General features: G+C 40.7%; 3 protein-coding genes across 3 annotated transcripts in view; 2 read left to right on the forward strand and 1 right to left on the reverse strand.

Moving 5' to 3' along the window:
• Nucleotides 1-2,153: 2,153 nt before the first annotated feature.
• SETD1B (SET domain containing 1B, histone lysine methyltransferase) lies at nucleotides 2,154-41,518 on the forward strand. Its single transcript, XM_075273978.1, has 18 exons — nucleotides 2,154-2,454; nucleotides 2,577-2,734; nucleotides 2,976-3,074; nucleotides 3,379-3,649; nucleotides 7,761-7,873; nucleotides 12,324-13,460; nucleotides 21,712-22,467; nucleotides 23,630-23,803; nucleotides 25,112-25,199; nucleotides 25,609-25,817; nucleotides 26,858-26,924; nucleotides 28,140-28,598; nucleotides 29,628-31,145; nucleotides 32,795-32,961; nucleotides 33,148-33,279; nucleotides 34,335-34,454; nucleotides 34,564-34,701; nucleotides 34,913-41,518. Exons 1-18 carry the CDS (start codon nucleotides 2,382-2,384, stop codon nucleotides 35,084-35,086), a joined length of 5,853 nt encoding a protein of 1,950 aa, XP_075130079.1. The 5' UTR covers nucleotides 2,154-2,381; the 3' UTR covers nucleotides 35,087-41,518.
• Nucleotides 41,519-43,620: 2,102 nt separating this feature from the next.
• On the reverse strand, nucleotides 43,621-56,645 carry HPD (4-hydroxyphenylpyruvate dioxygenase). Its single transcript, XM_075262462.1, has 14 exons — nucleotides 56,539-56,645; nucleotides 56,396-56,422; nucleotides 55,591-55,653; nucleotides 54,587-54,691; nucleotides 54,178-54,220; nucleotides 53,827-53,909; nucleotides 53,612-53,701; nucleotides 51,128-51,231; nucleotides 47,636-47,713; nucleotides 46,686-46,848; nucleotides 46,364-46,435; nucleotides 46,153-46,275; nucleotides 45,962-46,078; nucleotides 43,621-43,832 (listed from the first exon to the last, which is right to left on the reverse strand). The coding sequence occupies exons 1-14, from the start codon at nucleotides 56,539-56,541 to the stop codon at nucleotides 43,722-43,724; spliced, it is 1,182 nt and encodes a 393-aa protein (XP_075118563.1). The 5' UTR covers nucleotides 56,542-56,645; the 3' UTR covers nucleotides 43,621-43,721.
• Nucleotides 56,646-62,504: 5,859 nt separating this feature from the next.
• The window catches only part of PSMD9 (proteasome 26S subunit, non-ATPase 9), a 13,139-nt gene continuing 3,554 nt past the window's right edge, over nucleotides 62,505-72,089 (forward strand). The window contains exons 1-4 of the mRNA XM_075262464.1: nucleotides 62,505-62,671; nucleotides 63,498-63,600; nucleotides 66,168-66,361; nucleotides 71,868-71,969. Of these exons, the coding sequence (XP_075118565.1) occupies nucleotides 62,558-62,671; nucleotides 63,498-63,600; nucleotides 66,168-66,361; nucleotides 71,868-71,969 (513 nt within the window). The 5' untranslated portion in view covers nucleotides 62,505-62,557. The remainder of the gene's footprint in view (nucleotides 62,672-63,497; nucleotides 63,601-66,167; nucleotides 66,362-71,867; nucleotides 71,970-72,089) is intronic.

Below are 72,089 nucleotides of genomic sequence, written 5' to 3' on the forward strand. Positions count from 1 at the left end.
CTCAGCATTCACATTATAGCAGGGCAAGCTGACACCACCATGATGCTGGGAGCTAAATGCGCAGAGCCTAAAGTATTATATACAATATGGATTGCTACAATGTAACACTGCAGACAGAGAAGACTGTTCTCACAAGGTCACAGTTGATATCTACGTAGCTGCTGGGATGGGAAGCCATGCCAAGGGTTAACTGTATACAGTCAAGAAGCTAGACTAAAATGGATGAGAAAAGCCATGTCCTGGTTGAATAAATAGGGAATGAATCCATTACTAATGCATTGGGAGATCCACTAATCTAGGCATTAGGAAGATCACAGATAGGGACTTGTTCTCTAGCCTATGTGAAGCAAGTGTGAGTGTTAACATTAGATCTACTCCATGGGCCACTTCCTTCTTTCCTACTGAAGGACAAAAGCAAGTACTTACCTGAAAACCCAAGCCTGGTGCAGTGCAGGGTCCTTATGTATTACAACAGATGTATCTGTTCTGTTTTTACAAGATTTCCACTTCCCAAAAATGTAAAACAAGAAAAAAAAGAAGTTGCAAATGGTAAGGAACTGCGTCCTACATATTATACAAAGCCTAGATGTCACTGACAACCACTAATACACTAGGTTTCCTGGATTTACTATTACAACCACATGTAATAACTTGGTGTTATGGCTTGCTATATATACACACACACATTTATGACATGTATATATAGCACAAAAAGTGCAAAATCAAAACTATTAATATCAAGTGGAATAATTTTACACTGGCAAAAACAAGTATGCTTGCAGATTACCTTACCAGTTTGCACCTAGAGAGAGGAACATAAAGCTTATTGGTCAGGAATTATCTAAAAATAAGGAAAAATTAAAAAAAAAGATACAAATTTCTAATTTATTGTTCATCAGCAGAGACAGCTGGCAGTGCAAGTCTCCAAGTGTAAAAAAAACAAGAAGGCATTGCTTTACTCAATTCAGACTTAGGGTGTGCCATGACCTAGATGTGACCAAGATGGATTCCATGTCACAGGGAGATAATCCAGACATGCTGTGCTATTTATACATTTAGTCTTCCTTCTTCATACAGAATCCTGCACAGTGGGGAGAACATAAAGAGCACACACACAGCTGAGTCCTGAGAGCTGCTGGAGGGACACCCAGAGCCTGCACACACAGAGCTGCCCATGTCACTCCCTGGCAAGATAATGGCCGCCGTGCTGCTGGCCTCTCCTCGCTTGTCTGAGGTAGGATGGAGTGCGGGGCGCTGTAATCACTCACAGGCGGCGGCGAGCTGCGCGCTGATTGGCTGTAGACGCAGGAGAGGCTCTCCGCCAGCCAATGACGTCATTGTGGCCCGGACCCAAGCGGGGGACACCCTGCGCTCCCCCCTCCTCTGTGAGCAGTGCGCCTGCCCGCCTCACCTTCTAATGTGCGAAGCAGTCACCTATGGACACATGCATAATAATAATAACCCGCTCTACCAGTGCACAGACCTATCTATAGCGCACTGGCACTGTGTAGTAAGCAGCCAGTAAGGGAGTGTGAGCCCGCCTCTCATTAACGTACAAAATGGAAGCCGCTTTGTGACTGGCGGGTAAACAGAATCCCTGTATGTCACGATAACATGGAGGATACAGCCATATCCCTATAATCTCCGTCACAAGTGACATAAACACAATTCCGTGTCCCCTTCCCACCCTCCCCCAGCAGCAGAGCCTCAGCCAGGTCCATCTTGTCTGGCGACTGTTTGGAACCGCCATGTAAATCTATCGCGCAGATTCCACACACATTTCTCTTTCACACTGAGGGGAATCCCTTATACACAGTAATAATAACCTCCTAACACGGAACAAAATATGAAGATGCCAGAAAACCATCACAGTTGTAGTCAGCCGACTATAATACTAGGATATAAGTAGGAAATTATTGGGCGACGTTTTCGAACATATAAATAAATGAAGGCTGCGCACGTATAAAAACACACGGGTTGTGTCCCCAGGCCCATGGTTATTATTAATAACATGAAGTCTACCTCGGTAATTACCGGGGACGGTGTCAAATGTTTAGGTGAGGACGAGAGGAAATGTGGCGAAAGTGCGGGCGGGAAGAGTCAGGCAGCTTCCAGCACTACTGGCTGGCTGGGGACAGAGAAGGGAGGCGGAGGATAGGGAGGCCGCGGTGCATTGTGGGCTGCCCCAGAGCGAGCTGAAGCTGCTCACACACACAATATGTGTTGGCTCGCCAAAAAGGAGCAGGCAGGGTGCCCTACACAGCATGTCATGTAACCGAGGAAGGGGCCTGTGAAGCGGCTTAGCCTTTCCTGCGGGGCGAGGAGACGACCCTGTACGCAGGGGAGCAGGGCTTTGGGGGGTGTGGGAAAGGCGGGCAGGCATGTCTTTCAAGGAGGCCAAGCCTGGGGAGAAAAGCAGGAATCCTGAAGACCATGTCAGAAAGCCGACTACAAGTGAGGCTGGAGCCTAGTATTACTGGCGGGGATCCGGGATGTGAGCTGGGGGGGATGCTGTGTGCATGTGTGTGCCGCTGCCCCAGACCCTCTACTCATGTCTTCTTGTTTATGGCTTGCAGGCTGGATCAACGGCATGGAGGCGGCGGGCAACCAAGCAGGCACCTCTGGCGAGAAGAAGAGTCACCACTGGAAGAGTTACAAGCTGATCATTGACCCTGCCCTGAGGAAGGGGCAGCACAAACTCTACCGCTACGATGGGCTCTACTTCAGCATGCCTGTATGTGCCCGGGGGCATCTGCCCTGCTTCCAGCTGTCATATACATGTGTATTATCCTCTACTAGTCAGTGCATGTGATGAAGGCGGCCCCTGTAGTATCCTAGCCATGTGTACTGCTGCCTGCCCATAATCATCATCACCACCACTATCATCATCATCATCACCACTATCATCATCATCATCATCATCATCACTACTATCATCATCATCATCATAAACTTCTTGTCTTTTGTGTTTGCAGAATCCGGGAGTCCCTCCAGTGGATTGTGTCAGAGATCCCCGGATCGGAAGGATATGGACCAAAAATAAGGAGGTCGATTTACCTGTTCCCAAACTCAAGGTATTTAGTCGGCAGCTGCTTCCCCAATACGTGTTCTGTTACTTAGAGCTGCATTCACACATCGCTGTGTAACAGTAGTGACCTGCTTCTGCAGAGCTTCGGTGTATATCCTATGTGTGCTGTGTACATGTGTGCTGTGTACATGTGCTGTGTACAAGGGTGATGTAGCTATGGGGGAGGGGGAGCGGCCACTAAAGTTGACACTTGTTGCGTTGTCGGCTCTGACAGATCCCCTGCAGATTACCGGCATGTATCGGGGACGACTGGTCGGTGGGTCTCACTAATTGCCATCTATTGCCCTCAGATCGACGAGTTTTATGTCGGCCCCGTGCCCCCTAAGCAAGTGACTTTTGCAAAACTGAATGACAATATACGGGAAAACTTTCTTAGCGACATGTGCAAGAAGTACGGTGAAGTGGAGGAGGTGGAGATCTTGTACAATCCCAAGAACAAGAAGCACCTGGGCATTGCCAAAGTCATTTTTGCCACCGTGAAAGGCGCTAGGGATGCGGTAAAGCATCTGCACAATACCACCGTGATGGGCAACCTCATCCACGTGGAGCTGGACACAAAAGGTAAGAGATTGGTGCGATGTTCGCGGGATGTCAGCAGGACGATCTGCTAACCCACTGACAGTTGTGTCCCCTGCGCGTCACGTGGAGCAGTGTTGTCAGTTGCTAGGAGACTGCAGAGCCGGCTGTCAGCTCTGCTCTCTATATACTTTCTTCTACAGCTCTGAGATCTCTTCCACCTTCTAGGTGTCTTTGCATATATACATTCATAAAGTAGTGACAGGCTAGAAAATGCAAATCCTGGCTGGATATTGTTACACTGCTAGCCTGTCTGCTATAATCATCTGTATAGTGAGGCTACAGCCATGACACCTGCTAACTGCTGTACTTATACACAACCTATAATATACTGCTGGCTCTCACTGGGGTTATTGCGGTGTTTATGCATTGTGGTAATGCTTGTTTATTTATGCATGTCTATATAGCAGCTTTCCATCCACAGAGATTACAATGTACTTCAGTGCATGGTATATTAATCTTTTATGTCTTCCATGTGTCGTATTTACACTGAAAAGACATGCACTTGTGTTATAGCCCAGGGCTAATGGCTACCTGCACCCCAGGTCATTTTAGTGTATGCATTTGTTTGACTTCATGTGTATGCAGATCCAGGTAATATACAGTCCCTATTGTTTTCTAAAAAATAAATTTTCACAGATAATAAAACAAACAGTAGATCATACAATACTGTAAACCCCTAAAACTGTGTTACACACAGATTATGGACAGTTGATGAAAACACTTGTTGTGATCTAATTCTGTGAAAAGGATAAAACAATAGTCTAAAGACAAACATTAGTGTGAATAGAGCCCAATGCTACAGTTTTGGTCTTTTATGCAAGGGGAATTCTATAACCTTATTGTAGATGGATCTTGCAGATTTCTGAGTCAAAATGAGAGCGAATAGTCTTGAGGTTTAGGTGTCCAAGTTAAAAGGGTTTATAGTCTATTTGGTTCTATGTTGGTTGTAACACGAACTGCTTATATTTTCATATGACTCGATTATAGACTTGGCTATGGTAGTGCGTCATACACAGTTTTAGTAGTGTGTGAGTATGGGTGGGCTGCTCCATATGTATTTCTTATATATACAGTACACACATTTTAATGATGACTAATGACATATAGTTGACCCAATGACATATAGTTATGTATAGTATTCTATTTGTGCTTGGTATTGCGTAATAGTCACGTTCAGAGTGGAACAAATTCTTGAATGAGAGCAAGTTGTGACTGTCGTTTACTTAGAAAAGTACTGAAGTGGTGGGAACTGCACACTACTGTCTGCCAGTGATAGCTTAACTTTCTTATTTTAGGCCAAATACAAGTATCACTTGGAACTTCTTAGGACAAACTTGTAGCAGGTGTTTGAAATAAGAAAAGATGGTTCAATTTCCTATCAGTCCTTTGACCCAATGGAAAGTTGTCTTTAGTGAGTAAAGCTGGCCACACACATTAGATTTTTGACTGCCATTTCTTGTTTGAAATGAACTGTGGTTGGTCAGTCGTATGGCAAACACATGAACAACCAGGAACCTTCCAACAAGTATCCAAATACTCCAGGCACCTGGGAAAACTAACATGAAAGTCATTCAATACTAATGTAGTGCTGAAAACAGGAAATGCTGGACTGTGTGTGTGTTACAATACAAAAATTGCCTACAGGTCTGTCAGTCTAGTCCATACATAACAGATCACGGCAGAAAATATCTGGTTGGTTCTAAACAACTTTAGTTGACTGTGGTAGGTTTATGTATGACCAACCAACAGTGCGCAGTCTAAAATCTAATGGGTATGGTCAACTTTAGACTCCGCATTAGGGTGCTGTGTGGAAGAACATCATATATTCAACTCTTAGGACATGAGTTAAATGAGTGTCAATGGCCAAGTGTTGTTTGCTATATTTATTTTAGTAGTGTTCAAGTAAATCATCGTTTTTTTTTAACTTTCGGGGCATAGTTTCAGAAACTACAGCACTTGTATTTGGCATATCTGGAGCAACTTGTTTATGATTCTGTGTTAGGCTTTTCCTTTGTTATTCATGAATATATTGAAAACTGGGTATTTCCCTCCTTGCCTAAGGGGCATAGTCCCACACAACTGTGATTGTATGCTGTTAGACTGTGTATGGACATATACTTTACTGGTAACATCCAATTGTTGATTTGTAAATTTCCTGGAGTATTAACAGAGGAAAGACACAACAAAGATGTCTATAAATAAATACTGCAGAATTTAATGGAGAATACAGTTATTTACTAAAACAGATATGGAATGTGACAGATCCTCTTTAAATGTTGAAAGTCCTAGAGTGAGCAGAATAGTATGTGTGTGTGTGTGTGTGTGTGTATGTATATATATATATATATATATATATATATATATATATATATATATATATATATAAATTTGCTTTTTTTATAGTCTATGTTGCCAAGACAGTGTTTCACAGTTCCCAGCAAAAGTTTAGGACTTACCATAGAAGTTTTTACATAACCTGATGTTTAGGTTTAGCTAGTTTCCAATACTCCTTTAAGCTGTCACTTTTCCAGACGTACAGCAGCTAAGAAAAGTCTGTCTGTTTGAGTTGGAGCTGTTACTTGCATGCTTTTACACAGGTTATTTGGCACGCACTGTCAGTGCAACAATGAGCTGGCAGTTAATACTCTGACTGTATAGAAGAGTGCAGCATGTTACCCTATTCAGGCTGTCAAGAGGCGAGGGAAACCTGGCAGTGCTGAACTGACACAAGTATGAATAGAACCTAATAGTTTTGTAGCTTATTTTGTATTGCAGGCTTTGCTTTGTTTGAAATGTTTGTCAGTATATTTCACTACAAGTGCACAGTGTTGGTTTTCTTGAAAATATACTCCTTAAAGTGCGGCTATGGCTATAAAAAGACTTTGGTTGTGTGCTCCTTTGTCAATTGTCCTTTATCTAATTCGGCCATGTTTTACGGCAAAAGTATTCATAGGCCGCATTCTGCACATCTGTTGTGTATACCTCTTCATAAAAGGATTGGGTTGTGACTGCTGCACATCTGATTCTTTTGTTTGATCACAAGTTGCCAAGGCTTACAGCACCACAAATGTGTTTTTCTATGGAAGCTTTACCTGCCCAAACAGCGGAAGGATAGGTGTCTGTTGACACTAGCAAAAGGGGAAAAATAGATCTTATGGGATATATGTAACAGTAAAACAGATGGTAATGGATTAGATGAAGTGAAGTGGCAATGTAGTCTTAGCTGGGACCTTTAGCTCCAGCAGTGATATCATTAGATGTATTTAATAGGGGTGCTAGTTTTCAGAACTAGCCACATGCAGTGACCTAAATCCCAGATCATTCTAAGCTTATGGGTCCAATGGGCAGGCCTACTCGGTGACATACAGGCGTCATGTATGATTATGCATACACAGGTATTTTTAATCTCCTGAATAGGACCACCCACTGGACTCCTAAGCCAAGAATGAGCACTAATATAGATAAATAGCTTGGGGACCCATGCCTATCAATTTGTACAGTGTGAGAACTATGAGGGCTTGGTTGTAGGAAGCAGTCTTAGTAGTTCAGATTGGCTTGTAGTAAGGGTGTTTATGGAAAAATTCCCATACCTGGTAAGAGAGTATGTTATGCTTTGATGATAAGGTAATGTGGTCTATGTATGTGTCATTTAATTTTGTTAATGGACCTACAATACGGGGTCCTGACAGTAAGTAATACCCATGCAACACCACTGTAGGGAAAATGAAGCCTGACAGATGTCACAAATCAGTGCGGTATAGTGTAATGCATGGATACAGGATCTAGAGCAAGAAATTGTTAGTTTTGCCATTGTCTGCTGTGGTTAATGGATGAGGGTCCTGAGCAGAAAACACACTCTTTACAACCTAGAATGCAATATTAAGTTGTTTAATATATCAAACTATCATTTTAGTTTTTAGCAGATTACTTTGGACACATGCAAATACTCAAGATATACAGTAAAAATACATTGTCAGTACGTTGCTCTCACATTGGTTGAAAAACCAACAGGGAAAAGAGAATCTGACTGTAGAATATATGTTGATTTTTTTTGTGTGATTTATGGTCAATAATATATTTTAACTCTCCACAGGAGAGACACGTATGCGGTTCTATGAACTGTTAGTTAATGGTCTCTACACACCTCAGACTCTTCCGGTTGGATCTGACGTGGATGCTTCACCAAACGTGAATGAAACTCCACAGGTAAACAGTTTATTGACATATCTATCATTTTTGGATTTTTGTCATTCATTCTAAATCTCTATTGAATTTGTCTTCTAGAGCAAGATGAACTGTAGCTTACAGAGTTATTATGTTTCAATTTTACATAGAAGTCTATGGAGGAAGGGATAATTTAGAAGTAGACATTTGTAAAGACTTCCAAAGGGACCTTTGCTGGCCAGAAATGTGGAACAGGAGGTTTTTTCTTATGCCTCTTTGTACAACCCTTCATTTTAAGTCAAGATATGACATTAATCTGCAAGAGTTTTTATCCAAGGGCTTTATTCCCATCAATACAGGTCAATAATGTACTACGTGATCTCGCTAATGCTTCTGAATGTTAGATAGAAAAAGCTTTATGGAGCAGCTTACCTTTTACTTTCAGGGTGGGACACATCATAGCAGCTAGTCCCCACTGATCAGCTAAGGGAGAACTAAGAACAAAATAATGTCTGCACTAGGCAAAACTGTGAACAATGCAGAATACAAGTGGTAAAATTACTAGAAATGGTGTTATCTCTGATGCAGCCATGCTGTACAATTGAACTATGTGAAGTTAGGAAAGGATAAGTATTCTCTAAAATGAAATGTAATATTAGACAGAAAAGGACACAATGATTTCAGAATAATTAATAATGAAGTGGCTAATTACTGTAAGTCTAGTTTCTTCAGTTGGGGAAATTTTGTGCCTAAAGTTCAGAATGACTGACTTACCAGCTCTCCATTTTGGCTGAAAGGGTTTCCCATTCAGGGCATCTTCTATATGTGATGTCCGTTCGTCTTAAAGGCAATCTGCCAGCAGGAAAACCAGCACCATACTAACGACAGTACCTTGTAAGGCTGCTTCTACACTTTCCAAAGACGTTTTTCTTATTCTTCATTGCAGCAGCATTTTCATGAAACTCGGCATTTTATTCTTATTCAGATTAGCTGAAAAGGGCTTTAGGGACACTTTTTTTTTCCTACTGGGGGCTTTACTCTCTGTTCTAGATGACCATCCCCAGTGGGAGAAGAAACACCCCTAAAACCCTTTTCTGCTTATATGCAGAAGAATAAAACACTGGATTTCAAGAAAATGAAGCTGCAAGGCTGAATAAGAAAGACCTCTTTGGAAAATGTAGAAATTGCCTGACAAGATATTGTCATTAGTTTGATACGTATTTTTCTTGCTAACAGACTCCCTATAAGTCTTTTCAATTAAGGCTAGGTTCACATCTGCGTTGGAGTCTCCATAGGATACTATTAGAGTTGAGCGAGTAGTGTTCGGATCAGCCGATCCGAACAGCACGCACGCATTGAAATCAATGCACGCAGCCGGCACGCGGCGGGTTAAGCGGCCGGCTGCCGTCAAACCGGAAGCACCAGGTGCTTCCATTCATTTCAATGCGTGCGTGCTGTTCGGATCGCTGATCCAAACAGTACTCGCTCAACTCTAGATACTATGCCTAAAATTGGCTGGATATCCAAACACTAGTGTGAACCTAGCGTAACACCTCTTAAAGAACACACACCATCTTTGTAGGGTATGGATAACTGCCTTATGAAAAAGGTATTTTGGCCTATTGCATAAGGGATCACTATTAAATTGGAGTTATGTACACTAGAGATGAGTGAATATACTTGATCGAATACCTGCGCCGCATAGCTCCCGTTGCAAAAACACTTCCAAATTTTTACTGCCCCTCCCACCTTCCCTGGCGCCGGGAGCTATACAGCGGATGTATTAGTGTTTTCGCTCATCTCTGATGTACTCCTAATTAGAAGTTTCTACTAAGCTGAAGTTTGTTTCGTAGCTAGGAAAAATAATTAAATCCGTTGATTTTGAAGGGATTTTTTTGCAATACATTTGTCTAATAAACTTCTGTCACGCCCGCACAGGTGCAGAGGTCAAACTCTGTAGTCAATGTAGGCCGCGTGGAGCTACACTGACAGCTTTCATCTGCATTTGCACAGTCAGCTGAAGGCAGCGATCACTCACTAACAGGGAATCCTGTACCAGATTCCCCATTAGTGAGTGATCCGGGCGACCGCATGCGTGCCAGCATAGAGGGCTCTGCGTGCCCTCTCTGGCTCGCGTGCCATAGGTTTGCCATCACTGTCCTATAATGTCGGCTTTCTTCTTATTATACAGTCAAAGTTTTAGTTATAAATCCGTAAATAAAATGAATCCAGCCAGGTCGTGGTGGAAAAATATACATGCACTTCTTTATTGTTTAAAAGTCTCCAAATAATCATAGCATACACGTATAACAGGCATGTGGCGTCAGACTGACGCGTTTCGGATGATATCCTTTCTCAAAGTCTTAGTTAGGTTTGTGTACTATTTTGACTTTCTGCCACTGCAGGGTTTACTGTTCCTTAAATGAATTGTGTGTGTTTACAAGGCGTACCAAATATCGCATAACAATTTTTGACTTGTAAATGCTATGTATGAAATATCCCTACATCAGACAGGCCGCTTGCAGATGGCCGTGAGCTGGCCGTGATGCCCGTGCTTCAGCAGTGCTTCTGCGGCCCCATTCATTCAATGAATAGGAGCCGAGAAATCACGGCTGCAAAAACAGACAGGAGTACGACCTGTCCTGAGTTTTGTGGCCTGGACTGTCAGCCTGCAAATTGATCTGTGTAATTCACGGTCGTGCAAGGGGGCCAATAGAAATGAATGGGAAAAACCCGGATAGCACACTGAACTAATTCACGACCATCTGCAAGGCACCTTACTCCTAAAAAGGGTGGAGTTAATGCTTTTATTTTCATGCACACTGTACATTGCACCCAAATCCATGTGCAGTTTAACTCCCATATATGTGAATGTGGTTTCTGCAGCCCTGTTCACATATAGGTAAGCTTCCAGTAAAAATTTCTATTCTTTCCACTGTCAAAGTGGTAAGTCACTTGCTTTTTAGATGGAAAATATGAGGATAACCCCACTAAATAACAACAGTGTAAGCAGTATATCAGTCAGCCTCTGAATTCTCCCATGAAAAATTCACTTTTGTTTTTAAAGGGGTTTTCTGGGACTTTTTCATTGATGACTTATCCTTAGGATTTTTGGGAATTTAACACCCTGGACCTCAGCAGATCAGCTCTTTGTAGCAGCAGTGGTGCTCTCTGATCAATGCTCCCAATTCATAGGCCTGTAACCGCATTCAGAGGTCACATGGCCTGATCACAGTTCAGCAGTGATATCAAGTACAACTGCAGTAAGAATGTACATTGCTGTGCTTGGTAAGTACTGAAGAGGCTGCAGCACTCGCCTAAACTTCAGCCTCGTCAAACTGCTAAAGGTTTAGGTATTGGACCTTTGCTAATCTTTAATTGATGACCTATCCATCAGTTATCATAAAGCACATAAAATATGATCCTTGTGTGGCTATAATTTTTGGCCTGATTTGCAGCTCCTTTGAATTGAACTATATGTATTATGATTTATGATGCTGTGAGCTTCAGAACTACCATGGCTCCACTGTTGTGTACTCACAGCATCATTTGATTGCAAGACAGTGGAGCGCTCTCTCCTTCACAAGTCCTCTGACAATGAGCTGACTGCTGTCAGGACCCATGATGGTTAGTTGTTAATGACTTTGGGACCTCTTATATTGTACACAGACTAGATGCTTTTTATAATTGTGGGAGGGAAAACTGGGGAACCCATCTGTGATATCCTTTGGATACCCTTATGTCTTGTCTTATGCCTATAGTTACTGTTGCTTGGTGCCTCTTTAATTATTTAGAGCATCAAAATCCTTTATCTTATATTGTGCACCATCCCGTTATCATATCATCTTCTATTTTTCTATAAAATGGACACTGTGAATGCAAACATGCCTGCAATAGACCTATATCGATCTAAGATGGAAAGGACAATATAAGGGCGGATTAGGTCGTCCAGTTGATCCTTTCTCGGCAATCCATCTTCCATGTTTTTATCATGTTACTATATTGTTCTCAGCAATCCATGTTTTTATTCTGGTCTTGTTTTACTTTTAGGATGTAATTGGCCTGTGCTTAATGGGGATATCCAGGATTAGAAAAACATAGGGTTTTTTTTTTTTTTTTTGCGATACCACATAGAACCTGTGGACTGGTGTGCTGCATTTAAAAGAAAGTCGCCATGTTTTCTTTGTCCAGCATAACTCTTTTAACAAGTCTGACTGGTGTCTGCAAGTAACGCTCATGGTATACTGCTAACAGTCATTCGAGGCAATGCCAAGTCTAGGTGCAACCCAGCATTAAACGGTTATTGCTAACATTGCTCACAGCCGCTAACTCTTGACTAATGTCACTCTTATTCATCATTTCCTTCAGGAAAGTGGAAAGTACAATGACTGTCTCAATTCAGTGTATTTTCTCTCTGAATACTTGACCATATTTTAGTGTGACTGTCTTATATAACAGTGTCTTTGGGTTTTTCTTTTTTTGCTTTTCTTAGGTTAATGAAATTGTAAAACGTACAAAGGAAACAAGTGTAAGTGCGTCAGTTACCCCAAACAGCAGCACCCCCTTTTCCCATGACACAGCCTACTCAAGTTGTCGGCAAGACACCCCAAACTCTTACAGCCAGTATACCCCACAATCACAAGGGACACCTCACACCCCACGTCTCGGAACACCTTTTTCACAGGACTCTAACTATTCAAGTCGACAAACAACACCAGCATATCACTATGGGCAGGACTATAAACCACGAAGGCATGAATCAAAGTTTACGGACGCTTATAACCGGAGGCCTGGGCACCACTATGTTCACAGTTCGGGTGCTTACAGGAGCTCTGATCACACCTTTAATGCAACTCGATCTCAGCCAGAGGCTTCACAGTTTTCCCATACACCACCACTGAGCCAGACTGGTTTGTCATCAGCCTTTACTCCTTACCAAGCATCTACAGTTTACTCATTACCTGATGAAAATCCATTCCCACAGACATCAAGAGAAGTAGATTTTCGGAGAACAGCCCCACCACCACCACCCTCAGAGCCATTTTCTGATGGTGTATGTAGTTCTGTAAACATTGATTTTGTACCAGTTAAAGAGAAACCAGAGGAACCCCCTCCTCCTGAGCCAGAGTGTGCCATGGAGCAGAAGTCCACATCTGGCGCTCGGACACCAGATGGAGGGAACACACCAGGTACACCAACTTTGGAGGCAGAAATGCAGCACGATAGTTTAGACTCAAGAATTGAAATGCTTTTAAAGGAGCAACGAACCAAATTACCTTTCCTAAATGAACCAAGTTCGGACAATGAATTGAGGATGGAAGGAAGCCCTATATCATCATCTTCTTCCCAACTTTCTCCAATCCCCCCTTACAGCTCAAACTCTCAGTACCAAGATTTAACCCCTTCTTCACGACCATCTAGCACTGGATTAGAGGATATCAGCCCTACTCCTTTGCCAGATTCTGATGATGATGATGAGCCAATTCTTGGCACAGCCTCTCTCTGCCAGAATTCAAGGTCAGGCACTCCTATTGACCAGATGAGTCAATCGTGCAGGAAGGTAGAAAACTCAGAAGTGAAGGAACAGGTGGCGGGCGATGAAACGCCAATATCTGAGAAAATGGAGGAGGTAAGTCTTTTTAAGATTGAAACTGAGATGTGGCAAATAATATGTGTATAGCATTTTTGTTTATTCTGGAGGGAAATGCTACAATACATATGCAGTTTGAAATCTGTTTGGCAGATCTTATAAACCCTTAGCAAAGGTGTTTTTCAGTATACGTGAAATAAACTAAATAATGCTCAGATTTTTAACTCCTAATGCTTCTATGATGCAGTTTTCTGGGTATCCTGAAAGTCTCTCTGTCCTGGCCTCCAGCAATGACATTTTGACCTAGTCATGTAATTGCTGCTGCTGTCACCATTGATGTGATTACTGTAGCTGTCACATCACACATCACAGTGTTGGAACCTTAAGGTTGCAGGCTGGAACACAGAGATTGTCAAGGGGTCAGGGAAGAGCTGTTCAGGGACGCATCACCAAATGAGCCCTTATTGTCTTTTCTGGGCCAGAGGGTTGATATGCATAGGATCTCTTAAAAACAATGTGTGTTTGAGTTGAAACAACTATATCTTGCTTGTGCATGGAAGCGAATTATGGTGTCTGTGTTTATTGGACATTGCCTTACTGTCAGTCTCATGGATCCATATAATACCTATGATCATTTAAAGGGAAAGTGCTACATTTTGTTCCCTTTTAATTAATTAAAAGAGTTGTCCAGTTTCAGACAAATATGGAGAGATAAGTTAATATTTGTATAAAGTTATATGAAGACATGTTCTGTGCAGGGAGGGGATTAGATAAGTAGTGGATGTAATTCTGTCTCTGTCTCTTACGTGAAAATTGCATTTGTAAAGTATAGAAAGTGACTTGGAGGTAAAAATGGGTTATTTAATCCTCCTGGTTTATGTTCACCCACGGAGGTGCACCCAAGTCGCAATTAAAAACTGCAAAATTGCAATAGTTTCTTCATCTGGATGGTGAATAAGCATTTAATACATTTGTAAAATCCTCTCTCGTGCACAGTTTATTAGTGGTAGTGAATATATCTTCTACCCTCAGTGAGGACATCTACTTCCCAAACTACCCTTGCCCTGAAGTGTATTACTAGGTCCACCACCACTTACCATATGCCTGGTATGTGATGCCCCTGGATCTCTATTTAAGTGCAGGGATTTGGCCTTGGTGCTGCTAGTAATGGGGTCTCTTGCTAGACAACCATCTGAATATCATTTTTGTAATACCAAACTTTATGGTCACTTGCAAAAACTGATTTATTATTGTCCATATTCAAAATAGTGGCCAAATGATCTACTGTTAGAGCACAAGGTACGCCACCTAGTGGAGCATCATACAAAAAAAAAATTACTCAATTGGCATAAATAAAAATTTCCTATCATGACTCCTACACAAAGTGGTGCATAAACATAAACTCCAGTTCTCTCCCCCAGGAAATCCGCTGTACAAGCTGACTCTTGTATTGTAGCTTGTACAGTGTGGTGGATTTGCAGGGTGAAAATGAAAAATTTCATTTCCCTGCTTTCGTGTTGCTTTGTTATGGGCACCCAGTAATAAAGCTCCAATAAGGTTTTCTTTATATACTGGTCGTTTTTTTATGTCCATTTAGATGTCAATCTTGATTCGAGTCAGGGCTGTGAAGTGGAAAGGCTAAACCACCGACTCCCGACTTCTTCATAAATGGCTGACAGCCATGGTCAGTCAGAAGCCGTAATGATTGTCTAAAATTAGTGATTGGATTCCTATGAAAGTAAATGTGCAACAATCTAGGCATGTAATTAACTATACAATATTAATAATTGGTTTTAATTTGAACTTTTTTTTCTTCTTCTCTTGACTCCACTTAAAACTGATCCTGACTCCACAGCCATGGTTCCACTACTTATAGTGACATAGAAAATACTGACTAAAGGCCCTCTAGCGCGCTGACCCATTCATCTCTGTCAGCCTACGCATATGACTGTTTATTACACAGAGCCATGTGTGGACTGGCAGTCCGGGCCGCCATTTATTGAATGACTGGGGCCACGGAAGCATGTACATCATGATATCCGTGCACCGGCCATGTCATTCTATCACGGACTATCACCTGGACACATTCGTTTGCGAGGGGCCTGAGGGCTCTTTCACATGACTGATGTCCCGTCCATAAGTAGCAGTCCAGATGTGTGTAGTAGGACTGAACTCGACCATGTGCATAGGAGCCACCGCATCTTAGTCAACTATGACACCATTGTGTCATAGTTGACTATGATGCGGTGGCTCCTATGCTCCTATGCAGCATCGGACCAGTCTGATCCCCATAGTAGTGAATTGACTTAACACTATCAATTCATTACTGTAGTGATAGGACTGTTCTGTAGCTCAGTGCATGATAGCTGACTTTGGTCAAGTGACTCCTATGTACATGGCCGAGTTCAGTTTGGATCGCACTAACCAAACACGGACTGTTTTCCACGGACTGGACTTGGTCATATGCAAGGTCCCTTAGTCTACACATTGTTATACTTAAATATTATATGAATGGTTAGGATACTTTTGTGTGATCTGAATATTAATGCTATTTATTATAGTAGACTTTTCACTGATTCTGTGACATTCTAAGGCTGTATTCACACAGAGTAACGTCAGGCGTTTTTTGTGTGCTTTTTGCACATAGCGCCGCGTTAACGCCGCGCTATTTTGCGGTGGCGTTGCCCGGCGTTAACGCGGTGCAAAAAGCACACAAAAAACGCCTGGCGTTGCTCTGTGTGAATACAGCCTACGGATATGTTCACATGGAGCCTTTTGCAGGTGGAAAAAAGGCTCCCATTCACTTCAATGGGATCCGCTTGCTTTTTTTTCCCGCTAGCTGGTAGCTGAAAAAAAGAAGTGAAATGCCCCATCTTACCGCGGATTCCGCGGCTCGAGACACGCTCCTGTTTAGGCCCAGTCAATTTGGCCTAATCAGGAGCAGAATGCTGATGCACTGCATCGGCATCTTGTCTCGGCTAGCTGCACCAAAAAAACACACCGCGAAAAACTTTTACAATGTGTGAACCAGCCCTAAAGGTTCTGGATGTGATTGACTAATACAAGAGATTGACATATGGATGCTGCTGACCTCCCTACACTTATCTGGCTATATGAAAATACTATGGGGCATCCCTGCTTTTTTTTCTCTATTTATATGCAGCTGTATAAAATATACAATATAAAAATCCCAATCACGACTGTGTTGTCAACCAGTGATCTCTCTGGTAATAATCTCCTCTTTCAAATGTCAAAGCTAGCAAGTTTGTACAATCTGTAATGTAAGATATAACTTTGAAGTGACCCCCCACCACCACCCCCTCCTCATCTTCTCTTACAAGTTACACAGTCCCATAATCCATACAGAAAACATTCAGTGAGAGGCAGAAACAGCTCTCAGAAACAAGGGAAAGAGTGAAAAAAAATGCAAGATTTCACAGAAAAAAATCCAAAATTTGTTAATGAAGTATGTTACAAAATGTATTAATGACTCAAATACTACCCAAAAATTGTCAAAGTTTAGTTAAGCTTTAGAGGTTTGTTTTGGTAAGTTTGTGGCTATACCCTGACACACAGTCATAAGTTTGGAAACATGGAAGGTTGACAGCAGAAAAAGACCACACACACGGTCCATCTGAGGGTAAGTTCACACGGGGGTGTTTGGTCCGGAACCTGAGGCCTCCTCAGGTTCCGGACCAAAAAACGGGTAGCCGCGACTGAATGCCAGTGCACTGCACCATCATCCTGTCGCGCACTCCGCTCCAGATTAGGCCCAATGAATGGGCCTAGTCAGGAGGAGGGAGTGTCTTCAGGCCGAAACGTGAGGCGAATCAGCCTGAGGAATGAGAATCTAGCTTCTTTTTTCCTTGAGCTGGAAGAAACGGCTCCCAGAATAAACAACTAACCGGCTCCTATTGATTTCAATGGGAGCTGCCTTTTTGGTCAGGATTTTGAGGCAGATATGGCCTAAAAATCCTGACCAAAAAGCCCTGTGTGAACTTGCCCTAAGGGGGCTTTCACGCTTGCGCTCGTTATCCAGTTTGTGCATTCTGCCGATCTTCCGTTTTCTGCCCCGGTGAAACTGGACAGGGGACAGAATTCCGGTGGTCAGTTTTAAAACCCATTCACTTGAATGGGTTTGCAAAGGTGACCGTCCGAGTGCGTCTTCTGCCTGTCCGCGGGGAAACTGTGGGGTTTTGGGTTTTTTTTTTTTGTTTGTTTGGTTTTTTTTTTAGCCGGACACAAAGTCCTGCATGTTCGACTAAAAGTCCTCCATTGTCAGTAATCGCTTCCATCCTGGTTTCTTGTTAGGCCCCCAGGGCAGTGGAAGATCAACATCAAATCAGTGTACTGCATATGTGCAGGATTTAGCAACTGTATGACCCTGTTCTTCCACTGCCCAGGGGGCCGAGCAATAAGCCAGGATGGAACTGGTTGCTGACAACACAGCTATGCTCCGGGATCAAAGACAATGCCCCCTGTGCTGCATGGACCTCATTCACATACTGTCTAAAAACAAAACAAAAAGAAAAAAAAACAAGGGGGCCTATCTACATTTCAAAGATATAGCTTGACTTGTATTAAGCGCCTCTACTGCACTATAGAAGTGGTTTACAATGGCTTGGGGAGGCGATTGACTCCGTTTAAAAATTCCTACATACTTTTATATATATAACAATATATATAACAATAAGAAGCTATGTAATCAAGGGGAAGTCACATTGATTTAAATAACATTGGTTTCCCTAAGAGGTTGTAGCTAATAAGGGAGTAAATGGAAGATGCCCAGAGGCATCAAGTCATAGAGTGTGTGGACTGGCCTGGGCATAAGCAATCCAGGATCAAAATGCTCTCTGTAAAAGCGCAGAGGTGCCAAACTGCAGCCACAATACCCATGTAATATTAAACCAACAAATACTTCAAAAAGATCACAATGTAACTCCTTGAACAACATGTACCTATACACAGACTCACCAGGAGCAAGAATATTATAAACCATAGATATTTATTAATTCATCACATAGCACATATATAGATAAAAAAGAGTCTATTTCATCAATACACACATTGGGCATGAGGAGAGACATGAAATACATCTAAAAGGAAGAACAACCTATATGATCAACCAATATATGGAAGACCAAATAAAACTGCGCTAACCTGAGATTATATAAAAAAAATTTATTCAAAAAACACACTATTGATACACACGACGCTAGGTTTGTAGCGTTTCGGGGTGACTCCCCTTTCTCAAGTGACAAAAACCAGAGCAAAGTTGAACCTCCTCGGGTGCAGCAGCCGTCTGCTCAAGGTAGATGATTTAACCGCACACTATATACCATAGGTGTTATATCACATCAGATTATACCAGTTGTAACAAATCTGTGTAAAAAAAAAAACAAACAAACCACACAATGAAATGCAGGAGAATAGGTAATAGACTCTGATCAGGGTAGTAGAAAATATAACATGACTATATTATGATCTCAATATAATAGCTGTGCAAATGTAAAAAGCAGAGCAGATCTCCAGCATGCGTATTGCAAGAGGTTCATGTAGTTGCATAATATGTAGTCGGGGCAGCCAGTTTGTATTCAGATTGTGGTGCGGCCTCTGTGCTTTGTGCGCTTACAACAAAAGAGACCAGCTGCTCTCGGCTAAGTGAAACGTTAGATTCCTGAGCATGTATAACAGGTGATGTCATGCATTGCTGTTTTTTTAGTTCTTTCCTTGCAACCGCTTGGGAAATTGCAGGTGTAAATTCATGTGACTTGGTAAGACCCTTTTAAGCTGCCTTCACACACTACAGATTTTGTTTCAGAAATTTCTGCAAACTGAAAATCAGTTGTATTCCTCTGAATAAGACTTGTAGAAATCCATGTGCCTGCTATCAAAGTAAGCCAGTTCAGAAAAATGAAATTCTACTGCTTGTGCAGGTACCCTCTTGTAGAAAGTCAAGAGGAATTTGAACTTGACATCCACCTCAAGATTCCTCTTTATTTTGCGCTCCCTGCGGCCGACTGTAGATCTTCGGCCTCTGCATCTAGATCGGCCAAGGTGCTTGTTTTTGGTTTTTTCAGTGACCTGTGCAGATCTGTGCCTCCCATTGAATACAATAGAAGGTAAAATCAGGGCATAATCTACTGCTGATTTTTGGGGCAGAATCCGTCTTAAACTAAGCAAAAGATTTTGCCATATAAATGGATCATAAGGCTACAGGACAGCAATATACTGTCCCGTGCCGATTACAGTACAAGACAGTAGGTTGATAGGAGGTTTGGACTAAGCATAGATAACTATACCACTAGGCATCCTTCTCCCTGCATAAAGTTAAGGCCGGTAAATCCGGCGCACACACGGACTGAGTTTCACGAGTGAAACTGTGTCATGTGAATCTAGCCTAAGAATATTGTATTGTTTTAAATGTATTACACTTTGTATAATCCTAACATAATGTACAACACTGCATGCAGCCTGAGAGTGGCTTTACATGTTCTTGTTTGCAAAGAAGAAGCCAGGTAGGGATCACAAAGACAGAGTAAGGGTGAATTCACACTGAGTAAACGCTAGCTTATTCTGAACGTAAAACACGTTCAGAATAAGCGGCGTCTAAAGCAGCTCCATTCATTTCTATGGGAGCGGGGATACGAGCGCTCCCCATAGAAATGAATGGGCTGCTTCTTTCACTCCGTGCAGTCCCATTGAAGTGAATGGGGAGTGCCGGCGTGTACGCTCCGGCATGAGCAGAGCTTGCCGTATACGCTGGCACTCCCCATTCACTTCAATGGGACTGCACAGAGTGAAAGAAGCAGACCATTCATTTCTATGGGGAGCGCTCGTATCCCCGCTCCCATAGAAATGAATGGAGCTGCTTTAGACGCCGCTTATTCTGAACGTGTTTTACGTTCAGAATAAGCTAGCGTTTACTCAGTGTGAATGCACCCTAAGGGTAAAGGACAGATATGACTTTTTCCTCAATAATGCAGACAAGGCTTTGACTAGAAAAAAAATGCAACAAAATCAGTGTTGTGCCTTCTGTCTTAGGCCGGGGCCCCACTTGGAGTGCCATCCACAAATGGCAGAAAAATCCGCAGATCAGAAACGCTGTGATTTCCAAAACCTTTGCGTTTTTACTTTATTTTATCAGCAAGTGAATGGTGTTCTTTGATGGCTATTAGCATACAGCTGAAATGTTACTTGTTCTAAGCCTTACTTGAAAAGACAAGCACAATGTGAACCCAGCCTGCTCGTGTGCTGCAATTGAGTAATGAACAATAATTTGCTCATTTGTTATTGATCACAACTTTTATGTAAGACATATTGTTCACCATCTCCTGTAAATGGAAGTCTGCCTGGAATTTACAGTGAAGTGAACATGAATGGAGTAAAGACAAAAGTTTTGTGATATGGCTCCCTCTGAAGCCTGCAGGTCTATTTTTATTGGCTATCAGAAGGGATAGGTATCCATGATCCACTGGATCAGTGAGTTGGTTAGAAATCAAGACCAGTTAAATTCATCTTTTTTTTAATTTATATTATTATTATTTATTATATTTATATATAGACTGTTTAAAATGTGATTCAAAATGGACACAGAAAAGGTGCAAAGTCTTACCTGTGCTGTTTATACTTATGTTAGCTCGTGCAGTTACTTTTGTATATCAATGAAAATAACGAATACTGATCAAAAATGCAAAATATGCCTCAAATTCCTGCTCTTTTCCTGCCATCTGACATACTCTATAGAGTGTTACTTAGGGTAAGTTTACAAGGAGTTTCTTTGAGGGGATGTTGAGGCGGAATTCGCCTTAAAGAAAAAAAAAATAAGTCTCCCAACTCTCGCATTCATTTCAGTAGAACTCGGGCAGTTTTTCCTCTAATTGACTTCAGTGGACTTTGCAAGACGGAATCCACTCGAAGATAAGTTTCTTTATTTTGCTTGCTTATATAGCACCCTCATATTCCACAGCACTGTACACCTATTATAATCACTGTCCCACCTAGGGTTCACAATCTAAATTCCCTATCAGTATGTCTTCAGAGTTATGATATTTTTTTTTTTCCTTTAAGCTGAAGAAATCAGCTAAAGGAAAAGAACTGCTTGACTCTCATTAAAATGAATGGTAGAGTTGGAAGGTGCATTCCACCTCAGAATCTGCCTGCAGAAAACTGTGTGAACATACCCTTATGGTTCAGTAGTGACTCTCAATCCTGTCTAGTATCTGATAGTAAGGGTTCTTGTGTTTTAGACATGCGAGGTTTATTGATTGATGTCTATCTTTATACACAGGATCATCATTCTTCTGGAGAGGACATGGAGATTTCAGATGACGAAATGAACACTTCTCCCATCTCAAGTGCCAAATCCATTGTCATAAATTCTGCAGTAACAAGTTCTATAACTCCAGTCATGCCTATTATGCCTCCTGGATTTCCTCCTCCTCTACCACCTCCACCACCACCACCACAGCCTGGATTTCCCATGCCACCGCCTCTTCCGCCACCGCCTCCCCCAACTCACCCTTCAGTCACAGTCCCTCCACCTCCATTACCTGCCCCACCAGGGGTACCTCCACCACATATTTTGCCTCCACCACCACCATACCATCAAGGTATGTTTCCCATGATTCAAGGCGACATGATGAGTGCACTTGGTACACATTGGGGCGGAATGCCAATGTCATTCCAAATGCAGACTCAAATGCTCAGCCGTATGATGCAGGGACAAAATTCTTACCCTTACCATCATTTCTTGGGGAATTCCATACAGTTTGGCCAGCACCCCTATCGTCCCTTCGCTATGTCTGCACATCTTGCACGGGGGCAACCTTGGCCACCTTTTCCAAAGTTTGACCCATCTGTGCCACCACCAGGCTATGAGCACAAGAAGGAGGATCCACATAAGGCCACAGTGGACGGGGTGCTATTGGTCATTGTCAAGGAACTTAAAGCCATAATGAAAAGAGATCTGAACCGCAAAATGGTCGAGGTTGTGGCATTCAGGGCATTTGATGAGTGGTGGGATAAAAAGGAGCGTTTAGCAAAGGTAAGCCATTCTATATATTTGTGTGCTAGAGATCTGTTTTGCCCAAGATTGGATATTGATGGCGTATCTTTGATATTGAATCGGTAGGGTACTGGACCCCCATTGGTCAGCTGTTTACAATGTATGGGGTCAGAGGCAGTCTGCTTCCAGCTCTGTAAATGATGGTTCTGAATGGCTGATCAGTTGAGGTTGCTGGGTGTTGGATCCCAAAATTCTGATATCGATAACTTATCTTAAGGATAGACCACCAATAACCTGTCTTGGGGATCGCTTTAAATGTTGCCATTGTTGCACTTCTTCTTATACAGTGGCAGACTGCTATGTCCTGGTCAGATGGTGTCCATGACCCCTTAAGAGAAGGGCAAGAGAACAAGTCCTTAGACAGTTTATTTGATGCATTGCTTTCTGGATAGGGCACCGCAGTCTGCACTGTGTCAGAAAATGAGCAGCAGAAATAAACTTTTTAAAATAAAAATACTTTTTACCTCCTTAATAGGTGCATATAAGAATAATAATTATTAGACTAAAACCCTGAAGTTGTACATAGCCTTTAAAGCACAAAATCCCTGCAGGATAGTAACAAGTAGGTCTTATCGTGTAATATGGTATAATTGTGATGTAATTTTTGGTGAGTTGCTTCCGATTTTAGTGTAGGGACTCGCAAGACTTTGACACCAACATGGGCATTTTAGCAGGCGTATTAGTGTTTTGCACCCTTTTCGGTGGTGGTGTAATTTTGGTGACCTTTTCAGTGAATTGCTATCAAATCATTAAACACACTGAGCCTGTTTTGTCTTAATCTGTTATTCATAGCCATGTATAATCTGCAGGCTGCTCATGGATTTATATTGCGTGTGTTTTATTGGCACAAGCATCATGAAACTATAGTGTGGTTCCAAAAGTGTAAGGTCTGGGAGCTAGCCTCATCTGAATAGAGACGTGATGCTGTGTGTGGAGACCATGTGAAGTCATACACAGAATCTTCCCTAACCTAGAATACAAATGCATGCTCAGACTGGGCAGGATGCATATCTATTTTCATAGGGAGGAATGAGCAGATGCCAGATTTTTGTGGTCGCATTTTCTAGGGCAGCAAAGTATCAGAAATGTTGAAATACAAAAGTGATGTATTCCTTTAATATCTCCTTTTTTCTAATAACAGCAATCTCTGACGCCTGTAAAATCTGGGGATGGCAAAGATGAAGAGAAACCAAAGCCAAGGGACCAAATAACATCAAGCCTGCTTGAAAGCTGGAACAAGGGAGAAGGGCTGGGCTTTGAAGGCATAGGATTGGGCATTGGCTTACGTGGCGCAATTCGTCTTCCTTCATTCAAGGTATCTAAATATTTTAAAATAGTGTTTGTGGGCATCTGTTGTATAGCATGTGTTATGCCTAGTTAAAAAAAAGTATAGGACACATCTAAGAGAGGTAAACTGCAGCATTAGACTACACAGGGTTTATTTGTAGTCTGTTACCATGGTGACACAAGTCTGTATAGAAACACAATTCAGTAAGGCATTTTAAGGGGTTTCCCCATCTAACGCTGGGTTCGCACCAATGCCTGAACTCCGTTTTCAGGTTTCCGTCTTCTGCATGTAGAAGATGGAAACCTGTCATGCCGTGAGCGCCTGTGAGCGTTTTATGCGCTCCGCGGCGAAACCGTTATTTTTTTTTTTTTTTTTTTAAAACCGGACACAGAGTACTGCATGTCTGACTCTGTGTCCGGTTTAAAAAAAACATTTCGCTGCGGAGCGCATAAAACGCTCACCGGCGCACACGGCCTGAGACTTTTAAAGCCCATTCAAATGGCAGGTTTCCATTTCCTGCCCCTGTTTTGTGCAGGAAACTGAAACCTGCAGAACGGAGTACGGGCGCAGATGTGAACCCAGCGGCAGCAAGTTATTCCCTTTTGTAGCATAGGGGATAACTTTGAGATTGGTGGGGGTCCCACCGCTTAGACCTCCACTGTTCTGGAGGAGGGGATATTGAATAGAAATCAGTCCATGGTCATGTGATGAACACAAAGGTTACATGTTATTACCAGGCAGTCTGATTACTGTGCTGTGACTGTAACAAGCTGTGCACCTGTGTGTCCATCACATGACCATGGACTGTATTTATGTAATGCCGAGGCCTCACATTGCGGAAAAGCAGCTTTTTTTTTTTTTTTTGGTGCAGAATTTGCTGCATTTCTTTTTCTTTTTTTTTTTTTTCATCGAAAGTCAGGAGTGGCCCGTAAAGGAATGGGAAATATAAAAGAAACTCTTATACTTCTCACTTCTGATCAATCCCCTCCTGACTTTGATGGGGATTAAACAGCAAAATATGCAACAAAAAAAGCAGCTTTTCGCAATGTTGGGGCCTCCGGCTAAAACTCCTAAACCCTCTTAGCTTTGCAAATAGTATAGCACACCTGCAGTTTTATTTTAGGATTGATACTCTTGCATGTAAAACTTCACGCTTGCCATAACCTGCACTACAAATCAATATCTAGTCTTTGCCTTCTTTAAAACTCTGCAAATTTTTAATTACTTATATTTCCAAAAAGTTTAACTTTTAATTGTCTGCAACTTTGAATAAGGTTATGTTCATGTGAAACCCCCTTAGGAATGTGTTACTCCATTCTTGTGTTTATTACATAGGTGAAGAGGAAAGAACCTCCTGAATCTGGACTAGAGGGTGAACAGAAAAGGATCCGTGTGACTAAACCTATAGATGAGGAGGATGAAGGTTAGCAATCTTAATTCATCAGTTTTCCTTTTATTAATTTCTATGGAATGTGTTATATTAAAGGTGTTTTTCTTGACTTTATTATCAGTGCCCTTAGAATAAGTCCTCAATATCAGATCAGTATAAGTACAGCTCTAATAAGTTGTGCTGAAGAGTCCATGGCGCTCCAGTACAGACGCAGCTCTATACATTATAAATTTATGGTGAATGGTATTGGAATCCACTTTCACTCTGAATGTTATACAGTTGCAATAATACTCAAGGCCGTACCAAAGTTTATAGAGATGTTTCTGTTCGGGAGCGCTGCATCCCCTTCAATCATCTGATCAGTGGAGTCTGCATTATTATAGTACTAAATTAAGAATATTAACCTGCTTTTTTTTTTTTTTTTTTTTTTTTTTCATTATAGAGGGTGAACGAGAGAAAGATGTTACTTTGGATCCAGCAATGAAAGATACAGATTCTGTTATTGCCCGGAAAAGACCAGCCATACCCTTAGATAGTGAGGGAGAAGATGAGGTAGAAAGTGAAGCAGAAGAGGCTTCTGATAAGGAGGATACGTCATCTGAGAAAGATGAGGAGCAGGATGATGACTCTGTTGCTGCCCTATCTAGTAAAGTATGTATTGTCTTTTTATCCTGTAAAAAAAGAAAAAAAAAATCTAACATTTTTTCCAGTTTCAGTATTTTGTGTTTTACAATTTTATGGTATTACAGATTATTTTGTTAGTCATTCTAACGCTTATTGAGTAGTTTTCTTGAGTGTCTGTAATTTGTGATGATTTGTTTTGGATCAAACCTCTAAATTGTAAAACGTATTGTATTCCTGATTTCGGCACTTCTAAATGAACACATTGGTGAAAAAATAGAATTTGCTCCAAGCGCCACCTATTGGTAGATCCCTATAGATTTAGATCTATAGGTTTAGATTGGTAGATCCCTATAGAGTTAAACGTAGTGACATAACCTGGGAATATACTGGCTATTATCTAGTGTCATACCTGCCTTTTAATGACTAGTTTATTGAATATGACTTCTGTGTCTCTAAGACTTATGACTAATTTATTGGAGTCTGTAAGATTTAGCATTGGTAGCAAAGTTTTATTCTTGTACTAAGCAATTGTCTCATCCTCTGATGAAGTACAAACATACTTGTGTACTGTAGAAGCATTGCTGGTTGTCTGACGTTATTTAAGAGGCTAACAAACAGTATGCTATGTATGCCGTACAGTATGGTAGCAGAAGAAGGATCCTGTTTTAGGTATTTTCTACAGTAGTCCTTGGAAGTGCTGTGAATGGTAGCTGAATGAAGCAAGACTTTTTGTCTTGCTGTATCTTTTTGTTCCTCTGTTCTTGAAAATTTTAATAAAAACTACAGTTTAAATGAACGCAGCAAAATCTATGGAACTTATGATGAAAATCCTACTGCAACCTCTCATAGAGAATTGCTACTCAGATTGCAAATCCAAATATAATAATTAAGATACACGGGAATAGTTTAAAGTAGACTTTATGCAACTTGCCAAAAGAGTGAGGACTTTCCATCATCTTGTGATTAATAATCATCTAGGGTTTTTTTTTTTTAATGGTTTTATAGATTCATTATTTCTGAAATAAATATTTGGCATAGTTATTTACCGTTTTGTGTTTCTTTGTCAGCATTATGTTGAAGATGAGGAGGATGATGTAGAAACCAGTGGGAAGGAGGAACAAGACTCAGATGATGGTAATATATTGTAATTGTTTGTCTTTGGTGTCATAACAGAATGCATTTTAACTGCTTAGAGACTAAACTCTGAGACATTTTCTAAGCTAGAGTATATTACATCCACATTATACACCATATTCAATCTTTCTGACCATTGATGACAGATTCCATGTGAAATATGTGGGGTATGTAGGTAAAATACAGGCTATGTCGTTGTGTTCTTGTTAACAGGCGTAGATATACGGATGCTGTTACCATTGTGTTTTAATATATATAGACATAGAGGCCCAATGGTATGAAATAAAAGTAAATTACCATAGTCACATGAAATAATAATAAATAAATACATTTTTAACTCCTGTGTAAATAAAACAATGAATTACATGATGTGGCTTGTACCCCACAAATACAGTATTAGACATCCTGCTTGGCAAAAAACACATTTTGCACAGTGTCGAACACTCAAACATTTAATACATTCATAACATACAAAATGTGAATATATATGTGTAGCATGCAAAATATATAGAAATAATATAGAAACAAAAGAGGCAAATGAAAACAAGAGTATATGGGATAAACCCCTAGGGTATAAACTACAGAAGAAATCCAACATTCATAAAATTCATGCAAGTTTATTGATCCAATAAAACCACATAAATAGACAAACTAATGTACAAAAGTAATAGGGGTAAGACTTAAGAAGTCAAAAGTACCAGTGATACCTAAATAAAGGTGGCAAAAGGGGCAAATGGTAGGATATATGAATGAATAAATACTGCCAAATGTAATAGTAGGATACTACAATGTAAACCAGTAACTGAGTGCAGACATAGAAAATAGGGCAATTTCAGTATATACCACAGATGGAGCGGTAGAGATGACAAGTGTAGATTCTAAATACAAAGGCAGATTGTAGCTACAATATCATACCATAACCACTGATGCCACACATCACCCAACGCATGGTTCACCTAGGGACTAGGCTTCCTCCATCCCCTGATGAAGCCGATTAATTTCTGCAGTTTCTGCAAAATATGTAAAAACTGATGCTTTAATTTTTAGACATAGGGCTAGAAATTGGACACAAAGTTTACCATCATAAATAGGGCCATAAACTGGACACAGAGCACGCCTTGCAGGTTCTTACCTGCAGTACATAATAACTAATACAGACTGTAGAGTCCGGGATCATGTGTGAAAATAGTGTTTTTTTTAATCTTTTTATCAAAGATGTAACCAGTGTGGCCTCCTCTAAAGCCGAAGCAGATTCCTCTGATGAAAGTGAAGATTCTTCAGAATATGAATCTAGTTCCGATTCTGATGATGATGATGAGGAAGAAGATGAGGATGATGAATCTGATTATGATGATCCAGAAGAGGAAATCGATATAGACTTTGTGGATGATATGGATGGGGAAGACGATGTTTTCAAAGTTCTTTCTGGGCAGAGTAGTCCAACCAAAGCTTCTGTGGTGGAAGAGTTAATGGAGGATGGTGAAGGTGTGGAATATCCTGCACCATCAACTGAGGAGGAAGTTTCACCTGTGAAAAACAGTGATTCGGATATTCCAGCTGTTTATTCCAAAGATTTGCTAGAACCCGATGTCCCCATCAAGGAACTGTCAGATGAGACTATAGAAGTGGATGATGGAAAGGACATGGAAAAGGCTCCGTCACCGTCAAATCAAGGTAACATACCCGAGAACTTAAAATTTAGGATAGGGCTACATGGTGACTCTGGCCATGGAACATTAAAGGGGGGGGGAAGTATCCATTTTCTGCTATTAATGCCCTATCCTTAGCTAGGCCTTCAATTTTAGATCGTTAGGGGTCCGACACCCAGGATCCCTGCAGATCAGCTGAGAGACAGCGTGCCTCCTGCTATTGTTTACCTGCTAGGAGCCACGTTTCTCACTCTCCATGCAAACTATAGCTGCGGGCGTAGATATTGCAGCAATGCCCCATAGACTTCATAGACTTGTGCTGCCATATTGCAGTTTAATAATGGTGAATGTGACTTGAATACAACACTTACATGACAATCAATAGAAACTGAAACCTGCTGGAGTTTAAGGTCACCATGTTCAGCATTATTAGTTATGATTTTAACCATGCAACACTGAGCTCTTAATGTCTCATGACTATAGATGCCAGATAGCCCTAACCTAAATTTAGTGTCTGACAGTCTGAGCAAACAAATGCTAGCGGGATCTACCATAGACTTTAAACCAATAGCAATAAAAGTAATGTGAACTCTATATTTTAACCAAGTCATGATATGAGTTCATAGATTTAGAACAACAATTCTAAGCATTTAATACTGTCCCATTCTTTTGTGTTGACTCATGACATGTAAATTGCTTCATGTGGTCACCTAGTTTACTGCAGTTGTCTATTACTTCCCTACACAATCCATCATAAAATACAGCATCTTCCTGATACTCATATATTGTGGAAAATAGCTCCAAAATACTGTGGTTAGCACTGCAGCCTTGCAGTGCTAGAGTCCTGGTGTTCAAATCTCGCCAAGGGCAAAAAACCATCTGCAAGGAGTTTGTATGTTCTCCCCGTGTTTGCATGGATTTCCATCCCATATTCCAAAGATATACTGATAGGGAAAAATGTACATTGTGAGCTCTATGTGGGGCTCACAATCTACATTTAAAAAAAATAAATAAATTAAAATACTGTGATAACCTTTTTTTCTTTTCAATGCAGAAGACCAGTCTGAAGTGTACGTGGAGCTGCACTTGGAGCCTGTTCTGGAGATTCCAACTGTAGAGACCCAGGAGAATGTAATTCGACCTCTAACACCAACTGGAGCTTTTGGTGAAGCAAGCATCCTTCTAAAACCTGAAGAAATTTCTTCAGATACCCGACAACTGCATACAAAATTGGCAACTTTTATTGCAGAGGATGACATACTCTGCCCCCGAACACCTGGGCAAGACACTACTGCTCATTCTGATTCAGAGGTTCCTCTTCCGACTGTCCCCAAAGTTGCTCTTACCGCACTTCCTTTGACTCAGGGTCACAATAAGGAAGAGGACCTGCCGGTACTTCTTGAAAAGAACTGTGGCCACTTGGCAGTCACAAAAATGCTATCTGAAGAGGAACTTCCAAGGACGCCAGGCAGGGAGTTTACTGCCAAATCTTCTCATCTTGAGAAGTCCCAGAGCACCGATACTGTACCAGCTACACCTGGTAGCGATGCCTTTCTCACTGGCAATAGTTTAACTCTTACTTCTCCTCACATTCCTGGAAGCCCTTTCTCTTACCTTTCCCAATCACCTGGTATAATAAACAGTGGCATTCCAAGAACTCCAGGAAGAGATTTTAACTTCACTCCAACCTTCCCTGACTCTAATGCTACCTTCCCATGTCATCCATCGAGTAAGAAACCCTCCGTTGATGAACCAGATGAAAAATCGTTTAAAGAACCGGCCAGTGCTTCCTTAATCATGAATAATATTCCTTCTCCTATCCCGTTTGCAAGCCCTCCAAGAGGGGATAACCAAAAAGACGTCAGGTTAACTGCTGATGATCTGGAATCATCTGAAGCGCCAGTCTACTTTTCTGAAGATAAATTATTAAGTGAAGAGAGTGAGCCAGAACTCCAGAAAGGACAGCTGCCTACCACAGAAGAGTCTGCACCTTCACCTACTCTTCCTCCTACTGGTAGGAGGAAACCTGGACGACCTAAAAGGCCTCCTCCTTCCAGCTTACTAACAGACGATAACATTGATAAGAGTTTAGAAACTCTTCCTATAGCTACATTGGTAGATGCTTCTCATGGAAAATCAATAATTCCTGATCAGGCTAGTGATGTCTGTGGAATTAAAGATCCTGCAGCAGTTCCATTAGACTTCCGGAATGAGGATCATGGTCTTGTTCCCAGCTTTGAAGCCATAAACCAGAAGGTCCCATTAAAAGAGTTAGAGAACCAGTGGAAGGTGGACATAAAGGAAGAGGATGATGTCAGTAAACTCAAGAAATCAAGAAACTGGAGGGTCAAAAAGAAGTATGAGGAGATTTCAGTTTCTCCTGAATTTTCTCCTCATCGGTCTCTCTTCAAGCCTCGTTCAGAATTTGAGGAGATGAGTATTCTGTATGATATATGGAATAGGGGGATTGATGAAGAAGATGTCAAGTACATGTGTGTTACTTATGATCGGCTACTACAACAAGATAATGGCATGGATTGGCTCAATGACACCCTATGGGTTTACCACCCTCATATCCTTTTTTTAGAAAAATGCTCTTTTTTTTACTTATTTATTTTTTTTATAGATATATAATTTATATTTTTCATTCTTTGCTGACCAGACTTCCAACGTATCACAGATTTATCCTAGAGATATAGGACTTTGGCAGCATTTCCAGTGCTTTGTCCTCACTACATATATATATATATATATATATATATATATATATATATATATATATATATATATATATATATATATATGTTATTTTTATCATTTTACCTTGATAGGGTATGGTCACATCGCTGTATTTGGAGCTGAATTTGAGTCTGATTCCACCTCAAAATCATAATTCCACATGAAATTAGTATGAAGTGAATGGGAGGTGGATGCTGACATTTTTCAGCTAGAAGAAAAAAAAATAAGCATCATGCTTGATCTGTAGGCAGATTCTGCCTGATAACTCGTATTGAAGTGAATCAGAGGCAGAAAAATTTTAGCTTAAAATTTCTGAAGCTCATTTTTTTAGCTAGGAAAAATTCCACGGTGTGCACACACCCTTATATTCTAGTACTGCAGATCTATGAGAATACTGTCCTCTGAGTTCACATCTGTGATGGACAATCCTTTGTTCTGTTCAGTTAAGCTGATCCTTTACATGATGGATGCAAGTGGTGTCCAACAAACCAACTATAATGGGGTCTGTTGAGTCTTCATTACCTTAGCTCATATTTTACCAGATAAAAATGGAACACCATGCTGAGCTATTTTTTTGCTGGCATTCCTGATAGTGTCTCTTTGCTAGCAATAAAGATCAGTTTCATCTGCCCCTTTGGTTAGAATACTTTATGCCTCAGTTATTCTGTTAGTTGGCGGTATTGTAGAGTGCGCTATTATCAAGCAACAATACGGAAAGAAAGCAATGAACGATATTTCCCATAATACAAAGAATTGATGGATAAGGAAAAAAATTGTTTGTTTTCCACATTTAATTATTTTCCTTTGTCTCCTACTTCTAAAGGGGTGTCCAGTTTCTGAACATTGCTAAGGGGCAACTGTTATTGTTTGCATAAAGAAAAATTATACAGTTTTCTAATATATTTTCCATATCGATTCCTCACATTTTCTAGATCTCTGCTTGCTGTCATTCAATCTGCTTACTTCAAGTGGATACAAATCAGAACATGGTCATGTGATATGCAGTCCATGGTCATGTGATATGCAGTCCATGGTCATGTGATATGCAGTCCATGACCATGGACTAATTTTAACTCCTGGAAGTAAGCAAAATGAATGACAGCAAGCTGAGTTCTAGAAAACCTTTCATTATGCAAACCATAAGATGTGTTCTTGGTATCTGGAAGCTTCATTCAGGTGCTGTGTAAAGTGAGAACATGCTGTAAAGTGTCACAAAATGCTCTCAATCTGTCACAAATCCGTTTGCAGGTCTCTTTAGTACTTGGCTGTCACTATAAGTTTTGTCTTGACAAGATGGCCAAATATGCACATCAAATTATATGTTCTATTTTTTTCCTATTTTGGTAAATTTAGAACTAAACAGTAATGGTGCTTTGATATTTTTATAGTGAAATATAACGTGCCCAAGCTTCATGATTTCTCAGTCTTACATCATTAATATAGAAGATATTTGTTTGTATTCCTTGACTTTTTTCCCCCCACCAACCAGTGTCTCTTCCCCCAAGAAAAAGAAACGTGATGATGGGTTACGGGATCATCTTACTGGCTGTGCTCGAAGTGAGGGCTATTATAAAATTGATAGGAAGGACAAGGCTAAATACCTCATCAACAATCGCTCTATGACTGAAGAGCCTTTAAATGATACCCAGGTAGGAAATTGCTGTATCTTACGTGAAGGCAAAACAGTTGGCAGCAAGTAAAGTGGAATTATTCATGACATTTGTTCGGCATGTCAGTAGTGGAGATACATCAAAGTTTGACTGTGTGAAAATATGGACCTTTCCCTAATCCATATACGCTCCCCTTTTATTTATTACATCTATTTCTCTATCCAGGGGAAAAGCATCCCAGCTCAACCTCACACATCGACCAGAGCAGGTTCAGAGAGAAGATCAGAGCAGCGTCGGCTGTTATCCTCCTTCACTGGAAGCTGCGACAGTGATCTGCTTAAATTTAATCAACTTAAGGTATGGGAGTGTTTCTATTTGTTATAAAGTGTGTATGAGCTGTCTTGTCATCTGTCTAGTCTACAGCTACACACGGTAGGGCTGATTTATTAAGACCGGTAACTTGGGTACCAGTCTTTAAATTTTAAATTTTCTTTATTCCATATTTCTGGGAGGGTTTTGTTTTGTTTTTTTTAATGCTGGTAGATGATATTCTAGAATTATCAAGAGGCTTCAGTCTCTTAAATAATTCTGGCACATCTTGGGAGGTCCCTAAGGAATGAAATGTACAACATGGGTTGGCATGGACTTCATGTAGAACTCCTCCATTTTTCTCACGCAAGTTCTGGTAAATGTGTCAGCTTAGGTATCCCCACCCCATTTTGGTCTCCACCCTGCTCCGGCCACTTTTTATAAGAGGTGAAAAGATGTAATTTCTTCATGTCTTTCACGTCAGAAAATTGATTCATAGGGCATGATAAATTGGTCCTGATGTCATTTTATTGTAGACACTGCTAAATATTATATGCTATGAACACTGGAGCAGATTTATTATACCTTGTACAGCAGTTTTCTGACATCAAAGGTATAAAAAGTCACAATATTAGACTTCTTGTTTTCTGCTCCGCCTTTGCCACTTTCCTGAAAAGGGGGCATGTAGGGGGTTGGGCCATCAGCCCCGCGAGATCATTAACATTTACCCCAGAAATCTCACATAATTGATGCAGAAAATGTACACCAGTTTTGTGGCCACAGTGCTGTGTGCCTCATTAATGCCCCCTCCACTGGCAATGGGGCTATGGGAGACTGGCGTTTATAATGCCAATCTCATAAATCTGCCTCATTGATCTTACACTGCTTAAACACAGACTGCAATTTCAGTCCACAATTTCAGACCACATGGTTCCTCTATGAGGTACAATATTTTCCTGTTAGATGCAATACTTTCAGGGGGGAATGGCTCTGTTATATAGCATGCACTGGAACATAGCATAGTTTGACTCTTTGCATATAAATACATTGCAAATAGGAAAATAATTTGTAGACCTCAATAAATAAAGTTTTCCTACTTTCAGTTCCGCAAGAAAAAAATACGTTTCTGCAAGAGCCATATTCACGACTGGGGCCTTTTCGCCATGGAACCAATTGCTGCGGATGAGATGGTCATTGAGTATGTGGGACAGAATATTCGGCAGGTAAAATGAAGTTACACACAGCACTTCTTTTTTTTTTTTTTTTTTTTTTTTTTTTTATTCAGGACCATGAATTCAGTTCAGTGTATTAATCTTCTGCTTTTCTCATCAGGTCATTGCTGATATGCGGGAGAAGCGATATGAAGATGAAGGGATCGGTAGCAGCTATATGTTTAGAGTGGATCATGACACCATTATTGATGCCACAAAATGTGGGAATTTTGCTCGGTTTATTAACCATAGTTGTAATGTAAGTAGTACTGTCTTTTTTTCTTTCTTTTTTTAACCAAAGAAATTGGTTTCTTCTAGGCCATTGACATTCTGCTTTTGTTGCTAATGATGAAGGTACATCAGGATTTATGACCAAGGTTTTGATGGCTCCTGTGTATAGTGTCATACAGAATTCATAGGCCTCAAAGTGTATGAAGTCGAAATGTTCATTGGTATTGTTTTTTTTTCAGCCTAACTGCTACGCAAAAGTCATCACTGTGGAATCTCAAAAGAAGATTGTCATCTACTCTAAACAATACATCAATGTGAATGAAGAGATCACATACGATTACAAGTTCCCCATAGAGGACGTTAAGATCCCTTGTCTTTGCGGAGCAGAGAACTGCAGAGGGACGTTGAATTAAGTGTCCCTCTTTTGTCATTGCACCTTTCAGCCATAGCGGACTGCAAAGAACAGGTGTAAGTTGCACTTTTGCCAAAAAAAAAAAAAAGGAAAAAAAAAAAATCAATGGTTTCGCACTTCTCTTGGGCTTCTGAACAAGAAGGGCACATGTACATTAGAACATTGCTTCTGATTGTAAAGACCCTGGTGCTTTTTTTATTTTTTATTTCTTTGTCTTTTCATTCTGAATATTGAAAAGGTGATGACCACTTAGTGGCACAGAAAACGTGTATGGAAAACAAAGAAACCGATCTCAACACTTTTCTCCTGACTAACCTAGTGGAGGTAATAATTCGGTACCTTCTTTTTTTATGCCATAATGCTGCTAGTTTCCTCATCAGATGCTCATCATAAATATGAAGAGGTAATGCTGTAATGGTATCCATTGGAAATAGATGTTACCCTTTGGCTTTCAGAAAGGGATTCCCTTTTTATACATTAATAATCATCCGTCACGAGATAAGCTCTTGCTTTGTATGATAATATCCTTTTTTATTTATTTAATTTTTCTTGGTCTTTTCCTCTCTTTTTCTGGCTTTTAGTGAAATTTAATGAAAGTCCAAGATGGCTAGCAAGTAGTGATAAATGAATGATCATGTATTTGCCGTTTGGTAACTGGCTTATAAAACTCTGTCAATTCTTTGTTCCTGAACTGCCATGGTGGACACTAAGCTGACGCAGAGTACAGGGACTTGTGTGGAAGCTTATGGTAGAGCATAGATGTTTGTAAGGGTTTCCCATACAATATACCTACAGGCTACAAGTGAATAATTACCTTATTGTAATAATCAATGCATTATGATTAATTCAGATCATGATTATTATGCGCATGTTTAGGATTACTTGACCACATTGGAGTACAAAGTCTGTGCCCTACTAAAGTGAACAGGATGCCAATCTGTATTGAGGACCCCACATATTTCTTTTTGAGCCACAGTATACAGTGTTCTGTTATGTCAGCATCTTTGCGTATTTTCATAGTTATCACTGATAGTGCAGCTGACCCCATGTTTGGTTTAGTAAATAATTGTATTTCACGTACAACAACAATCCTGGAGCATCTTTTCTTAGAATTGTATGTTGAGCCTGTTCTCTGTTTCATTGGATGTCTCCCTACACAGTGAGGTGTGGAAGGTATAAGACTGTGTAAAGACACATCCCTTTAAGGAATGGTAACGCCCAGTTGTTAATTTGAGCATACATTTGTAGGAGGAGTGCCAGAGGAACAACACAAGGAAGCATTTCAAGAAAGGATGCTCCAGAATTATCACTTAATGTGATACAATTATTTATTTAAACAGACATGACATCCTTTCTTACAAAAAAAGGCACTTTGTGAACTAAACCAATGTTTGGGGTGCAAGTTACTATATTGGGAGGAATGACTACTGCGGCTTGCTTTCTGGCAGCTGCTTCCTTCAATTCCAGACTTCAGCTTTATACACACTGCCATATTACATTTCTCACTATTCATATTTCTTATGGGGTTTATTTTCATAAGGGTTACCTATAACATAACAGCATTTTATCCTTTCTAGTAAGGCTCAATATACACCGAGATGTAAAGTCAGGGAATTTTTGTTGCCCTATCTGCGAGCAGGATACAATAGAGTTAGAGAAGCTGAGCTCCGTGATTTCATTTGGTAGAAGAAGCAGATTGTCTTCATTCAAGACTCTCTAGACAGACAGTGAGATTCCTGCTTGCCCTAGCCATACACACTGATTGACAGCTTTGCCTATAGTGTGTATACAGAAGATTGTCAATCAGCTTGTATAGGCAGGGTAAGCAGGACTCTCGCTGTCTGTCCTAGGAGTCCTGTCTAAATTTCCTCACCTCTAGGTTAAATAAAATGATCTGTCACATAGCTTAGCTTCTTTCATCTGTCATGTTGTGCTCTCATACAGGTTAGCACCTGACAGATTCACTTTGTCAGCCCTGTGGTATATTTGGTGGTTTTAACAGCAGGCTTTAGTACAAAGCTGATATGAAATTGTGGAAGCTCCCTAACAGGTTAGGTACCAGCTGCTTTATTAAAAGCGGAGTTATACTTTTTCTTCCCACACTGCAGAACCACATCTTGACAATAATTCTATCATTATTATCTATAGCTGTCCACGAATTGCTCCTAAAATCTTAATCATTGTTCTGTGTTTCACAGGCAGATTATTCGTCCACATATTTTACCTTACAGGAACCTGCCAGTAATATCCTGGGGAGCCTGCACATTGCTGGTACCATGAATACCGCAAGAGAAATGCAGCCTGTGGGGTTCATATAGTCACTGTGATATGATGGGGAACCAGCGTTTTATTCCCCTGCAGTGTCTAGTAGGAACCTTTTACATAAGCATTAGCTGCCAGTCATTTCATGATACTGCTAATAATGAATCAAGGCCAATAGGTTTCACAAATCTGTTCTTCCCTTCTGAAGCTTGATGCTATGACATTTAAGAAGTATTAGCTAGTATTTTATTTGGGCATTGTATTTTGGTACTATACTCGGCTCACTCAGAATTTTTTGGCTTAGCATGGTGCCCTTTAGCATCCCTATATCTACTGCATTCTTGCACATGGGTATTTTTGAATGGCATCTGTTCTAAGACCACATTTCCCATTATGTTTAAGTATCACTTATGGAGCATTTTTTACATTCTCTGTGCTGGGATTTCCTAGTTGTGTAGACATCGACTTTGTGTGGCCAGCCTTATCCAATGCTCCTATTTCGATGCTTCCACAAATAGTGCTTCTATCCAGTATATTTAGGCTTTTGAAAAGCTAAGGTGTTAGTAAAGAGTAGGTGGTGTTACACCAATGCTGCAGAATTGATTGTAAAACATGTTCACAGTTTTAGCTGAAGTTGCACACTACCAGTGTCAGGTACTCCGCTTCTCCCTCCCGCCCCTCCCTCTGCATGAACATGAGGTGTCCTCTTTTACTTGAGGCTGGAGTTAGTCTTCCAAAGGTTTGCAGTTAAGTGAGAAGTGCACAATAGATGTAACGCTAGAACCAGTATATTGCATTTGTCAGTATTTGCAAGGTATTCCTAGTGATCCCTCAAATCCAATGTAACTCCAAACTGAAGCACCAAGCCATCACAGATGTAGAAATAGTATGTAATTCACTCTTGACTTGTTTATTCAAGATGTCTACACATGCCTTTAGACCCTGTACTTGAAGTTGACCTATCTGTCACCCTCTCTCACCCTTTTAACCATTTTGTGACTTATCAGTAAGAAGCCTTTTGTTGAATTAAAGCCATCTATTCCCATCAGATTGGTTTTCCTCACAAGCAATCCCCCCCCTTTCATAGATGCAATACATAAAATTGTATCGGTCTCCCCCACAATCTGCTCTTGGCTTCAAAATGCAACAAATAAATAATGAAATGGATTTTCATTAAGACTTGTCATATAATGCTTTGTCTTCTCCCAGTTGCTCCTTTACTAACAAAGCAGCATGTGAGAGAAGTCTAAATGTCACATAGCAAGTCGGAATAGAAGAATTGTGTATTTCTTCATAAAGTGGAAGACAATGATTTTTATTTTTTATTTGTGTTTAGGTGATAGGTCAACTTTAATATAGGGTGAGAAAACCATATAAAGGCTTATATACTATTTATTATTCAGAGGTTATTCTTGATGACTTGATTTAGGCAACAAAGGTGAATTCATTGTAAATAGGCTCTTCACCCAGATTTATTCATACAAGCTCCGGCTCCTGCCGCCTGCTAAGATGGTGAATGGCGCGACATAACTGCTGCCAAGTTGCTCTTTCCTTCCTCTGCTATCAGTACCTTGAATAAAGAATTGAACCGAACAGGTGACTTGTGAGACAGACTGTTCTCTAGGGTTACACCGCTTCACAATAGTGGCCTTTTCAGTGGTCGCTTCAGACTGCATGTTCCTGGCAACCAGGGTAATATCTGCATTACATGAACAGCTTATTGTTGTCAACGGGAATTGTGTAATACTGAAGGAGAAATGAAGACTTTCTGCTAAGGTCCCTTTTCAGGTTACCCTATGAGGGGCTCTTTTAGCAAAAACGGATTTAAGTCTACAATAATATGACCAGTCAGGTGACTTTGTTGTCCTATCTGAGAGCTGGATGTGATTTTTGATGTATGATTTCATAAATGATTGTGATATGGAGGTTTATATCATGAAGGATATCTGCGCTAAGTAATTCCTGACAGTACTAAAAGGAGAAACCGTGAGAGTCCTGCCGACCTGACAGGATGAGTGACAACTTGTGTACACAGCAGGCTGTCCATCACTGTGTGTGGGTGGGTAAGAATGACTTACTGTCTTACCTATGGGTGCTGCCAGGTTATCCCCTACTTTATTCTAAGAAACCTTACTCTAAATCCTATAACTTATAGAACTGGGGGGACAGCAGAAGTCACCTGATGGGTTCACTTTAAGCTCAAGGCCACATTTCTACTTAACTGAAGGCAGAGAAAGGTGCGAAGTCTTGGTAAGGCTTGAACCTTCTTTGTTGTCTCTCCTAGTATCTCATACTGCTGCATTAACCACATTACTGTAAAAATAAATGTAGGTGAGGAGCCGGTTCACCTGAGACCACTGAAAATGTCAACATCCCCAATAGAAATGCATAGGGTAGGCAGCTATAATAGCCAGCTGTGTTTTGGTGACGTTCAGTACAAGAGTACCATATTCGGCCAAATACAAGACTACTATTTTTCTTTGCCCTTCATGCAGACTCTAAATGACCTCCAATGTGTTCAGATAATGCAGGTCCCGTTTTTCAGATGCTAAATAGACTTTTGACCTCTTATCTTCGATTCAATACAGTAAATACATTTTAGCTGTCAAAAGTAAATGTGAATGTTCAGTTTGTATCATAGAGGATTGTATATTAAGAACCGTGTGTGTTTTTTGTCTTCTGTACAGAATTTACCAGCTTCCCTTTATTTTTTAGATAAATGCACTTGCCTCGAGATCAAGGTCCCTTTCCCAATATGACATTTTAATGCAACATCTCTAAATTCCTTCCGCTCTGCCTTTTTATAATTTTATTGCAAATTCAGCAAACAGCACTACTGTTGAAACGGTTTTCAGTCTAGCAGGGATAATATCAGTGCATTTGTGTAAAAAGCAAAAAATAAGGAAAATGAAGATCTATATGTGCTCTTGTATATAGCTATATATAAATGAAGAAAAGGTTTTCAGTGTACTTAGAAACTGCGTATACTGTACAAGGTTTCACACAAAATCTCGAAACATTTGTTTCTTGTAGAAACAAGTTGAATTTGGTTTCTGTTTGCTGATTTCTTTGTATTTGAAACAAGAGTGTAAATAGTTAAAGTGAATATTGTAATTTCAGTTTTCTTTCTGAGTTACGGCTCAATGCCGAAGGATTTCTCTTCAGTATGGTAGACGTCATCTGCCGGGAAAGTTCTGGCCACTTTCTACCATATTGAAAAGGAATCCGGAGCAGAGCAGCGTTGTATATTGGAGTGAACAAGTAGCAGATTTTAGCTTGTGTCAAGCTTTATAACATGTACATTATGTATAAATATTTTTTTTGTCAAGCTAGATTTAATTTAGAAGCATTAACTAATTGAATGGACGAAATGGAGACTCCCCCGCACTAGAAGCATTGTGTATTTATTACAGATGGAGAGATGACATAGTAACTATAAACCGTATGTATTAACACTTTTGTCGCCAGAAGCCTTGCAGAGCATACGCTTCTCACCGCAAAAGTGTTGGCCCGCTCAGCCTCCTTGTTTAGAGCTCAGAGTAGTTTCGCTCTTTAACTGCCAGGAGCAAAGGTAAAAAAAAAAAAAAACGTCTACAAAGCAATTCCAGCAGTTGCGGCAAAAAAAAAAAAACAACTGGATTTTTTTCAATATTTCATAAATATATTTTTGTTTCATTTGTCAAATAAATATTGCCATTCTAGTATTTGGTAAAATAAAACACTATAATGAATATTTTAAAGGGGTTGTTTAAAAAAAAAAAATCTAATGGCACACTGCTGAAAGTTTCATGGGATTATTTTGTATATAAGGATATTTTTAATTCACAAAAGTCTAAGGAAAAAAAAAAAAAAATCAACCAGAAGCCAAGTGACAGGTTTTGCAATAAGAGAACTTATTTTTTCATTAGCTTCATTAGCTTTTGTTTTGAGGTCTCTGCTACAGAGATTTTGCGGGTTCAATATAATTATTTTTTAAGAATCTTCTACATTTAGGGTTTTTTTGTGCATATGAAAACTGCCTTGGATACGTACTTTGTTTTTGAAGAAAGTGTTTTTTGTGGGTGTGTCTTGCCTGTATATATTTGTTCATATTTTTGTGAATTCAATACTCTGTACCATTGTATTATAGTAACTTTTATAAAGCAAACCATAAATATACTCACTTTTCTTACAGAAAAAAGTCTTCACTGTGTATTATTTCTTGTATACAATTTTATTTGTATCATTCTGTGGAAATGCATTACAGTATATAAGAATCCTAACTGCATAGACTACTAAATCTACTATGTATCTTGATAGTGTGGTCCTGGCCTAAAAGAGAATAGCAAGAGACTAAGGCTTTTTCTACTGCTATTTAGTGTTAACTATATAGCTATTGTACAAAGAGACATTGTGTAGTGTGGATTCACTCACCTCTGTACACAATTTCTGAAGTGAAGGGACTGGACACCACAGCATCTCTGACAACAGCTCATCTCCTCTAAGAACATATGAATTGGGCATGTGATGAGAAAAAGTCAGGATATTCCCATACACACTAGACTTTGGCCCCGTTCAGTTAAAATCAGCGTGTATGGATGGCATAAGTGTATATAAGCATTAGAGATGAGCGAACAGTGAAATATTTGATATTCAATATTCATTTCGAATAGCCGCTCAATATTCGACTATTCGAACGAATATCGAACCCCATTATAGTCTATGGGGAAAAATGCTTCGTTTCAGGGGATCCCACCATTCGACTTAGGAGAGTCACCAAGTCCACTATGACACCTCAGCAAATGATGTCAACACCTCTGTAATGCAACTGGGACAGCAGGGGAAGCATGCCTGGGGGCATCTAACACAAGCCCAAGTCACTGTATTATGTCGGGATCCCTGTCAGCTTGCTATATGCGGGAGCTGACTTTTTCCCATAGGAATGCATTGACCAGCGTTGATTGGCCGAATGCCATACAGACTACAACATTCGGCCAATCAATGCTGGTTCTGCCGGAGGCTCAACTGTGAGGAGGCGGAGTCTAATATCGGACCAGAATGGAGACTTCTATGGACCGATCTTAGACTCCACCTCCACCGGCAGAACCAGCGTTGATTGGCCGAATGCTATACTCTATGGCATTCAGCCAATCAACGCTGGTCAATACATTCCTATGCCGAGATGAAGCAGAACTTGCCGTGCGCTGAGCTTGACTACTCCGAAGATGCAGCCGAGCTCAGCGCACGGCCAGCACTGCTACTTACCTTCCCCATCTTCGTAGCAGCACTGATACTGCTGTTCGTCCCGGCAGCGGAAGTGGTGGGCGGGGCTTAGCGAGGCTTCCAGGGGTTGCGCTGGAGAGCCTCACTTCACTGGCATTGCAGCCGGCTGGATGCTGTGCACTGTGCTCCATGTGCACAGTAAAGCCAGCTGCTGCCTCTGGGATGAGCGGGGGGAGAGCCGACTCCCCGCAGCAGATGCACGGTGGGCGTCTCCCAGCTCATCCTACAGCAGCAGGGACAGTGGACACAACAGCAGAGGCAGCAGCCGGCTTTCCTGTGCACACAGAGCACATCGCACAGTGTTCAGCCAGCTGCAATGATTTTTTGGCATACCTTATTTTCAGGGGGTGCCGTATATTAAGCAATTCTACACCCCCCCCCCCCCCCCATGCCTTACTTTCGGGGAAACACGGTAGGTTTTATTCAGATGTTTATTCTTCAGTGCATTGGATCTGTAAACCATGTACAGCAAACAGACAGCATCCGTGTGATCTTTGACTTTCATGAACTGATGTACTTAAGTAAACATGACTCTTCCAAAAATCGAATCAAACACTGATATGGTATGAGCATTAATAACAATCATGGTAAGCATAGGAATTTCTCTTTCCGGTCTTTCTTTGTATGGGGTATTGTGACTGAAGATAATGTGTACACAAAATTGTCCAGAAAGAGAGCACATGAGTTCTGGTGTTTTCAAAAAAGGAGTTTGACACCTGGTGACCAAAGTATCAATTCCAAAATGACTGACTGTAGTTGTAAATATATCCTGCCCTATCAGCACCTAACCGCTTAAGTGACAAGCCAATATGAAGATGTGTGAGTTCGACATAGTCTTCTAGCCATGTATGCTTTATTTAATGAAATATGTAACATCCATGTAAAACATCCCACTATATTAAACATCCTAATAGTTTACATAAATGAAACATTTACAATATGATATGTCATGCAATGTCCATAAAAAAATCATAATAAGGCTAGTTGATCAATATATTATATGTAAATAGTTTATGTGGATCAATGAAGTATCCACCAAGATGAATTAATTTCTAATAATACATTAACAGCAAGATTTTCTGTAGCCATGCCGTGTATAATCTGCACTCTGCCTATAATTTTTCTATTTCTCCATTTGGGGTTAGAACCGTGAGGTTTCCTCTTGCTGCTTGATCCAGTTCAATAGCTTCAAAAAGTGACTTAAAGTTTCCAGCACCGAATCCCTAAAATATAAACCAATTGTTATTCATTTTTACATTATTGTTTGTTCTTTACTGGCTTCTATTCTGTCAGTTTTTGTTATTTTGACAATAAGAATAGGCCATGGCAACAGAACTAATACTGTCCTCTACAACACCAAAAACCTGGTACATCTTATAACCCCAACATTTATCCTGTTATGACTCTATTAATAACAGAAGCCATGGCGTTTGTGTGAACAAAGTCTATGATGGCAGATTTTCGCCTCATACTGTGAGGATAGGAGTACAGTAGTAGCATATGTAACTGCTTATCATATGAGTGACCATGTAATATATGAAGCTCCCGAGAGAGGAAACCTTTCCCTCCTCTTATCTTAAGAGTATATGTCATGAGCCATAGACATGACATGATACAGACCAAGTATTGAAGGTGTTTTCTGGGCAGAAAATGTATATATTTTATAAAGGTGTGTTAGTGCTAGTGATGAGATTAATAAATACACCCATATACCTTTAGCAGTGTTTGGAGAGATTTCTGAGTGTCTATGGTTGCTGCTGGTATTCTCTCCCTTTGTTTACATGGTGTAGTTCTACTCTAGTTCCCTCTCACTCAGCGCCCCCCCCCCCCCACACACACACACACACACACACACACTACATTACAAAACCCTCTGTCTCACTGAGCCTAGCCCCTCCCACCCTCTCTGTCTCACTAAGCCTAGCCCCCCCACACCCTCGCTGTCTCACTAAGCTTAGCCCCTCCCACTCTCACTGACTAGCGATCCTGCCCATTACTAGTCCCTAATACTCTCCCCCGTCTCCCTGGCTAATCTATTCCGCCCACTGCTAGAAATAGAAAGACATCGAGGAGTCGTACCTAGACACAGGAAGGCTTGGTAAGTATTGATGGGAATAGGGGAGGGGAAAGAGTGATGGTGACGTTCCGTGTCGGAAGCGGTGAAACAGAACGTTACTGGATTATCAGGAAGTGACCCTGGGGTGGTCACATAGCCGCTCCAGGAATATGGGAAATTATAGTTGTTTTTTTTTAATTGAAAGGGGCTCTATCAGCAAAATCATGCTGATAGAGCCCCACATATGCGTGAATAGCCTTTAAAAAGGCTATTCAGGCACCGTAAAAGTTATATTAAACTACCCCCCCGTTTTAAAATAATAACCTAAAAAGAATGTGCTCTACTTACCGAACGTGCACGCTGGGCGGGCATTCAGGGTGTGTCTTCATCTTCTTCCACGCCTCCTCTTCCTCCGATGTCCTCCAGTCCCGTCTTCCTCCAGCGCTCGTGAACGGACAGTGATAGCCTGGGCGCATGCGCAGTAGCTGTAGCAGAAGCTGCATGCTACTGCGCATGCGCCCAGGCCGTTTTTTTATATCAGTGTCCGCGAGTGAGCGCCGGAGGAGGACGGGACCGGAGGAAGAAGAGGCGTGGAGGAAGATGAAGACACACCCTGAATGCCCGCCCAGGATGCACGATCCGTAAGTAGATCACATTCTTTTTTAGGTTATTGTTTTAAAATGGGGGGGGGGGGTAGTTTAATATAACATTTACGGTGCCTGAATAGCCTATGTGGGGCTCTAGCAGCATGATTTTGATGATAGAGCCCCTTGAAGTAAATTAGAAGTTAGGTGGCGGAGAGAGTTTAGTTTAAGGGTTTATCAATTTATCCTGGACAACCCCTTTAAGTGATGTATTTGTAGTAGAATCTGCACCTACATGCGGGTTAGAGGTCTTTTATTGTCACTTTATCTTCGCTGTGCAATATATCCAATTATCCCGTTGGACACATATATATATACTTTTTTAAAATGTTTATTTGAATAAAGAAGAATTTTTAAGGAAGAATATTGCTGGATCATCCTTTTGTTTGTGCAACTTCCTGTACGGAATCATTCCTGTGTCGGAGGAATCGTCTTGGAGGTCCGGGCAGCTTCTTCCCCCTTTCCGAGGGATCGTGAGTGTTCCGTTTGCCATTGTTGTGAACCTTTTTTTGGGCTGTGTCCTCCCTTCCCTGTTTCCCCATGCAATTTATGTCTTTTATTGTGACTGGCTCACTACAGTCACATTAATACACTGGGCAAGAGAAATAGAACTATAGGTGTTTATAGAGCAATTACTTTTCCTCATATTTACCTGATGATTATGACGTTGAATGACTTCAAGAAACAAGGTTGGCCTGTCTTGGACTGGTTTAGTAAAAATCTGCAGCAGATATCCCTTCTCATCAAAATCTACCAAGATCTTCAGTTCCTAAAACCAAATAGTTAATGTTAATAATATATTTCATATGGCGAGTTGTCCATAAACATAATATGTGAACCAACCTCCAGCTTGTCAAGGTTTTCTTTTACTTGTATTTTTGCAGTTTGCAATTTCTCCCTCAGTGTCCGATAATAGGTGGATGGAACAGACATAAATTCCATGCCCCTGTCTTTTAAGTTGATGATCTGCAAGAAATACATATATTTTTTAAGAAACAGCCTATTTTTGTTACTAAATGGTATGTTTATGATGTATGAAATGGATGACACTTACCGCACTTATGATATCTGAACTGTTTAGGGCAATGTGCTGAACTCCAGGGCCACCGTAATATTCAACATATTCCTATGATGAAAAACATGCATCGGACAACATTTTTTCTAGCTGTAAAATGGGTGTACAGGTTTTCTTACTTTTCTTTAGCAATGGTAATAATGTTAATAGAAATGAACTTTCCAATTTATCTATATTCATTCTTCCATTTAGGTGCCTCCTTTGGCCACATAAAACATTCATTTAAGGGTCAGTCCTTACATTGCCTTTAACATTGCCTATGTCATTGTACTCTATATGTTTAGTGTCTTGGACTCTATACCTGGATCTGAGATTTCCGCTTTCCGGCAGCTGGCTCATTTATGGGCATCTTGATGGTCTCCTCATAGTTGGCGACTACAATAGAACGAAGTGCACTGAATTCTGTGTGAAGTTGTTTGTCATCTACAGACCAAAAGCGGTGAAACAAGAGAGTTTGCTGGTACCTACAGAAATGTCAAGAAAGTATTGGTTAAGTGGAGTTTTGTTAGTGTTGGACTAGAATTTTATTTTTTTGGCTTGGTCATGTAGTGCAAACAGCCATAATACATTTACAAAGACTTCAAATATGGCTCAAATTTGGTTAATATAATATGATTTTGTTCTGATATAGAGATCTCCAACAGTATACACTTTAATTGGTAACTGTCAGCAAATACTGGTAGATAAGGAAGGAAGGAAGAACTACAATACAGGTATGTGACATAGTACGGTGTGTCCGGGGCTCCCCAGGTCTCATTTTAGTGATATTGTAGAGATCAGTTCCCCTTAGCTGGATTCACAGCTAACATTCTAATAAACTTTCTGAAGTGTGATATCTCACAGACAACAATGCAATTGAAAATCAATTAAAAGACTCGACTAGTGTTGTTAATGTGTTAAATGGCAGGTTTAACTCCGCTACATCTGTATATAAATCCCCACCCCCATATCGCATACAATTAAAGAGACATTTTTACAGCCTTCATACTGGTCAAATGTCCTTGCCTACAAATAGTTCACAAAGTTCTCTGCATTTCAGGAGCTCAGATGTGCCATCAAGATGTCAAATGCTATGTCTGAATACTTTACATGCTGTGATAAGGGGAAAAGAGGTACAAGTGCGCTGTACAGAAAAAAAAAATATATATGCCTATGTTCAGAAGGTAAAATGTAGAAATTCTTCAAGGAAAAAAAAAAAGAATATTGTACAACCAATGAGAGTACAATAAGCATTTTGTCAGATATATTTACCAGTCAGCTACTGGGACCATTTCATTGTCGGGTTGATTTCCTACCACGTGGTCAATGAAGTTAAGTTTGCAGCTGGGCCTGTGTTATAAACAAATGACAACAATATAACCCAAAGACTTTAAAGTAGTTGCATGTCTGCAATACATGATGTGATATAATCTATCCACATTTTATAAGCAATTGGGAATGCCAATGTAATATTATACATTCATGAAAATGAGTTATATAATGTATAACAAGTAATAATCCAGAAGTGATTCCTCTCTACACATCTTATATCCACATTCATATCTTATAATGCTTCCATGTTTGTTACTATATGGGTATACTTTATTTACTTTGTAAATAATACACAAATCATCTAATTTGAGTAACTTTATTATGTGAAAAATCTGCAAATCTATTTTCCGGGATGTGATCCCCCAGTGGAGCGAAAATGGCTTGTAAGTCTCTATACGCCTGTAAAGGTGCACACTCCCTACGGAGTGTTGTTATCCCCTGATCCTGGTCTATAGTCTCTCACTCTGCCAAACTAGTATCCCTACACTATACTGAAGAAATCCAACAGATCGAAACAGTGCTGTCCACAGCTGGGAATCTGTTCCTTTTGGAATAGAGATACTAGTTTGGCAATAATCCCCTCATTATGTCATTAAGCTTATTGAAAAAAAAGAAAAAAAAAGTCATGCATGATGTGAAGGGGGCTGTCCTAACAGGCAGAAAACAGAGGCACTGTTTTCCTAATTACATCCTGGAAAACAAATTTGCATATTTTTCCCATAATCCCCCAGTGGAGTGAAAATGGCTTGTAAGTCTCCATATGCCTGTGAAGATGCACACTCTCCCTAAGGAGTGTTATTATATCCTTATCCTAACTTTATTTTGTGATTCTTAAGACGGTGTATACATTAGGCTAACGGTGGCTGAACCCTATGATTTCAGTTGGACCAACTGTCCATCTACATGTATGGGGGCCTCCCAACTTTACCCCCAAACAGCAGATTTTGAGACAGCTGTTGTATTTCAACATAGGTAATCCTTTTGTTCTGAAAGAAGATAAGCCACTGCCAGAGGTATCTGTTGGAGACTTTCTCCCCTCTCTGCATAGTAGAAATCACACATGTACAGGGCCGCCATCAGGAATTTTGGGGCCCCATACAGCCTAAGTGTCTGCCCCCCCCCCCCCCCCCGCCGCTTTAAAACTACTTTATTTTGCAACACACCCATTATGTATTACATTTCCCTTTATTTAGCAGCATTACAAGGCTTAATCAGATTCTATTTTCAGGTAAAATCTGCTACGTGTGAGAGCGCCTATAGAGAGCCAACACCATCTATAAGAGCCCTCCTAATAAATCCTCAGGGCTTATTCATATTGCGTTTTTGGCCTCCCTTGCCGGGATCCATTGGTAACCAGTCAGAATCAGCTGTCAACTTATCCCTGCGCGAAGAACTGGCCATTAAAAAAAAAAGGGGGGCCTGCAGTTCTCCGTGCAGGGATAAGTGGGGAGCTGATTGTGACTGGTTACCAACGTATCCCGGCAAGGGAGGCCAAAAACGCAATGTGAACACTCCTTTAAAGTGAAAGTCCCACCCCCAAACAGGCTGCTATGCTAGTAACATAGCGGCCTACATCATTATTAATACAAAGCACACATACCTTTGGAGCTATTGTGTGCTTTGTAGTTCTCCAGCTAAAAACTTATATATTATATATTATTGCCCCAGACGTTCCCTCTCCGCAGTGCCGCACACCCGATGCCCCAATAATCCCCCCCCCGTCCACCCTCTAACATCTTTCCATTGCCCCCTGTACCCATACCTCCCAACTTTTGAAGAACCAAAAGAGGGACAAAATGTGCAGTGCGCTTTGCGCGCCGCGGCAAATTTAGCCCCACCCACTGTTATGTTGACTCCACCCATTCTCATTAATTTTTCATGTGCCCGCACACAGTATAATCCTCCTACAGTCACCCGTACATTATATGTCCCCCCTCTATCTCTCCCCCAGCTTCATATACACCCTTCATCTGCCCCCAGTTTCATGTCTCCCACCCAATCTCTGCCCCCAGATTCATGTCCGCCCATCCATTTCTGCCCCCAGTTTCATGTCCCCCCTCCATCTCTGCCCCCAGTTTTATGTCCCCTCCATCTCTGTCCTGTTTCATGTCCCCCATCTCTACCCCCAGATTCATGCCCTACATCTCTTCCCCCCAGATTCATGTCCCTCCATCTCTGCCCCCATATTCATGTCCCCTCCATCTCTGCCCCCATATTCATGTCCCCTCCATCTCTGCCCCCATATTCATGTCCCCTCCATCTCTGCCCCCATATTCATGTCCCCTCCATCTCTGCCCCCATATTCATGTCCCCTCCATCTCTGCCCCCATATTCATGTCCCCTCCATCTCTGCCCCCATATTCATGTCCCCTCCATCTCTGCCCCCATATTCATGTCCCCTCCATCTCTGCCCCCATATTCATGTCCCCTCCATCTCTGCCCCCATATTCATGTCCCCTCCATCTCTGCCCCCATATTCATGTCCCCTCCATCTCTGCCCCCATATTCATGTCCCCTCCATCTCTGCCCCCATATTCATGTCCCCTCCATCTCTATCCCCATTGTCATGCCGTCCCCTCCATCTCTGCTCCCATATTCATGTCCCCTCCATCTCTGCCCCCATATTCATGTCCCCCATCTCTGCCCCCATATTCATGTCCCCTCCATCTCTGCCCCCATATTCATGTCCCTCCATCTCTGCCCCCATTGTCATGCCGTCCTCTCCATCTCTGCCCCCAGTGTCATGCCGTCCTCTCTCTGCCCCCAGTTTCACGTTCCACATTACACTGACTGACTGACTTACCTTCTCCTTCGTTCCCTCGCAGCTCTCTGTGCGCCTCTCTCTCACTGGCGCACAGTTATAGACGCGATGTGACGTCATCACATTGCGTCTACAAGACAGTAGCGGAGGCGGCGAAGCGAGGAGCTGACACAGGTCAGCTCCTCGCTTTAGCCGCATATGTGACAGCGAGAGAGGCGCACAGCGGCGAAGCAAGGAGCTGACCTGTGTAAGCTCCTCGCTTCGCCGCCGGCTACTGGCTTGTAGACGCGATGGTTGAAGCGAGGAGCTGACCTGTGTCAGCTCCTCGCTTCGCCGCTGCCGCCGGCTACTGGCTTTTAGACGCGATGTGATCACATCGCGTCTACAAGCCAGTAGCAGCGGCGACGGCGAAGCGAGGAGCTGACACATGTCAGCTCCTTGCTTCAGCCGCGTATGTCTTCAATAGGAAATAGGACATACAATGACTGCTACGGGCGCCAGGGGGCCGGCACACGGTGGCGGGCCAAAACCGGGCCCCCCCCCCCATTTTTCAATTTGGCCGGGCCCCTGACGCCAGTAGCAGTAGTACTGGCCTATCGGCGGCCCTGCACATGTATTATGGGTAAAGGATCAAAAGATAGCTCTAATATGTATGGGAAGGGGACACTTACAGCTTAAACAGCAGAGGATCCTTAAATAGAGGTTCCTGAAATCCTGGTAAGAAGATGCCATTGTAATCCAGCTTCTCCACCAGTGTATGCGTTGTATCTCCATACTTTAATACAGAGAGATAAGATATGATGTTAGAAAAAGTCTTTGCTTCTTATGGATTTCCAATTGGTAATAATTACATTATTAAAAGTAACATTGGCTCTAACACATTGACATCATTGACACTTTTATATAAAATATGCCAGACAGGATAAGGACGTTTCATCTGCAACACGGTACTAGAACTGGGTTGTCTGCTTTCAAAGATAAATTCCAAAATAACAGGAGATATATTTCTTTGCTCTCCTATTCTGAAGAACTGATAGAAAGATGCTGCGCATGCCAGAAACCGCTTAATCGTAGACTGGTGGTAATAAAATAAATGATGAGATAACCAATAAAATATACTGGGATTTTGATTGAACGCTACTTAATGGAGTGATACGCAAACACAGCTGGTAAAAATAAATGTTCCTATATTATATCCACTTGGACTTATACATACAGAGGTATAGGCAACACGTTTCGATGCTGTACTTGCGTCGTTCTCAGGCCAACTAAATAATGATAATAGATGGAGATGAGCGAGTACTGTTCGGATCAGCCGATCCGAACAGCACGCTCCATAGAAATGAATGGATGCACCTGGTACTTCCGCTTTGACGGCGGCCGGCCGCTTAACCCCCCACGTGCCGGCTACGTCCATTCATTTCTATGCGAGCGTGCTGTTCGGATCGGCTGATCCGAACAGTACTCGCTCATCTCTAATAATAGATACAAACAAACAAACAGGTATATAAATACAGACAGTAAATATACACTGGTGGGTAGCTACAGAGTTGCAAAGCTGGACTGAAGGGGGCAGTAAACGGTAAGTACACTTTGTATTATTGTTTAAAACAACCCCTCCCCCACAAACATTAAAAACAACCTATTGCAACAAACTGAAGGGATTCCAATATAAATACTCTAAAGGAATCTACTTTATTTGCAGAATTAGTAATTTCTTATGTAAGAAACAAAAGTTTTTACAGACCTTTTGAGATCCCCATCCACACATAGCAGAAAAAAATGAGTTCACGCTGTGCATTTACAGAATTTGTGGAAATTAATGTAGTTTGGGATATCAAATATTGGCAATGTCTGGCCTCATGGTATTAATATAGTTATTGGGCCTCATCAAGTAAGTCCACAAGCTGAAGTCAAAGCATTGCTCCTGGTCACTGTATTTTAGAAGTATGGACACTATTTTATAGGATTTCATTACATTTATTTTACCAAGGTGCAATGGAATATAAATGTTGTATCATCTCCTTTCCATTTTTATTTTATAAGGGTCCAATTGTTACAAAATACCCTCCCTTACTTCATATATCCACCAAATGTAAACATTAAGGTATATGATAATGCTGGGACACAGAGTACCGTATTTTCCGGACTATAAGGCGCACATAAAATACTTTGATTTCCTCAGAAATCGAAAGTGCGCCTTATAGTCCGGTGCGCCTTATATAAGGCTTGAAGCGGCGGCACGCGAGGAGTCAAGCGGCGGCCGCCGGCAAAGTCTGCATGCCGCTTCCATACATTGCAATGGGAGCGCGCTATTCAAATAGTATTCGTTCATCTCTAACTATTTGAATAGCGCGCTCTCATTGTAATGTATGGAAGCGGCATGCAGACTTTGCCGGCGGCCGCTGCTTAAAGAGATTCTACTAGAGATGAGCGAGTACTGTTCGGATCAGCCGATCCGAACAGTACTCGCTCAACTCTAGATTCTACCATTAAAAGAACCTCTTCCCCCTAACCACGTCGGAATAGCCTTAAAAGACTATTCGTCTCTTACCTTTCCCATAGCCAGCGCCGCCTTCTCCCTGAGCTGTGTTCGCGCCTTCCGTGTCGTCTTCTTTGGGCCTCATGGATGACGCATGCGCAGTCGGCTCTGGCTGCGAGAGCCTGTTAGAGCCGACTGCGCATGCGTCATCCATGAGGCCCAAAGAAGACAGAGACGGAGCTGCGGAAGAAGGCGGCGCTGGCTATGGTAAAAAGGTAAGGAGATTATTCCGACGTGATCAAGAAGGAAGTTCTTTAACTCCTCGTGTGCCGAGCGCTTCCATTCATTTCAATGGAAGCGTACCATTGAAATGAATAGAAGCGGCTGGCACGCGGGGGGTTAAGCGGCCGCCGGCAAAGTTTGCCGGCCGCCGCTTTCAATCATATAAGGCGCACCGGACAGCGCTGCGCCTTGTAGTCCGGTGCGCCTTATATATGGACCTAGGCAGGACTATAAGGCGCTCATGGGTAATGCGCCTTATAGTCCGGTGCGCCTTATAGTCCGCAAAATACGGTAAATAAAGGATCCCATTGGGCCTTTCCCTTTTGACTATGTGTGGCCCAACCTTGTTCCACGATATATAATAACTATAATCAAATTAATATAGAAATACCGTCTGAATAACTGCAAATTTCACTCTTCCGTATTTATCCTCTTCAATCCAAGGTTCCTTTACTATTATAGCGCCTCTTTCTCTGGCTTTCTATGAGAAGAACATTGTTAAGTATTAATCAAATGCTTTATGTTACATAAAACACTGGATAATGGATAACCTATTACATCTATTACAGTAAATATATACATCTAGTAGATACACTTTATAGTCACCTTAACAAGAAAGTCACAGTCCTCAACTTCAAATGCTACATCTTTCACACCATCACCATGCTTCTGTAAATGGGCCCCAAATTCTGTATAAAAAATGAATGTGGAAAAATTGCCTTGTGGCTGATAGCCGCCCATGACAATGTAGCTTTCATTGAAACCCCATTACATTTTCAGATATAGAATCAAATTTCAATGTCAAAATAATATTTCTGCAGTTACCTTTATATAAATGCATGTTTAAAGATTTAGATCCACACTGTCATGGCTTGCTAACAAATTGACCAGCAATTTTTTTTTATTTTTATTCCATATATAATTTAAGTATAATATAAACAATAATATAAAAAATACCTTCATTTCCTGGAATAAGCGGTGACACAAAGAGGAATATTATCTGAATAGAAAGATTGAAAATCCATTACAGGGAATATTAAACAATTATGGGATCTTTTTGAATACCTGAAAAACGTATTCAAATGGATCCAAGAGCAGGTCCATTAGCTTTAATAGTAAAACAAGGCCGAATAGACTCACTTTTGGCATCTGTTTTGCTTTTTTATGCTCCTATTTTTTTTTTCTCCTGGATATACCAAATTTTTGTGTGAAAACCCCCCCACAGAAATGGAAAACAAGCCAAACAGATGCCAACAGTTAATGTTTTTAGCTCTTTTTTATGACTATTAAAGTCAATGAATCCATTGTAGGATATGTTTTTCAGGTATTAAAACAGACTGAAAAGCAATTATTCCAAGTTGCATACCTTGTCTTGTTTCACAACATGAGTAACTAGCTCCCTGCTACCAGTCTCCAGACCCTTGTATGCCAATGGCTCGAATCCCATTTTAGTGCAGTAAAACGAGGCAGCCTAAAATGATACAGACAATGTATATTATAGTGATACATAAATATGTAATATGCTGCAAAATACATGCTTAAACCACAGGTCAGTTTATAGGAGAGGTAGATGGACAGGGGAATACTAGGCTCCTTTGTATCAAGGGGTTGTCCAGGAAATTCAGCACTAGGGCAGGAGGCCCGAACATGGCGACGTAAAAAACAACATACTCTCCTGTCCAACGCTACCACTATCTAGTCCAGTGCTGACTGTGGGCTTGTTCCAGCAGAAATCCTCACCATATGTGACCGCTGAGGCTAATCTGTAGCCTCAACGGTGACAAGAAAGGACCGGGGACATCCCAGATAACATATTCCAACTTTCCTTCTTTGGGAACATACAAACGCATTTCAGCAGAAATGTACAATTACTCTTATAGTATAACCAATCAGGATAGGCCACTATATAGTCAATGGCTATAATATGGATAAAAAGAGGGTCCGGAAAAAGAAAAAAAAATTCAATCCATCCATGTTTCACATGATGCAATCTTCAGCCAAGAGATTGCCAGACTTTATATGAATTAGCTGGTTGTCAGGGTCTATAGGGTTCAACATAACAAATCTCTCATCTTCCTTGAAAAATGCAAAGTAAGCCTTAGAAATGTGAAGAATCTATGTTTATCCCAGCTTTCTATGTCATTGTGACCTTAAGAAACCTAAGTGACACATCTCAGAGACTTCCACTGAAGGATCACAAAGTGTTCCTACTGGAAGCAGCAGATGTGGCGTACATCGTAAGTAGAAACAGATTGTGGAAGGACCTCAGACCCTCCCCTTCACTAACCAATCACATGCTGCAACTATAATTGGGCAGCATGCTGCGGAGAATTCTTTTATCTTCAGTTTAACTCATTTTGTGCCACCTACCTGTTTTGCATTGCTCACCCACAGTGTAATGGAGTGAAAACTAAGAAATCGTCCGTGTTCGTGCTGGATTGAATAAAACAAAAAGACATTTCATGTTTGCAATTTAAAAAACAATTGTGGTAAGAATATTTTTTAGCAAATCCTTTCAGTAGCTGAATGCATGAGATAAGCTGAATAATAATAATTAGTATAAAATGTAACTAATAGATAAAGATTCCACTATTTGTCATTCTCTTCAGCGTTTCCCATTGTAGCTCACATACACAGTTCCATGTGTTACAAAGAATTCTAAATGGAGAGAGCTGATACATTAACTAGTAAAATCTCAATACACTAATGTTCACATGTTGCAGATATGTACTGCTTTATACATCTACATGGGGTATACAGAAATCCATTCACATGCTGCTGAAATTACCTTATTCATATACATGAGATTTTACAAGAAATCTAGTGTGACTATACACTAAACTAGTGTGAATATGCCCTTCCTTGTGCCTTATACGCACATTTACCTGTGCCTCTGTAGATAACATTATTGAATTGCTGGTGCAACTAGTGACGAGACGTGAAATACCTTCTCCCATGTATTAGTTATTTAGTACCATTATATGCACATACATCATGCGTTACTCTTTCTATTATATGCTCTATATATGCAGAATCAATTTACTTAGATATTTACCAAGTGACCAGACCCCCTATTTACTAGACTATAATTTTCTTAAAAGAATTCAAAAAATAATAATTCTAGTAACTTTCCACTATTTAATATGATTTAATATGCTTTGTGTTACACAGTTACCTTTTCTCCTTTGTCTGTATATGAAGTCTAGGCAAAAAAAATAAATAAACAAAATTATTTTGGTAGGAAATGTATTTATCACCATTATTATGTAAGACGCCGCCATATTATATATTCCATTATATAAGTTATTGAAAACTTACCATGGTTCGCAGATTGATTTCTATCAGTGAAAGATACTGATATGACAGGGCTCTGATGCTGCAGACACTTCATATAGGACTTGGGAGCTAGGACATCCCATGTGTGCCCCTCCTTATTCTTTGTAATATGAGGCAATAGAATCTTTGCAGACAATGTGTCTATTGCGTAATATGTGCTAACTGTGAAAGGACAAACAAATAAGATCATATGGAAAGCATAAAACGTATTCGCGGAATAATTAAAATATTACATTTCCATAGTAATAAAAAGGGGACAGATTGCGAAAACAATTACTACATTACTACAACAATTTACTATTATTTACTATTTATCACTATTTTACTACTTTATTACTATTTATTTCGTACTATTTATTATTAACTATTTATTTACTATTATTTACTATTTACTACAACAATTCATTTTAAACATTTACTTGTGGTTATGCAAGTAGGCGAACGGCGGCGCGGAGAAGACGACGAAAGGTAGGAGAATAGCCTTTCTTAAGGCTATTCTGACATGGTACCTAGTAAAATCGTGTTTGAGTGATAGGATCCCTTTAAACATCTTATTACTAGCGTAGATATAGAAAATATTTTCTGTACTACAGTGTTGCTGCGGTGCAAATATGAATATACTTTCTGCAGCAAATACGTCAAGGTGAAGTGGCAGAAATCACTTAGAGGTGATCCCATCTGAACTTTCAGCACTGGAGTCAGACATGACATCTTCCACAACATGGGCATCTTCTCTAACACAAATGTATAATCCTTCAGGTTTTCTGTATTGATATACAAATACAAACTAGAAGATTGGGATCTAATATGGGTAATATTTTTTTCTTCAAGAAGAGGGATAGACTCCTCTATTTTGAACATAAACCTTGAGATTCACGTCAGGAAAATAGACTTGCAGAGTTAGTTATTCCAAAAGACTTATTTCAAAGCCTCACCACCTGCAAGTTACTGGAAAAGCGCCATTGACAAAAAAAGATTTGCAGAGGAAAGAAATCCAGAGGTTACGAGGGAAGGTGGGCGCTCTGCATGTGCATCTGCTTTCTAATGAATTTCATAGGGGGTGTTATCTGTGGTAAAAATCCCATTGGATAGAGAAGTGGGATGTGGCGCCAAAGCCGAATGTGATTTGTTAGGATACAAAAATGTAAAATACATGTTTTTATGTATGTTTTTTTTCCATAGAAAGTGGCAGTATATAATAACATCTAAAAACATCTAGAATAATGAAAATCTCATACATTGAAGATATTACAAACCTTACAAACATACAAACCTAGATGAATACAATGCAGCGTATTTGCTGTATTACACAGATGTCTACAACATCATATGGTAGTATTTTAACAGTAAGAGGTTGAAACAGACTCTAAAAACACATTAATAAAACATCTCCTATGCTTTTCTATGTCAGCAGCAAATTCTTTGAATTGTGTGACTTCGTAAGGCTATGGCTGTGAGTAATGGCAATAATAATTTGGTCTCAATTTAATAAAAATGTGTAAATAATTCACCTCGAGGTGGAATTGTGATTTTCACTGCTTACAGATATATTTTTTACGCTGTCTATTTACTAAAGTGCTGTTGTACTTTTTAAACAAAAAGCTCACATTATAAATGCATTGTAAAATAATACTCAAGATAAAGCACATCCACTTTCCCATCAAAAAAGCAATGTGATGAAACTTAAATAAAAGTCATGAAAATAAAAACAAAAAGAACAAAAGAAAGGCCATATCCAAAAACACAAAATGCAGTCAAAATGCAGACCTTAGACCTCCGGATAAAGATGATCTTTCATTTTCTAATGAATATGCGGTTTTATATACCATTAGAAAGCTGACAGTGCACTGAATTCAGCGTACTGTTGGCTTTACCAATGTGTACTGGGGCTGGAGATGTCAGTGGCGTTAATTTTGGCATCAATATTTTCCCACTGTCAGAAGGGCGTTCCTCATAGCTCTGCATCATCGCTGGACTGCAAGGAACAAGACTCGTCCATAGACTTGTACTGGGGGGGGGGGGGACGTTCCTCACAGCTTAGCATCATCGCTAGGTGGTAAGTAATGCTCCCTCTGACAGTACAGAGCTATGGATGTGTACAGTAGGGGGCGTTACTTACTACAGCCCAGCGATGATGCTGAGCTATGTGGAACACCCTTCTGACAGTGGGGAGATATCGGTGCTGAAAATAACAGTACTGATATCTCCAGCCCCAGGGCACATATCAGGAAAGTCGACGTGCGCAGAATTCAGCATAAACTGCAAATTCATGAGGACATGATAGGTCCTCTTTAAACAAATGTCATAAACCTCATTGAACTGAAGTAATGTTGTAAAGAAGAGTGACTGATAAACTTCAATAAAATGTGTGCTTTCCTAAACATTTGTATCAAGAGACAACTGTTAATAAAAATTTAATTACTGACACTGATCCATAGCCCCGCAATCACTGGTAATAAAGGTACTGAATCTTGAAGTTTGTATTTAAAGAGGACCTTTCATCACTTGGAGCACATACGGTTTTATATACCGCTAGAAAGCCGAATTCAGCGCACTGTCTGCTTTCACGATCTGTGCTCCCGGTGAAGAGCTATTGGTGCCGATACCATAGTTCTTCACAGTCAGAAGGGCGTTCCTGACAGTCAGTCAGGAACACCCTTCTGCACAGCAGCGCCTACAGTGCTGTACTGTGAGAGCGGTGAGGACCCCCCCCCCCAGTACTCGTCTATGCACAAGTGCTATCAGGAGGGAAGATGCACAATATGAAGCTGATGTAGCAGAGCTGGATTTGATAGGTAATGAGAGTCCCAAATTTACATGCTACAGGACCAAGAGTCAGCTTGCAATAAACTCAGTTTTAGGTCTGTATTTACATACAGAGGTAACAGACTCCCTGTCTCATCCCTTATCAGCAAAATTCATGTTAATTGGACACCTTACTGGATGGCGCTTTGAATTACATATAGTGTGCTACAGTGATTTGTGCACTATATACAGTGTATCACATATAGGGTAAACTAGAAGGTACATATGTGAAATGACACTTTGTTGGATCATTTCATGTTGGATTTCAGTTTGTCCCCAAATCTCTACCTGTCTTGGAAGTTTTCTAGTTGAACACTAATGTACAGCAGTCACTCACACTGTCTGCCTCATCCTCCAACCGTAATTTTGTAACCGCACCATTTCAGCCTTTCACTGCTCACATGGTTATCCGTATTGCAGAGCGAACAGAAGAACACCCATATGCACCATTAGTACACTTTTAAAGGTAGAAAAAACCTAGAGGGCATAAATAAAACATTGATTAGTTCCATCAACAGCAGGCCTCCTGGAGATCAAGACCAGCGATGAGATTCCTTCTTGTAGCTTTTGGCATTACTCCATCTATGTGATGTAGTTCTTTCTTCGTCTTATGTAAGCAAACTTGTAGTTCTGCAAAAACAAGTTAGGTACCCCTTGTGAGCCCCAGCCACAGGACAATGCTCAGAATATTGCTCTTGTTGACTTATAGACTGACAGAAACATAACTTTCTAAAATCAGCATGAAGCGTTTAGTACAGCAGACAATATTTTTGATATCATTCCCTTGATGTATGGAGTGTTATTGATATTACCAGTCAATGTTATCTGGGTAGTAAAAGTACTTAGTCCACAATGAAATTTGGTTCATGATTGCATAGGGCATACAGTCATGGCAGTAAATATTGGAACTGGGCTGCAAAATTGGGCTGGACAAAACTATTGGCACCCTCAACATAATGTTTGATTGCGCACCTTTTGGAAAAAGAAACAAAACCTGGAATAAATCACTTCTTACAACTATCAACAAGCTTCTTAATCCTCTCAACTGGAGATGTGGACCACTCTTTGTTTGCAAACTGCTCCAGCTTTCTCATATATGAAGGGGGCCTTCTCTTCTCCCAAAAGCAATTTTAAGATCTCTCCACATTGCTGGCCACCAGAACTCTCTGTTGTTTTATTTCCATCTATTTCTGGGTGCTTTTTGAAGTATGTATGGGATCATTGCCCTGCTAAAAGACCCATGACCTAGGACAGAAATTTCAGCTTTCTAACAATGGGCTCTACATTGCGACCCCAAATCCTTTGGTAATGTCCAGATTTCACGATGCCTTGCACACAGTCAGAGATAGCAAGACAACCCCAAAACATCTTTGAACTTCCCATCATATGTGACTGTTGGTACTGTCTGCTTTTCTTTGAGTTTGAACAAGCGTCACTAGCTAGAAACAAAGTTATTTACCCACAATTTTGAAAAGGTGCCCACAGTTCTGTCAAGCCCATTTTGGTGTTTTGTGTGAAATTATGTCCAATTTGCCTTTTTATCTCAAAATCAGCTCTCAATTCCTCAGTGTGGATGAGCCCTTATAAGAAAGCAAAGCTGTGACTTCTGTTCTAAAACTGGAAATCTCCAGGACTCCCTGTAGGCCGGGCAAGGCACATGACAGCACCAGGAGTAAAGAGCCATGCTGAAAAACCCTTTTGGACTTTGGGGTATATCTTCCTGGCACAATATCCAGTGCTTAAATTGGGAAAAATTTTAGGGGGAACTCTGGAATAATGGATCTCCCTTCCCAAAGACCCTGACAGACTGATGACCTCACCCTCATCCCGCACACATCTCATTCCTGCACACACTATTATGCCCCATATTGGCCCCTGCACAAAGTATTATGCTGCATAATATGGGGCACAAATTATCTGTCCCATAGTCGCCCCTGCGCAAGATATTATGCGGCATAATACTTTGTGCAGGGGCCACTATGGGGCATAAATTATCTGCCCCTGCCCCATACTGGCCCCTGCACAAAGTATTATGGGCCTTGATGGGGCAGGAGCAGATAATGTATGCCCCATATTATGCGCAGGGGCTACTATGGGCATAATACTTTGTGCAGGGGCCGCTATGGGGCATAATTTATGCCCCATAGGGGCCCCTGCGCAAATTTCACCATAATATAGCCCCATATTATGAGCAATAGTGGCCCTTGCACACAGTATTATTATGCCCCAGCCATTTTTAGACCCCAGAGTATAATAATCGGAGACCCATGGCCTGAGGAGTATACAAAAACACTGTTACTCACAGTACTTACCTCTCCCTTGCTCCAGCGCACTCCACACAGATACATGCACTCTCACAGGACGTCACATGAGCATGGATTTGCATCGCAACGCATAAGGGCGCAAGCCCCTGCCCATGTGACGTCTGGAACGTCACCCAAGTAGGCCTGAAGTCTTCCGGAGCTGTGAGAGGTAAGTAACAGTGTTTATTATGTTCTACATTCTGTGTCAGACAATTATACGGTATAAACTAAGAAGTTATACCAGAACACTGACAAGCCCACTGACCATATCCATACAGTGGAGTGAGGTGGTTATATTTTAATTTATTCAGTCAGTCATATTGGATGTCACTGGCATGGGCATTCTGGGAATGATTGGGGTTCTCCACATCTAAAGTCTACTTGTACCAAATTCCTGAAACATGGCAACTAGCATATCCTAAAATTATGAAGAGTAACTTGGGGTCTCATTTATAGGAATAGCAGGATATAAAGTCACAGTGCCCAATCAGGTCACTTCTTTCATTCTGTAATATGTTCTGTAAAAGTGAATACTTAATTGTGATTGGTTACACTGTTTACACGTAAGGTCCACCATATAGCCCAAGCAAACATTTGTTCACTGAAGTTTCCGATGCAATCAGCAGGTCCTGCTAGTTGTGTAATAGCCACGTATAATTTCAGCGCCTGACAGCTCTCACAGGTTTAGTTGCACGTACACTGGTAAGTTTACTGCTCATCATCGGCTTTGTTCTTCGCTTTCTTCTAGAATTATCATTGTACTCACTGCGCATGACTAAAACGCTACCTCAGCTTGTTTTTCTCCTTCGCGCTACATACTTTTTGTCCCTGTCAGGGAACCAGACTTGTAGTCTTCCGTAGCCGTAGTTGTAGTCTGTACGGCTGGTAAAGACATGTCTGAAGCTGAGAACCCAACTGCTGTTTCCATGCGGGATGTACAACAACTTATTGCCAGGAAGGACGAGATCGAGGCGCAGATAAAGGCTTACTATGATGTCCTGGAGGATGTAAGTGACGGGAGGTGGAGGCCTCAGGACTTAGTCACCTACTTGCCAGTCATTCCACCTCTAATGTACAGTTGTCCTACATATACTGCATACACACCACTGTCCTGCTAGATCTACTTGTAAATGGACAGGGAATATCTACATTTTAGCCTGTGTTATATAAGACACATGCATGTACCTATGTAAGTCTGAGTCACTTGTCCTGTGTATGGAAAGCTGTGGCCTGGATGAGTCATGTGACAGCTGAAAATATCAATAATACAAAGTGGCTTCTTGTTTATAGCAGCTACAGTAATGGTTAAACGGTTGTGCAGAGTGAGCTTTAAAAAAAAAAAATAGACTTTGCTTTTCCAAACACTGATGTAGGTTCACACTAGCGTTTTGTCCTTTGAATCCACTTGTAACTATAATGGGTTTCCGCCTGAAAAATGTGGAGAGTTGCTGGACTTCTCTTTCTGCATTTTTCAAGCAGATTCAGGGACGGACGGAAATTGGCATGCTGTGGATTAGAAATACACCATTGGTCAGTTTCTTCCGTCAGTTTTTTTCTACAGTGTGTGTGAGATTTAGTATCTTCTCATATACTTAGGTGGTAGTGTGAATATGAAGTGTTTGTGTGGGTTTCCTCCGGGTACTCCGGTTTCCTCCCACACACCAAAGACATACTGATAGGGAATGTAGGTTGTGAGCCCTATATGGGACAGTGACTGACAATGTCTGTAAAGAACTGTGGAATATTATGGTGCTATACAAGTAAGGTAAATAAACAAAATAAATGAAATGTTACATATGTTTACACTTACACTGTTGTCTTTTAATTTTGTAGCAAAAGAATGTAGGAATGGAAGGCCCCCTGATTGACAGAGAAGGATACCCAAGAGCAGACATTGATATCTACCAAGTGCGGACTGCACGGCATAACGTCATCTGTGAGCTTTTCTTCTTTGTATTTACCTAAATCATATTGTGAACATGTTTTAGAGGATTTCACATTATGCCTCTGCATCACATTGCTGACTGCAAGGTGCTGCTTCCATCTCCAGTCTTATTACTTTTGTATCCTGATTTTTTTGTAGATTGGTTAGACTGATATCTTCTGTTAGTCGTAGTTTTTATCACCAAAATAACATTTGTTTATTGCCTAGAAAATATTTGCCTAGTAAATATGGGCACTATGGAATACCATAGAACTGCAATAGCTGAAACGCTGGGTATTGATATTGATTTTCTCTGATTCTGTCTATAACCTTGTAGCTAGGTTAACCAACATTATTGTTAGCCTTTCCTATTCCTCTGGGATGCTGCAGTGCTCATACTCTTATTGTTTTATGCATTCTGTTTTTTTTTTGTGTATGTTAGATCCCTGGCACTTTTGAAGCTTGAACAATGTGATCTGATCAATGAGAACCAGTTATATTTAGTGCCATAGACAATTTGATTATTCTCAAAGGGTGTCTACAACCACCAAAATCATTGCTTCTAAACCACTTACATGTTGTTGTAGGGACTGTAAGTGGGCCAGTGAATGTACTGTACCATTTTCTGGTCAAGATGCTGTCTTTGCCGAGAAAATCCACTTTTAATATTTATGAAAATTAGATATAACCACATCTTCTGGTGCACCTGTTTTTGCCTGTGGTCACCCTACATTGGGATCTGTTAGTCTTTATACCAGGGAGTAATGCTAGGTGCTCAGCCAGGTGCAGTGGTAGACTCCCTTTTACTGTTGGTAAAGCTATTTGAATTGTTTTCAATAAGGACTGCCAACTATGGCCGACTCTATTTGGACAGCCTTTGTTAAGCCAGACTGACACTTGTGCCAGGCTCTCCATTGTTTTTATCCGCTGGGGGACCCGAAAGGCGGGGAACCCATCTGCTAAAACAGCGGTTACCATCAGACACATAAACCCCATAGGCTATAATGAGGTCCACTGGGTGTCTTTCGGGTTTCTACTGTTTCTATACTGAGACCGCTAGAGAAAAAATTCCTTTGTGCAGGACTTTTCGCTCTTCCGATATTCAGCAGATCTGCAATGGAGTCCGATGCAGAGGTGAACATAGCCTCAGTTTAATCTTTATTTTTGTACAGAACTGTGTAATTTGGTAATCTATAGTTTATAAGATAAGATAAGATAATCCTTTAATAGTCCCACAATGGGGAAATTTCAGTGATACAGTTTCATAGATGTACAGTAGTATATAACAAGAGAGGAAAAACACATACAAGCTCATGGCAGATAGAGAAATCCTAGGAATCATAGCAACTAAAAAGAAAGAAACACAGACTCACTGCAGGATCATTTAGTTCTCTGTGCGGAGTGATGTTAATAATACAGCCGAATGTGGTTGGAGGACACGAGGAGGGGGGGTCACAGCATGTAGATATAACAGGCAGAAATGTTTTTTTGCAGAGGTGGGGGACATATTCATCATGATAACATGTAGCAGCTCCTTTGGTAGGTGGTGAGATCTCATGCTCACAGCTGATAGTTCGGTATCTTGCATCAGCGCTATTGTCCATTAACCACAAAAAAATGCCCCAAATATCCTTCATCAAAAGCCCTCCTCCTTTCTTCTTACCACTGTGTTCTACTGCCCAGAGAGGTCTGAAGCCATCCAGGTAGACAGGGTGCTGCTCTCTTGCCAAGCTTCCATAAACACATGGGTAGGTGGGTGATGGTAGGTTCCCAGGTTGTAACAGAGTCCCACGTGTCCACAGTAAAAGAAAGAAATACCAGTCAGCTGTAGCATCTTCCCACATCAGCAATAGACACCAAAAATCATCTCCTTGAAAAGAAGAAGTCCACACTTCCATGTAGGTTCTCCTCCATGCCGCATGGTGTCCATGCTGTCCTTAGCTGGGGGGATGGTAACAGGCACATGTGCAACTCCAGGTCTTGAGTCATTGTCCATGCTTTAACAATAGATACAAAAGGAACAAAATACTCCACAGGATCTTCCATTCGATTTATAGTTGCTAATTCATAGTGCTAGTTTGCTTAGTTACAGGATTCTTGAAGATACAGAGAAAAAGAGTGAAAAAGGAAAGATAAAGTTTGCTCCCAGCTTGGAGCTTCTGTATCAGGCAGCCAGCCACTCAGGGGGCGGCGCCTACCTTAATATAATATAATATATGTGCAGTAAGTTTTTTTTTGTTTTTTTTTCCTTTTCAAAATGTAATATTTTTCATTAAGGCATGAGAAAAATAATAAAACAGTGACAACCAAAAGATGCAAAAACAAAACTGTTACAATCAGTGAGTGCTATAGGAAACAACTGGGTGGAAAACCGAAATTGAGGTTTCAGGAGAGAGGAGAAATAAGGGGAAGGAGGAAAAGAAGAAGAGGGAAAAATAAACAAAAAAAAAATGCAGCACAAAACCCAAAATAGAGGGGGAGAGGAGCATGTGCAGTAGATGTTATACAGTATATGCAATTTGATTACCTATGTGCTGTAGATGTTATATGTAATGTATGTAATCTGATTATATTTTTAGGTTTGCAGAATGATCACAAATCCATCATGAAAGAAATTGAAGAGGCCTTGCACAACCTACATGCCCGGGACAAAGAAAAGAGACAGAAAGATGAGGCAGAGGCCAAGGCTGAAGCACTACATCGCCACCAGACTTTACCTGATGCTTTTGCCAAAGTTGATGCAGTCACACCGGGATCTCCAGCTAGTATATGTGTAAGTGAATTGTTGTCTTATTGTCACTGCATTTGCCCAGGTATATTCTGCATCTTCTAGTTGGTATGATATTGCAGGCTCACATCAGGATGAGAATTAAAGGGATATTCCCATCTCCTGGGTCATATTTAAACTTGTAGCTTAAAGGGATTGTACAGTATAAAACAATAGTTTTAAACTAAGCCACCCCATGTCCCCCCTCCAACTTTCTAATATATGTCTATTAAACATCTAGTATATTTCTGGAGCTGCTCCCTTATCCACCTGTTTTGGCTGGAGGGTAAGTCTCTTTCGGAAGCCCTTTTTATTCATGGGGTCCCGCTTGATCCACTTGTTTATTTACTTAACCTTCCACCAAATCACCTAGGCAAGCAGACTTCAAAATTGTTCTTATATATATGTACAGCTGCTAAAACACTCATAGTCCTCCATTGGAGGAGATCCTTCCCCCCTACAGGTTCGGATCTTGTCGCCCGACTTAAGGACATCCGCAGTATAGGCCCGCAGGTAGGCCCCTGAAGAAGCAGGGGTGAAACGGTCCGTCGGGGCTCAGAGTGGAGGTCACAGCTGATCTGATGAAGGGGTGAAATCCTGTGTGACTCCAAGAAAATCCTGAAACGCGTCATCTGAATAAACTACAATATTTGTTTCTAATTGAGCCGAGTGAGCGCGTTTTACTTTTTTACTGGTTTATCCAGTACATACCCACTATGATCTTCGACCTTTGGTCGTGAGTTTAACGCTGCCATTTCATACTCGGTATATCTCAAAAGAGATTTTATATACTTAAAACTGGATTTTCTCGCTAAGGCGAACTTTCTCTGCTGTTTTTAAGATCTAAAAAGAAGCGCGGTTTTTCTTGTCTATATATATATTTTTATGTTAAAAACATAGAAATTGTTCATTTTTATTATTAATAAATTAACAAGTTAACACAGCGTGGGTGAGATTCTCATCAATTCTCGTGAATCTCAGGACACGTGAGAAAATTGTTTGAACATATTTTTTTTTTTTTTTTTAAAAAAAAGGATATTAATTTTGTTTTTTATATTTTATATAATTTAATTTTTTATTTTAGAACGGCATTTTATTTTAATTTTTAATAGCATGGTAAAAAATAAATCATCCCAAAAAAAAAAAAAGGGAAAAGGCTTTTATCACTTTCAACTCACACACCTCTAAACCATACATCCGGTTTTAAAAATTTTCTTCAGGGTTGGGGATTGTAAAATAAAAACCAAACTATGATGTAATTAAATAACTTACCCTTAAGTGCTTAAGGAAGTTGGACGTTGAGTTTATTTGACCCGTGATGAACTTATTTGGACAGGCCTTGCAGTAAGCATACACTTTTTGTCCTGCCCCTGCCGTTTCGGATTTAGTCTTATTAATTTTGAAAAAAGTTCCGACCAAAATTGCAGGGAGATGAGGGTCTTCGAGATCTGAATCATTGTCTGGTGCGTTCCTTTCACTGGTATTACGATTTTCCTCCATTTTTGAAGTCATTTTACGGAATGGATTACGCGATCGGGATGATTAAAAACTAAAAATAAATCACGCTTCACTACAAGGTGGACTTGCGTTGCTGGAACACTCTGGAATTTTCCCTTCTCTCGTCGCACCTTGCAAGAGATATGAGAAACAAGAGTGATGACGTGACTTGCGCTGTCATTTTTTTTTTTAAAGTGCGGTGAGGCGGGTTATTTAAATTCCAACATTTGTTTTGAATTTAGACAGTAATTAAAATACTTAAAAGTATTTTAATTACAAATACAAAATACTGAATAAAAAAAGTATTTTAATTACAAAATACAAATACCTGACAAGTATTTTAAATACTATTTTAATTACTTGTGCGCTAGATTCCTTTCAGGCTGTGTGGTCACCCTGGGATGCATACTGTGCTCTACGTAGCCTATGACTCCTCCCTCTCCCTTCCCCTTCCTTCCCTCTGGTCTCCTTTCCCCTCCCCTCCCGAATTCTTAGGCTGTGATATTTGCTGATTACCTTGTCCACTGCTTTACATCTCTGATTTTTCCCCTTTTTTTTTTTTTGTAAAGATTTATGAAAAAGTTCAGTAAAAATTTACAGTTTAAAAAAACCCATCTAGTATATTAAGACAGTAATATATGTGGGTGATGTGACTTATATATATTACATTTTTAACCTTTCCACTGACGTAACGGGTTACCAGTATAATCCATCCTGACCCGTTCTGTCAGGAAAAAGGCCTTGCTCCTTTATACTTTTTCCTGTAGACCCAGGCGGACGCGTTATCCCCGCCTCTCCTCTTCCTTGTGCAGCCCCCCATGCATGCGCAATAGTGCTGGGAAGCCACACACTATACTTACCTGTCTTCCTTTCCTTTGCACAACGGACTGGAGCTGGAAGTGACTTCACTCCCGACTCCACGAAGAACCACCCTTGCGGGCATGATAGGGAAGGCTTGGGAGACTCTGGCCAGTGCAATCACGTGTGAACTGCACTTGCGCAGTAGCCGGCATTCTCTCCTATCTCAGACTGTTTGCAGTCAGCAAGTATAGAAGAGGATATTCATTATAGGAATGGCCAATAGTTGACATAGTTTGGCCAATAGTTGACTCCTGCTAAGTCTGCCTGCTCAATACCTGTTTATGGGGGAGAAACAGGGAGGGGGAGTGTTTGAGAAAGGGAGGGGGTGAGTGAGAAATAGGAATGTAAAGATGGCTGCTGAAGGCGTAGTGGGAGGGATAGCTAGGGAAAGGGAGGGTGTCCGTGAGAGAGCAAGTAAAAGTGAGACATCATGGAACTTGTAGTAACGAAACCACAGGAAGTTAGGGATGTAAACAAATGCAGAGGATGCCAGGAGCTCACTGAGAATCCCAGAAATCACGTAAAACACTGCTAAAGGTATCTGGTGGCACTTATTAACCCCAGGGATGGAAAGGACAAGATATATACTTTATATGAAGGTAAAGCACAATATTTTATACAATATGTTGAGGACATATTACAAAGGTCTAGATGATGCCTATAATCATGTATGAAGAGCAATTATTGATCTGCTGGAGCAATTTTACAGTACATGAATTTTATGCCATCATTTCTTAGGGTTTTCTTGTATGTGTATAACCTTACTTTGCAGTTATGGCAGGTGAGTATTTAACCGCCCCTTTCAGGCATATAGTACATGGTTAACAATGAGATTTACACAGGATGTTTCTATTATACCAAGTGAATGTCATTGATCTTATTGAGAAACCAGTATGAGGCAGTTCTGTGTAAAGGAGACATCTGGTCTTCATTGAACCTGCTAGTTCCAGTGACATATGTTGTGGAGTGGGAAGCAGCTCATCTTCAATACAATGCTGAGTCAAACCTCGCACTAACTATCTATCTATATTTCTTTATTGACCTGCCATGTTGAACTTTTATGTATTAATCCATGCCCATGAAAAATGTCAAAAGCAGAAACTGAATAAACTATCTTGGTGTCTTTTTCTATCACATACTAATCCATTGATGATTATCAATACATCTTTTTACAGTTCTCATTCAGCTTCCCTTATTCCACTACTCTGTACAGAATATGCCCTGCATGGTTGTCTTCTACCATCCCTTTTAAGAGTAATTTTTGATTATATGGTAGTATTTGTGACATTAATATAGTTTAATGACACAAGTCCAACCTATATCCTTTTGTGTTGATCCGCAGTGATCCAGAGGAAGGCAAAGAAGCCAATTAGGCTGATACTGATTGCCCCACATCAAGAAAAAAAATCCCTTCCCCACTCCAAATCCAGGGATCAGTATAAAATCCTGGATCAACTTCTCTTCAACAGAATCCTGAAACCCGTAACTTGTAAAAAAAAAATATTTTTTTTTTAGAAACACATCCATGTCCTTCTTGAATTTGCACAATGAATCCACCATCACCATATCCTGTATCAGTTAGAGCCATAGCCTCACTGCTCTTACAGTAAAGAATCCCCATGTATGATTCTGGTGAGATGTTCCTCTAGGTGTAGAGGATGTTTCCTTGTCACTGTCACAGACCTAGGAGTAAAAAGGTCATTAGAAAGTTCCTTGTGCTGTGCCTTCATGTATTTGTACATTATTATTAGGTTTCCAATCTTTTCCTCAAGTCTGTAAATCTGTCTTTTACTGAATCAGAACAGACAAGGATGGTGGTGGCTCTGTCTGCGTCCGTTACTCCACTACTGTTCATGGCCATTGCTGTCATCGGATGATGTAAGAGAGTAATAGACTATAATAACTTAGTATGACCATAACTTTACCCAGTACTACACTATTAAGCACACCCATGGGGCCGGCACATATGCCAATATAGTTGATTACAAGGTAGCATTACAGTGGGAGTCCCAGGCCACAACCAATTTTTCCCTTGTTATAATCATCCCCTGAGGACATGGCCTTTAAAAGTTATGTGGCCTAAACAATCAATCGTTAAAGGGATTCTACTATTAAAATCAAATTTTTTCTTGTTGACACGTAGGAATAGCCTTTAGATGTCTTCTTTGTGCGCCATTCGATATAAATCCCGGTTTTCATTGGAGGCAGTGCCAGAGAGTTCTCTCGCAGCATTGGGGACGCCCCCAAAGCTGTTTGAGCGCTGGGGACCGCCCCCAGTGCTGCGAGAAAACTCATTTGCATAGCGGCAAAAACTGGGATTTATACCGAATGGCGCCGCGGAGAAGACATCTAAGGGTAGGAGAAGAATAGTCTTTCTTAAGGCTATTCCTACGTGACAACGAGAAAAAAATTTGATTTTAATAGTAGAATCCCTTTAATCATAATCAAAGTAAAATGCACAATTAATCTCAATTTTTATTTAGGCCGTAATCACTATTGACAATTTGTCTTTTGTCAGCTGTAACAAATGTTGCTCTCTCTACATTTATCTGTAAAGTGGTGAATAAGTTCAGTTTCTTTGAATTAACACATGCGTACGAAGTCTCTTAATTGATGATTGATACGGGTTGGGACCCTACGTCGATACATCACTAAGCGTGTGTTTCCCACACTATTTGAATATTTTGATCCCTATACCAGTTACTTTGCACATAGATAATCCAGCTATTCTTTGTGATATCAAGTGGAGGCTGTGTAAGAAAACGCTAAGTTGGATGGCTCTGTGAAACACGCTAGCATATATCAGCTCTCCAACTATTCCCACATTTTCCAACTTGCTTGATAGCAGACTTCTTTTCCAAAAAAGGGAATCTGCTTTACAGATACATCTGCTTCTCTTTACGATCAAGGGAGAATGATTTAACTAAAGTTATGCTGTAAATGTAAAGCAAGTCAGTAGCACTTATTAAACCAATGCCTTCAACTACAATATAACTGAATAATAACCAAGATACAGAAGCCCCCTAAAATGTACATAGAGGTAATGACGCCATTAGGTCAACTTCTGTCATTGTATGCAGACAATTAGGTCTGTAATGTGGTATTGTTACAGTTCTCTTCCATGCACATCCAAATATTTTTCTTTCTCTCTTAGGGATTACAGGTTGGAGATGAAATAATTGCATTTGGTTCTGTAAATACCAACAACTTTCAGACACTGCAGAATATCGCCACTGTGGTACAGCATAGTGAGGGGGTAAGTCCACACGTGTGTTTCACAATAGCTATAGCTTTGTAGTAGAGTAGGATTGGATTAGAATTTGGGGAACATTTTCCCCTTGCACATCAATTGAACTGGTCTGTTTTCTTGTATTGT

Source organism: Leptodactylus fuscus, chromosome 1 (assembly GCF_031893055.1).
Source record: "Leptodactylus fuscus isolate aLepFus1 chromosome 1, aLepFus1.hap2, whole genome shotgun sequence".
Lineage (NCBI taxonomy): Eukaryota > Metazoa > Chordata > Amphibia > Anura > Leptodactylidae > Leptodactylus > Leptodactylus fuscus.

Coding starts and splice junctions, on each gene's coding strand:
- SETD1B (XM_075273978.1), top strand. CDS start 2,382: ATGTCTTTCAAGGAGGCCAAGCCTGGGGAGAAAAGCAGGAATCCTGAA. Junction 22,468..23,629: donor AAAAGGAGCGTTTAGCAAAG/GTAAGCCATTCT, acceptor TTCTAATAACAG/CAATCTCTGACGCCTGTAAA. Junction 34,702..34,912: donor TTATTAACCATAGTTGTAAT/GTAAGTAGTACT, acceptor TTTTTTTTTCAG/CCTAACTGCTACGCAAAAGT.
- HPD (XM_075262462.1), bottom strand. Junction 54,221..54,586: donor ATGTTGTGAAACAAGACAAG/GTATGCAACTTG, acceptor CTTTCTATTCAG/ATAATATTCCTCTTTGTGTC. Junction 53,702..53,826: donor ACTGTGACTTTCTTGTTAAG/GTGACTATAAAG, acceptor TTCTTCTCATAG/AAAGCCAGAGAAAGAGGCGC.